Below are 72089 nucleotides of genomic sequence, written 5' to 3' on the forward strand. Positions count from 1 at the left end.
TTTAAAGGAGTGTAATGGGGTATACACCTGTTACAACGCAACTTTTACAACTACCTACTGTTACAACGCAACTTTTACAACGCATACCATTACAACGCATTGCGCTGGGGGGCGCTCTAGGATAGGGAATAAGTATAATTTACTATGCAACACCTTCCCTAGTGTCCACGGGGACTGGAGTTAGAATAGTAAATTATACTTACCACTATCCAGCACCTCAAAGCGCTATGCGTTGTAATGGTATGCGTTGTAATGGTCGCGTTGTAACAGTAGGTAGTCGTAATGGTATGCGTTGTAACATGGTACATCCGTGTAATGGTGGTGCTTGTTGTCCAACGTCATCTGCTACCAAACGCCAGTGTTTGTTGATAATTTTCTTAATATCATTGCTGCGGGTGGAAAATGTGGTTACACAGATGATTCGTTCAGCAACTGAGTCCTCTTTGCTTTCGCAATTCAGTAGGTGCTCTCGGGGGTTATACCAGGCTCTTTTTCGTGCACGTTTTACTAAACGTGTGGGGTAGCCCGCGCTGTTAGTCGGTCTGTAAGGTCTTGCGATTCCAACATATAGTTCTCTTTTGAGGAGCAATTCCGTCGGATTCTAAGGAACTGTCCGACAGGGAGGTTGTCTCTTAGCCCCCTGGGGTGGTGGCTGTTATATTCAAGTAATGAGTTCCGCTCAGTGGGTTTGCGAAACAGGGTAGTTTCAAGTAATTTGGTCTCAGGATTAAAAAAGATGGTTATGTCCAGAAACGCAATCTTCTCCTGATTGGCATCAAGGGTGAATTGTATGTCTGTGCTCTGTGAGTTAATCCAAACGTGGAATGACATAAGTTCTTCTAGCGTGCCAATCCACAAGCAGAGCACATCGTCTATGTAGCGGACCCACATATTGATGTGGTGTCCGAATGGGTTCATATCACTGAAGATGACCCGGTTCTCATAATCGTCCATATATAGTATGGCCAGATTTGGGGCAAATGTAGCCCCCATCGCTACTCCCTTAGTTTGTAGAAAGAACTCTCCTTGAAACATGAAAAAATTCTTCATCATGGCTATTCTCAAGAGTTCTATGATAAAGTACGTGGGTACTGGAACTGGAGCCGTCCTGGTTTCAAGGGCCTTTTCCATAACAGCGATGGTGTCAAGCTGAGGGATACTAGTGTACAATGACACTATGTCACAGGTTACTAACAGTTGGGTATCTGGGTCGAAAGGTCTCTGATCGATCAAATTGATAACCTGGGTTGTGTCCCGGAGGTATGTCTTAGTTCTTATGGCTAACAGCTTTAGAAAAAAATCAATGTATTGATTGAGTGGTTCTAGCATTGATCCACACCCGGACACTATTGGGCGTCCAGGAGGATTGTCGAGGCCTTTGTGCACCTTTGGCAGGGTATATATAGTTGCTAGCCCTGGATGACTTTGATTCAAAAATTTGAATTCTTGTTGGGATAGAAAGCCTTCATCCAGGCCTTTTTGTGTAATTCGGAGTATCAATAAGGCTAGATCTTTCGAAGGGTCACTGTGGATGAGCTTATAGCTGACTCCGTCATTCAGTGGAGACCCCCCCGAGGTCGGGAATCGCAAGACCTTACAGACCGACTAACAGCGCGGGGCTCCCCCACACGTTTAGTAAAACGTGCACGAAAAAGAGCCTGGTATAGCCCCCGAGAGCACCTACTGAATTGCGAAAGCAAAGAGGACTCAGTTGCTGAACGAATCATCTGTGTAACCACATTTTCCACCCGCAACAATGATATTAAGAAAATTATCAACAAACACTGGCGTTTGGTAGCAGATGACGTTGGACAACAAGCACCACCATTACACTCCTTTAAAAGAGCTCGGAACATCAGGGACCAGGTTGTACAATCATTCCTTCCCACACCTCCGAATCCTACCATCCAATCATTATGGCATCTTCCTCCAGTTGTGGGACACACTAGATGTGGGTCATGCACGGCATGCGCTACTACAATCCAAACCAAAGATTTGGCGTACAGAGGCAAAACTTATACATTGAAATCACATACTAACTGTAACTCCTCGAATGTAATCTACTGGATTAAGTGTCCCTGCGATTTGGCATATGTAGGCCAGACCCAGCAAAAGGTTAAAGCCCGTATTTTACAACACGGCAGCAGGATCAGATGCAAAGTACAGGGTGCCCCCCTAGTAGATCATTGCACTCTGAAAGGTCACACCCCAGAGACCTTACAATGGCTAGTTCTAGAGAAAATCAATCTGGGCCCCAGGGGTGGGGACATTGCACGAATCCTAACTCTGAGAGAATCCAAATGGATGACCATTTTGGATACAATTCGAAATGGCCTAAATGAGTCAGAGAGTAGCCATGCCCAATTAGCTAGCTTTGGTCGCTAACATATGAATATGTCTGCTATCTGAATATGTCTGCTATCTGTACCATAGACACATGATGTCACCCCCCTAAACGGTATGTTAATGGACTACTATAGCTAATCCCTTTTGACCCTCCTGTGCGAGAGGTCCTAAGTATGGATTAACTGAGCTGAGTAATTGTTTTGAGCATCATACATAATATTTGCAAGAGATACGTCTGTCGACCACCTCCCGAGACAGACTGTACAATTTATACATTGTTGCACAGAATGGAATCCTATGCCAGAGGTATAGAAAGAGATCTTCACCCTCGTGTTTGAGAGGTGCATCTCTTCAGGAACGTATAACGTCTACTATACTGAACTTGTACTGAGTCTAAGGACACCCGAATACGTATTTATTTCACAGTGATGAATGTACGATTAGTAACTCTTAACATCTTACCTTTCACAAAATTACTTTACAACATGCAACCCAATGTCAGATGTATAGGAAGAGATCTTCACCCTTGTGTCTGAGAGGTGCATCATTTCCATTACTTAACAAATGTATAATTTGTACTGATGCCATAGATATCCGTAGGTTTACTGCACTGTGACCTCTTTTAATAATTTGGCCTTATTCACATCCATGACGTAGTGTACTCAGTACCTGTCCCGGACACTTGTGCAATTTTCATACGCATATCGCGGCTGATGCCGTTGTTCACTCCCCAAAGCCCTCTGAGCATCAGGTTGCTATCAGCAACGCTCTGGACTCAGTGTCCTTCTTCTGTCTCTGCGACAGACCCGGAACAGCCTTCGGAGCCTCATGTTGCTATTAGCAACGCTCCCGACTTATTGTCCTCCCTTTATCTTTATAAACCTCCCCACAGGCCACGCCCACTCGCTTGCAGTCAGCAACCGCGGGAAGGCTGCAGTTTAGAGCTCCGTGATCGTTTAGACAAGGTAAGACTAATCCCTCTCCTCAGACGGTTCCCAGCCTACAAATTTCCATTGAGTTGGCCGTAACCTACCACCTCTCCCCCTCTTGTTTTACAATTCACAGATGCGGCATATTTTATGCGATCTTTTACGACGCTCCGCCGAGACATGTGATAAATCTATGAAATAGAATACTCCGAACCCTCACGGGCTATATAGGTAAGCCCTATCCCCACATGATGTTTGGAATTTATTTACGGTTGAATTGATGATTGATTCATTAACACTTGCCCACCCGCCCACAGATCCAGTGTGTTCAAGCTACGTGATTAAACCTCCCCAACCAGCCACGCTCATCTTCTGCAGTCAGTAACGGCGGAAAGGCTTCGATTTAGAACTCCGTGAATTTTAAGACAAGGTGAGACTAATCCCTCTCCCTAGACGTTAGCCAACATACCAGTGATGTGGTCTTAAACTTCCCCCTCCTGGTTCACTATTTATAGATGCGGCATATCTGATGTGATCCTTAGTGACGCACCGCCGTTGCGGAGAGATGCTATAGGAGCAGGATACTCCTAACCTTTGTGGGCTGTATAGGTAAGCCCCAATCCCTACATATTGTCGCAATTCATCTGTGAAGTGTTGTTTGGTCTATTAATACTCGTCCCCCTGCCCGCAGATCCAGCTTGATCATCCAACGTGAATAATGTGGACATAGCCATGCAACTTGCTCGACCTGAGCAGGTATGTTCTTTTTGCCTTAACTCTGCTAGTGATCTGAGTCCTCCATGCCTCTCCGTTATTTTTCCAACAGTAAATCTAGATTGTTTTACCCACTCGTTACATCCTTAGCCTATCCTAATGAAGCCTAAACGTCACCTTTGGCATAGCATCTCAAACAGGATAAGCCTTGTGACCCTAACGGGATCATTAATTCCCATTGGACTAATTGGTTTCCCCTGGCCGAATCAGGAATCTTGTGTTTGTGTGCGTTAGCCTGTATACGCTAAATCATTTTTAAAGCTAGATACCAATTACGGGTTGTACAGAATATTTTGAAATGTGTACTCAAGCTTTGATTTTTCTTGCTCGTGTTTTTCATAATGTATGATTTATAATACTTGCAATTCTTTGCCTCTATATAGCCATGGTAACAGTGTTAGTAATGTGTTTACCGCTCACTACGGTAACTTGACATTGATTGTCGGCGATTTATACCATATTGTTTTATATTTCTAGATATTGTAGTGCTCCCTTGCTGATTACCCTGTCCTGATGAAGACCCCGATGTAAGGCAATATACACGCCTACAAGTGTAGCGTGGGGTCGAAACGTCGACGGCTACTTCCATCTCCTGTTCGGTTGACACTCCCCCATTATTTTGAATACTTCGGTGTCAACAGAAATAGTTAAAACCTTTGGGATATGTTATAATCCCCCAATTCTTCAGCTCAGGGATCTGAAGCCATGAAACCGTATTGCATTCTGAATTAATTTTGCAATATATAATTTGTCACCAACTCTATTCCCTCACTGTCCTTTTCCTTCACAGCATCACGCTATCCCACTCCCCTTCCTTTCTTGGGGCACTTTTATTTACCAAATGATATGGCTCATGCATTGTGATTAACTGACATTGCCTGTTATTACATTTGATTTTTCTATAATAAATTTAAGCAAATGCACAAAGCTCTACTGGGACCCTTCTTTCCTACACCATATAGCACTCAGGTCCCATGTGGATTTCTTGGGTAAAACCCCCCCTTTAGATCAATGCAGTTGACCACAGGCACAGGTACCATATTCGGCAGAAAAGCAGGCAAGGAGCCTTTTCGCTTTCTGTCATTCAGGGTTATCACAGGTCTATCAAATTGCATTGAGTAGGTGCGCAGGTGCTTCTGCGGCCTACCGTGCGGTAAATATACTGGTTTAGCTGGGCACATTAGATACCCTGTGCCCTGGCAAATAGGAGCACAGAGTTGCTTGCACTTGTGTCATGATTCATGCCTTTATCTCCTAACCTATTGCATCTCATGCCCTCAATTATAATGCATGTTGTTTTTAACGCTTGCATTGTCATGGTAACAAATACTATTTCAGTACTGGTATAGTATGCACAGTAATGTTGTTTCATGATGTATGAAACATATAAGTCTTTCTCTTATTGCACCCATTGTGATGTTTGACATTTGCCTAGTTGGCAAAGTAATTATTGATTAGAGTTGTTGTGGTCTATGTTATATGCACACAATATACCATCTTTTTCTATATAATCTTGTGATGAGTCTCTTTTGTGGTGTATTCATTGTGTTACTGGTATGAGTGTGTTGTGCAAATGCTTTTTCCACATTGGAACTGGGGATAAGCCGGACTGCTCTGTGCCAAGCAACCAGGGGGTGAGCACAGATTAATATACTCAATAGACACCAGTTGTGATTTAATAGGGTAATGGTGCCCCTAAGGGAAAATTTTAAAACCGGTAAGTTCTACAACTTATCTTTGAAAGAGGTGCTGTAGTGTAGCGAGAATCAACCTTCTCACTGTCATGTGGCACTGGCCAGCAAAATAAAATGAATACAGTCCCTAGCACACGCACAATAGTAATTAACATATAATCCAACGTCAATGTTGACAACGAAATTCTTTTGACAAATTGTTCTTTCTTTCTTTCTTTGCTTCTTTGTTTCTTTGTTTCTTTCTTTATTTCTCTTTTATTTAGTTGTCATAGTTCCTAAACCAACACGTGTTTCGTCGCCTATTGGGCACACTGTCCCACGACTTCTTCAAGGCTAAGTAAATGATATACAAAACAACAACCCATAGTGACTCGGGGCCACGCCCACCCATATAGCCACGCCCACACCAGGAAGCTTAAAAACGCTGCGCTATCTCTCAGCCGGTGTTGACCAGCCAAGTACCCTGAGGCGGAAGCCGGGGTGTGTGTTTGCTGCAAGACTCGCTCTTTTAACTTTGTTTTGCTTGCACAATCATTTTATGTTGATTTTAAAAACCTAAAACTGTAAATTTGTTCGTTGCACTATCTCAGCGCCTGAGGGGGAAGATCTAAATCCCTACTCAGCGTCATCTCACCCACGTGACTCGGGGCCACGCCCACCCATGTAGCCACGCCCACTCCAGGAAGCTTAAAAACGCCGCGCTATCTCTCAGCCGGTGTTGACCAGCCAAGTACCCTGAGGCGGAAGCCGGGGTGTGTGTTTGCTGCAAGACTCGCTCTTTTAACTTTGTTTTGCTTGCACAATCGTTTTATGTTGATTTTAAAAACCTAAAACTGTAAATTTGTTCGTTGCACTATCTCAGCGCCTGAGGGGGAAGATCTAAATCCCTACTCAGCGTCATCTCACCCACGTGACTCGGGGCCACGCCCACCCATGTAGCCACGCCCACTCCAGGAAGCTTAAAAACGCCGCGCTATCTCTCAGCCGGTGTTGACCAGCCAAGTACCCTGAGGCGGAAGCCGGGGTGTGTGTTTGCTGCAAGACTCGCTCTTTTAACTTTGTTTTGCTTGCACAATCGTTTTATGTTGATTTTAAAAACCTAAAACTGTAAATTTGTTCGTTGCACTATCTCAGCGCCTGAGGGGGAAGATCTAAATCCCTACTCAGCGTCATCTCACCCACGTGACTCGGGGCCGCGCCCACCCATGTAGCCACGCCCACTCCATTTTCCACCTCTTTACCATGCTCACTACTCGACAGCGCAGCGGTCGAGCGCAGCGGGCACACCATCAGCACGCCGAAGACACGCCAAAGACTAGCCCGTCTGTGCCCGTCCGTGCCAGGACGGGGCACGAGGCAGAGGCTCCCACTCCCTTTTCATCCCCAAGGCTGGTAAGATCGTCATCTGCTTTGAAAGCGCTGCGCCCTACCCCAAACCCGAGGTGCTCTATACTTAACCTCCATAAAGTCGGAACACGTGCTTGCTCTGAATGTAAACTATCCACCACCATTTGTCAACCCCACCCTGACCCATCTAGGAGACACAGGAAAAGCAAATTATTACGTAAAATCGAGCCGCTGACTTATGTTTTCTATAGCACAAATTGTCGATCACTGCCCAAACATAAACATGATATATTCAACCTCCTTGCGGAAAAAGGTCCTAGTGCCCTTTTCCTAACCGAGACCTGGTTGCATGACAGCGCCGGCCCGGATGTTGCTACTGCCCTCCCCGATAACTACGCCATTGTCAGAATAGACAGGGAAAAACAGGTAGGGGGTGGGATAGCCATCATCTTTAACAGAGAACTAAAATGCACTTTGGAACCGGTATCGATCCCAGACTGTGAAGCAGGTCTTTTCAAAATCTCCTTGAACCCCAATTTCACAATGTCAGGCCTTCTGATCTATCGACCACCAGGCAATTCCTCTCAATGGGTATCCAATTTTGCCAATCTTATTACTCCCTACTACATGTCATCTAGCAACTTTTCCTTGTTGGGTGATTTAAACCTGCACCTAGAAGATCCCACCATCCCCTCATGTTCTAACCTGTTGGAAGACCTTAAGGCTCTAAATCTGTCCCTGATAAATTCTAGCCCTACTCACATAGCGGGCCACCTGTTGGACCCCATAATATCCAACATCAGGGAACTTAGCTGTATTGCCACCTTGCCCTCTGGCTGGTCTGACCACCATCTTATTAACTTCAGCATTATTTTTCCAACCTCCCTCAGCTTGCAACAAAATACTCACGCTTCATGCAGGAAAAATTGGAAATTAGTAGACATTGAAGCATTAAACTCGGCACTACAACAAAAACCTCCAAGCCAAAACTCCAACATGGATTGCTTAGCAACTGAAGCGTATAACTGGCTTAGCAATGCAGCTAACAAATGTCTGCCTTCTACTTGCACCAAAGGGAGTAGACATCGCCCTCCGGCTCCATGGTTTAATGATAGGCTAAAGATTGAAAAATCTAAATGCAAAGCACTAGAACGCAAATGGCGTAAAAATTACGACCCCAATGCTAAAAGAAGTTACCAAGAAGCCAGGAATCTTTATCACACTGCCTGTACAAAAGCAAGAGCTGCTTTTGTCTCAAAAACTATTGTTGAAGCAACCAACATGCCCAAAACTCTCTTTTCTAAAGTCAAGGAACTGGCTGGCGCACACACTACAGCTGCTGCTCCACCATTAAACACACAACAATGCCAGGCGTTAGCATGCTTTTTACTGAGAAAATCGACAAAATCATCTCAGACATTAAGGCAAAAAATTCAGTTTCAGAACCTTCCCCTCTTTCTGACTCAATACCCACTTTTTTGGGTGAAAATTTACTGAAATCCTGGCCTGCTCTTTCAATAGATAAACTGAAAGGAATCCTTAAAACTATTAAATCCGGCTCCCCCAGGGACCCCATCCCTATCAAAGTCATTAAAAAACTGGATGACCACTCATTGGAGATCATTGCTAATCTCCTAAACTCATCCCTTGACCTAGCTACTGTCCCAGCCTTATGGAAGCATGCCATGGTGACACCCCTTCTGAAAAAGCCAACTGCAAACCCAGAAATACTGGCCAATTATAGACCTATATCTCTGCTCCCAGCTTTTTCTAAATGTCTAGAGAGACACGTACACTCTGCTTTAGCCACTTTTGCAGAAGAAAATTCTCTACTCCACTCTTCGCAATCTGGCTTCATGGCTGGCTTCTCCACAGAAACCGCCCTGCTTGGTGTCACTGAACACATCAGAAAGCTTCTCGACCAAGGTCAGACGGTCGCGCTTGTGTTATTGGACCTAAGTGCGGCGTTCGACACCATCTCCCATGAAACTCTTATTAAAGAGCTATATACAAATGGTGTACGAGGAAAGGCTTTGGATTGGATCAGATCTTTCCTGGCTAATCGAACTTTCCAGATCGCATCTACACAAGCCGTCTCAGACACCCTACCTGCATCGCATGGAGTGCCTCAGGGGTCCATCCTAAGCCCTTTATTTTTCAATATGCATCTAAAACCTCTGGCCGACCTTGTTGAAAAATCAGGTCTAACGCTTATGAACTACGCTAACGACTCCCAAATCATCTTCTCCCTATCTGAATCTTGTCCTCACTCCCCTTCGTTACTTAAGGAAGGATTATTAAAAATCTTGAACTGGATGACAAAAAAACAGTTAAAACTAAACGGCGACAAGACGGAAATACTGATTTTTGGAAAAGATCAAGATCTCTGGAATCCCGTACATTGGCCTGATCAGATGGGCGCCTTTCCTACCCCGGTGACCCACGCCCGTAACTTGGGCTTTATACTGGACAATTCCCTATCCATGACAGGCCAGTAAAGTAACCAGCCTATGTCTCACCATAGTTAAATGGTTGGGGAAGATCCTCTGGATGCTGCCTGTGTCAACACAAAAGACCGTAGTCAATGCCCTTATCACATCTAGGCTTGACTACGGCAACAGTCTGTACCTGGGCGCAAACAAATCTGTGATCGGACGACTACAGGTAGTGCAAAATGCAGCGGTCAGGCTACTCTGCAATATTCCGAAGAACTCCGGAGTTTCGAACCATCGTAGGAATCTTCATTGGCTTAGGATCGAAAGCAGAATCCGCTTTAAAGCCCTGAACTATATGTTCAGAATTAAAGCGGGTACAGCACCAAAATATCTCCAAACTCTTGCCTACCTCTATACGCCCAAGAGAAACCTCCGGTCGCAGACGGCAGCCTGTTTCTGCATACCAAGGTTCAAACGAGCAAGAACAGGTGGCAGATCCTTTCCCTATCTGGGACCCTCCCTTTGGAACATGCTCCCCCCCTGTATCCGAAAGGAAGGAAATTATCTTAGGTTCAGAAAGCTTGTTAAGACCTGGATGTTTGAACAATAAACACTCAACAGCCATCCCCCTCTTTCTGCCCTCAAACTAGCTGTGTCTAGGCGCCGGGAAACCCTTTTTGGGTAGCTGTTGCACCCTACAAATTGATAAAATAAATAAAATAAATAAAAAAATATTAAAAACAAATATATATGCAACATCATCTCACAGTGCATATCATGAGAGATCAAAAGATTTAAACAACTCCCAGTGTGGGCAAATCGTGCATTCTCAAAATTATCAATGATTTTGACCATTTAAAAAGAATTGGTCACTCCAAATGAACTAATGCATCCTATATGATAAGAATAGCAACACACACATATTAGTCCCAACCTTGGTATATTGTACCTTATCCCTGTGATAACCATCATAACTATCTGTATAGATGGTGTGAGCCTAAAGTCTACAGAGAGAGTTCCATGCACACTAGGCACCCAAAAGGGGAGGGAATGCATACATTGTAAAGCCTACAGTGAAAATACCTTAAGCTTCTATATCGACAGCCTAGTACCAAAAGAAGAAATAAAGACAATAAATATAGGGTAATTAAATCCACTACAAAAAATTATCTTGGGATGTGACTCCATTGTCAAATATCACCTACTTCTCTTTTGGTGATTATTCCATACCAAAGGATAAGTGTTTTCCTGAGCCTCTTGTTATATAGGTAGGTAAGAAATTCGTGAAGGCCTAGAGCCCGTCCTCATGGATTATTAGTGAGCCCCGTGTGAGGGGAATAAGTAGTCATTTTAGCACATCCCTAGGATTTCAAAATAAGAAATACGGCAAATCAATAAAACATTCCAAGGTCTCAACAAAGAAAAAATCGTATTCTCATTCACGTAGATGTGGATATAAATAACATGATTTCCTTACCAAGTCAAAAGTCCAGCGTGTGTGCCGTAAATATAATGAGGGCCTCTCACTAAATCGGTCAGAGCCCAATAGTGCCCCAATTACGGGGAAATGTCTGTTTGTGATTTTGCCCCTAATAGACATCAAGAAGAAAAAGGGAGTGCATGGTCCCGATGAGAATCAAATGAAACCATTGAAAGTACCAAACAGTCACCCCCTAGTCCGTCAATCTTTTACTCACTGGGACATAGGAAACCTCTATCTGCCGTTTGCAATACATGCGCAATCTACTTGTGTGGTGGAAAACCTTTACTTATTTCAAAAGTTAACGGCCAGAAGTGTGCCAGAAGAAGAAAATCCTGGGAAAAAATTTGGTGGATGTCGGGCGCCATCTTAAAATGTACCCGTGGCCAGCGCCACTGGAAATATACACATAGACGAGATTACTTACTAAAACACAATATCCAATTAAAAGTGTCAGTACTATCTGTCCCCAATGAACTGCAAATATGATAGCAAAAACACAAAAATTAAACCACACGCTTAGAGGTGAATATTAGAAATATGTATCAGAAATCTGTCATGTGTAAACTCAGGATAAGGACCGCTGCCTGTGTTAAGCAATGCCATAACACCAGAAATGACGTTGTTCATTTCTGTTTAAAAATGTATGACCCAAATACGCATTAGTGTATCCATATGGCCTAAAATCATTGAAAAGGTTAAACATTCCTCTCAAGTATAATCGGTTTGGGGCAAACACAAGCAATACGCTTATGCAGTACAAAGTTACTATTGAAAAAAAACACCAAAAAAAGAGCATTCTCGCCTGTGTGTAAAGCGCTCTCAATACATACCTCAGAGCATCCCTGTAAAGTACACATATAAGTAAGTTGATCCATTTTAAATTACCCTGACACAATGACATCCTCGATGTCCCCATTGGTACATATAACTCCCGTCCTGGTATTAAATGATGCTCTTCACACATAGCAGATGGCCCATTACAGGTCAGGAACAGAAAATTCTCTTTCTTTGGTATGGTACATACAGAGAGACATCCCAGATGGCTGTTAACTTGCGAAATAAGCAAAGGACAGGCTCTTGACCTTGACAAATGTATTACCCACCTATATTCTGAGAGGCTCGGGTAAACACTTATCCTTTGGGACGGAATTATCACCGAAAGAGAAGTAGGTGATATTAGACAATATAGTCACATCCACTTCTCCAAGATAATTTTTTTGAGTGAATTTCATTACCCTATATTTATTGTTTTAATGTCTTATTTTGGTACTAGGCTCTCAATACGGAGATTTACGGTATTTTCACCATAGGGGTTTACAATTTGTGAATGCCTGCTACTTTTGGGTGCCTAGTGTGTATGGAACTCTCTCTGTAGACTTTAGGCTCACACCATCTATACAGATAGTCATGATGGTTATCACAGGGATAAGGTACAATATACTAAGGTTGGGACTAATATGTGTGTGGTTACTTCTCTTACCATAGAGGATGCATTAGTTCATTTGGAGTAACCATTTATTTTTAAATGATCAAAATCGTTGATAATTTTGAGAATGCATGGGTTGCCACGATTTGCCCACACTGGGAGTTGTTTGACTCTTTCGATCTCTCACGATATACACTGTGAGGTGATGTTGCATATATATTTTTTACCATTATGTTATGCTCTCATCCATTCACTACTATGGGTTGTTGTTTTGTATATCATTTACTTAGCCTTGAAGAATTTGTGGGACAGTGTGCCCAATAGGTGAAGAAACACTTGTTGGCAAAGGAACTATGACAACTGAATGAAAGATAAAGAAAGGAAGAGAAAAAAAGAACAGAAAGTAAAAAGAGCAATAAAAAAGAACTTGTTTGTCAACACTGACTTTTGATTATATGATAATTACTATTGTGCTTGTGCTGGGGACTGTATTCTTATTGGCGAGCACAGATTATCTTTGGTGTGTAACTTACTTGCCTTGACTAGAGTGGTGAGTTCTGCCTGACTTAAGTGCATACCCTAGCCAACCAGAAACCCCTCTTCTGACAGAGATGGTAAAGCAAAGTCTAACAGACAAGAGAATTAAGTATTTCAAATTATTGAATGGGATGTGGCATTTGAGCAGTTGAGAGATCAACCGGGAGCACTGCTGGGCATGGACTGTAATGCTGAGGTGAGTATTGTGCATGGGACGCTAGGTATTATACAGAAGCACCCAACTTGATGTTGGTAAATTGAGGTTGAGCAGGTTAAAGAGTGTCAGCGTGGCAAATTTGCTGATCTTAGCATAAAAGGTGTGAGACACACTGTCAGTTGCTGATCTTGCCTGGGGTGAGTGTGCATGGAGAGCCGCATGAGAAAGCTGTTACAGGAGCCCAGTTTGATTCTTACCTAGATAATAATCAAGGATTTAGGGAGGTGCTGGTTTTGATTCCAAGTATTTAACAAGTGGAACCTAGTGACAATGGTGGTGAATGTGATGAATTATTCTATTCACATGTTGCAGCTAAATAATATTCTTAGGTTCCTGCCTAAAAATGAAGGTTCTTATACAACTGGAGATGGAGTTCGGATGGAAGGGGTTAGTTGTTGAGGCAGTGAAATACAGGATTTTCAACCATGAGATCTTCAGCACTAACAAGAATTGAACGATCCACTGTCTTAAGGCAGTTAAACAGTCAGAACATTTGTTTTTGAGAAGTGTAAAGATAGATAGATTTGTCATCAGTGCACAGCTACTAGGAGAAACCAAAGTAGGAGATTATAACACCAAGGAAAGTTGTGCAGAGAACAAACAATGAGGGCTCCAAACGGAGACTTGAGCTACACTGATTGGTATGGGGTAAGGGAAGAGAGCAAGAAGCACCAGGAGCAGAAAATGAGTAATTAGAAAAGGAGCATTTCCTGTTGCATAGTGCCAAGGATAAGTTGGCAATATTTTAAACTAGTTAACCCACACATTTTCAAATGGACCTCGATTCCTGCAGCACTTTGTTATCAGGTCAATAGACCTTTGCCACCGTAGTTGAATGGCGCTTTAAACAAATGCATTCCAAGTTTCATCAATTTTCAAGCTTTTAATGTTATGTCAATGATAAGTGGGTTGAAATAGTTTTAAAACCTTTATTTCTCATTAAGAGATTAGTAATTCTTTTTTGTTGTTTTTATTCAGATTAGTCCAATTACATAAAAGTTGAGAAAAGGTTGGTTAGCCGCATAACCGTGGCGTGAATTCCGCCGCAGTGCGGTGGTTTAAACGAGTGGGCGGCACCACGTCGGCCAACAGACTTGTGCAGCACTACCAAGGTAGTGCTCGCGATGGCCGTTGGCCAACGCAGGCAGCGAAGGGGTTAGACACAGCATGTAAAATGACAGTGTGCTCCACAGAGGAAAAAGTCTCTATCTTAATCTAAAAGGACCTATCCTATCCTAATAAAAACCCATAAAGAGTTTGCTGTGGAAAAGAATGAGATTCTCGAGCATAATCAAGAAAATGAACTTCTCATAAAGAGCAGTTCTGGAAACTCAGGCACGTTCCCTCAACAATTGAAATATCAACCATTCAATCCAATCAAAGGAAGACTGTCACAGCAATAGCTATGTTCGGTACAAGGAGAAAGTCTCCCCCGCAAGAAAGGGTCAGACAAGGGGCATCACAGTAGCAGTAGCTCATAGCAATTTAAAGAAATGAAAGACAGGGAAGTCGATAAACATAGATAGGTGGATGCCTCAAGCATTAAGCATAAAACATCCAAAGCATCAGGAGGCACACTCCTGCCTCCCTAACTAAGAACATTCATATATAATAAAACACTCAATTCGTGTTGCAAGTTAGTAGGTTAAGTCATCTTTATCCATTAGGAACCAATCATCCGTTGGTTTCGTCACCAAGAGTCGCCTTTCCTCCAGATTCCCATGGTAAACACTCTTGCGAGTACATAGCTGAGCTAGATATTTCTAAAATGTTGCACATTAGATATATGGGAGAAGGTTCTCATGAGAATCTTCACACCTTTGCTGTTAGCTGCTTTCAGTGTCCCATTGTGAACCCACAGGGCTAGTCTAATGCAATTAAATATTTCTGTCGAAAATATCTTGGCCAAAGCATACACATAATATTTCCAACATGCTGGTTATACTCACATTCTATTCATTATAAAGGTAACAGCAAAGTACACTGTCTAAGCAAAAATAAGCTCATATGGTGCGAAAAACAAAGTATACATTTTGTAAGTCAGCACATTTTTCAGTCAAATGCTGGTGCTGGGGCAAACACTTCTAAAGAGACATTAATGAAAAATGGAAACAAGAGCCGGAGAAATCTGGGCCAAATCCTGGCCATCGACGGAACGTGAATTTGCAAGCCCCAAGATCCTTCTGTATCCTATCCAATCCCCAGTATTATGCTCTAAGTCATGAGAAGGAAGATCCTTCTGTATCCTATTCAATCCCTAGGATTATGCTTAAAATCACGAGAAAGAAGGTTTCCCTTCTACACCTTGAATTATTTATTTGAACTGAAACTGGCAGCAGTACCTCACGCTTTTTCCATGCTTTATCGTCTATCAGACAGGTCCTTCACCCTCTCTCCTGCGTGGAAACCCTACACCTCTATACCGCCATTGATGATATACGTTTAGGACACCAGCCAGTCATTACTTCAGCATATTTTTATAAACCAGTATCTGCTTTTGATTGTGAGCCCTTTTTACCTTACCCAATACTTTGAACTTACCCAGACTGAATGGCAGCTGCCACTGATCTCTGAGTACAGACAGCGCCCTGATGAAGGTTACTCCAACTTCCTCCAACGGCCTCTAACAACTGAAACACACGTCGGCGTAACTCTGTCCAATCTAATTCTTCATTAATTAAGGCATAAAAATAAATGTGATGATAAAACTGTATTATTTGTGTTTAATGTTCTGACATTCCCTATGTATAGTTTGACTGGGTGTAATTGTTGTTTGAGATGCACCATGTATTTTCTGTTTTTGTCCTGTTTTTGTTTGCTTATGTTTTGAACCTTCTGGAGCTCACTAAAATCTATGTACATACTTTTGATATAAAACATATACTCTAATGTAAAAAATAAAACAAACATTTCTGCGTATGAAAAATAAATTATGCAAAGAATTTGCCTGATTTATGATTCTCTATATTGTACACGTACTGTTCTTATATTAAGTGAAATAGGAGAAGTTTATTTTCTGTTGTGTTGCTAGTTATAGAGGCCCATTGAAAATGGAAGCCTTCTGCATTTCAATCTTCACGTTTTATTCTACATATTTAAGAAAACACATTTCCTTATGTGTTAGTTGTGTATGAAAATTCCTAGTCTGGCTTAAACATATTTTCCTACGTTTTAAGGTACATTTCTAACATGGTTATGTAAGTCTTTTTTCTGTCTAATATTTTTACTTTCTATCACTGTGATGAGGATAGGGGAGCAGGGTGATATGGTCATCTGTGTCAAACCCAGCACCTGGGTCACATGCAATGATAATGGAGGAGAGGTGGTTGTTTTTGGTAGAAAAGAGATCATTAAGAGCTGCTTCTGTGGAGTGGAATGTGTGAAAGCCAGATTGGAATCGATTTAGTGAGCTGTGTGGGGAGCTGTCAAGCAGGTATTCAATGATTTTAGGAAAAGAAAGGAAATTGCACTTGAAGAATTGAAAGGACCCCTTCTTTATACAGCGACCCTCGCCAGTTGTATACCTAATCTCTCCAATAAGTTTAAAAACACTTTCAACCCCCCCCCCCCGACCCATTTGTGGGTGCTACCATGTTGAAAAGTTGAGGCTTCTTGCATATCATGTCTGTTTCTCTGGACCTGTAGCTCGCACCATTACTCTCATCAGATGTTAGGATGCACTCCGCTAAATCTTCATACTGGATAATGCTATATTTTTCAACAGGTAAACAGCTTTACACATTTTCTTGCAAACTTGCTCTGCACATTTATTTTTGCTAATGGGATAACCAAGAGGGACACCTACAATGTTTGAGAAAACTTTACTTCCATAAGTTTAGTAAATTGTTAATTCTGGCTCTGCACACTGAGAAATGATTAATCACAACACTTTGAGGTTATTATTCAGCTCCTAATTCCAAGTACACAAAATAAAGCCAGTAAACAAAGTAGCAGATAACATTATTGCATGCCTATAGGTGTGTTACATTTGACCACAAAACGTACTTTTGTTTATAAAATTATTAACGCCATGTTTTAGCAGCGTTTCCTGCCGGTACCTCTAAATTGTAATCAATGCACATTTCCTTGTCTCGCACGATAGTTCGTCCGTGTTTCTGTTGGAAGCGTTCACATCTTGGGTTCCTTACAGTTTAGCTGTATGTGTGTATGCAGCATATACTCCCAAGGGATAATTTAAAATACAACGGAGCACATTTTCACATTATGGGGAATTCTGCTTTTAGTAAGAAGTATATTCGGCGTGTAGACAGGGTCATTCACTTTAGAACACACCATATAAAACATTTCTTTGAGGTCTCCTCTCAGGGTTTCCAAGCTGCTGTACGAAAATACTCACCCATTTGACGGAGAGTAGAATTCTGATATTACAAGCTCTCGTTAGGAGCAGGATTTGGGTGAAAACCCAAATCAACCATAGCAAAAATGTTCATACCACCCACACACTGTTACAGGCCACAACGAAAATGGAGCCGGGCGAATGAAACTAGACCCCTAGCCTGCAGCGCTCTTGGAAAAGGACGGAGGTCCACAAGGGCTTGTTAGGACCTGGCCAATGAGTAATTTGCATATTTTCTCCCAAGGCCTTGGTACCTCAAACCCTCATATTAATTTACACACACGTGCAGCAATTCACACAGACATTGCACAAACAGGCATACACCCATTCATACGGTCTCATTGTGTGGGTTTTTACCCAAGCATGGACTGGAAACCAAAGTCCGCCCCAGCATAAATGTTCAAACCAGCACTTGATTACAAGAGGCCTCTAGGCCCTCAAGGGGCCATGAGACCATATTTAGGTCATGGTAGGTCATCCTGCTCTGAAAAGAGGATCTGCGGCCCAGTACCCTTGGGGAAATTGTCAGATTTTAAGAATGTCCAGCCGGACCCTGTATCCACCTCAGTGACAATTCAGCAGAATATAATGATGGAGGCTGATTGAAACTTTTCATTTGTTCTTCACACACACACATCTCAGTCTCATCTTCTCATTGCTACATCTTTGTCTGACAGGTAAGCTCATCGATTTAGGGAACGTGGAAAGGACTTGTATTAAACTCCTCTCTTTATTGGTTGAACCTCATGTCAGAAACCCATTCAGAGGGCCATGGGCAAGCAGAGTTTACAGGGCCCAGCCAGGGTTGAGATCTTTTACAAGTGATGCCCAGGTCCCGACCTACTTTGGATCCAGAGCAGCTAGGACAAGAACTCCTTAAGCACTTGACTGTCAATGGGAACACAGGTTGAGCAGTCCAATGCATCGCAAGGGTGGGGGCAGACACGGGAGGTGAACAACTCAAAGTGAATGGAGCGGCTCCAATAAATGATTTTCCAGTAAAATACCTGCTTTTGGGATTAAAACAAGTATTCAAAGTAGAATATGACAAACATTATCAGTGCGCACTTTTCCCTGAGGTCAGAACTGTAATGTTTCATCGGCAGATCCCTTAGACCCAATTCTTTCAAGTTAGTGATAGTGGTTATTCCCCATTCACTATGACATTTAGAATAAATTCCATTAGAAGTTGAAGTCTCAGGAGTGCCACTCTGACTCTTGTATTAAAGGCAAAAGTATTCCAGGGCTGATGCTGGGCAGGTGCGCTATCTAGTATGTAAGTTCCTACGGTGCCATCTAGCCCTAAATCATTTTTCGTCCACAGGCTCTGGAGCTGCAGCGACTGACTAACTGTAAGTCTTCTGCACACAGCCCAAGCACGCTACAATATCCTGTCCTCGAGTTCCTTGTACACAGCATCCAGGGAGTTCTCAATGCTCATCCAAGCTGAACAAGTTCTTTGGCTCCTCCCACAGGTAGTTGGGGGTGTTGCCAAGATTCTAGCGTTATTTCTCACTCAGGGCTCATGCCTGCTAGGGTCATCACTGCAGCCTCTCTCCACCAATGATGCTTTCTGCCAGGTGACACATGTTGCAAAGTCCCAGGTAACCACTGCTGGCTTATGAGGACTCCATCCATGCACTGCACGTGGGTTCTGACCTGATAGGCTCAGTAGCACACTTCACGGCAGCCCTCCTCTGGCAAACAAGGGTCGATGACTTCCCCTGCACATGGACAACAACCCAATCAGTGCAGCAGTCTTGTCCTCACAACTCGCTATTGGGATCTACTCGCCAAGATTACCCGCTGGTCCTGGAGGCCTACAGCACACTTGTCTTTCTCACAGAGCACACTGATCTTGGAAAGCAGGCAGGCTCTGGTGCTCCAGGTTTCAGAGCAGGTGGTCTTGGTTTAACTCGGTGATGCCCCTCACCAGCTTAGAGACAAGCAGTCCTTGACCCCCAGTCCTGGTCGCTGGCAGAAGTCTTGCAGAGCTTCTTCTCCTTGCTTAACCTGACTGCCTGCTTGACATTTGACATTTTTGGGGACTCAAGCTCCCCTTCTTATAGTCCATTTCCAGACAAAAATTGTGATTTCGAGTCTGAGGGGCATATTATCAAGAACGGTGTTAAAATGATCGCCGCTTTAGCGGCAGGAAACTGCTGCTAAAGCAGCGATAATGGGCTTGATATTATGCCCTTGTGAATTCCCATGGAACCCCAGGTTCACAGCAGAACCTAGGCTTCTATCGGAATTCACAAGGGCCTATTATCAAGCTCATTATCACCACTTTAGCAGCAGTTTCCTGCCGCTAAAGCGGTGATAATTTTAACGCCGTTCTTGATAATATGCACCTGAGTCTTCTGAAGAGTATGTCAGAGGTCTGCTTCTTTTTGAAGTGCCTAATCCTCTGTTCTCTCTATTCTTTCTGAAATCAGTCTGTCACAGCAGGAGCAATTCCAAATCTGAGAGCCCCACAACACAGGCCATGGGAGTGACTAGAGATTCACCCCTGGAAGTCAGGCACTGTGATATGTGTATCAAAAGGTTACCCTAGAGCTACATTCCTACTCATTATTATTCTCGTATCTGTCCCATCTCCTTCATGAGAAGTGCCAGGGCCCCTTCCTTATCACCTTTTCCTGAATCAAAGAACACCTTCTGAAGTGTACTGGAGAGCCTGGCTCTACCTTCCTCCAGGGTGCAGACCCAGCTTAGAGGAATGCAGCGATAGACACATCTGCCTATGGGATTCCTCTACCTCCTCTCTTCATGTTTCAAAATGCAGTCCTGGGTCTACCAAAATGGAACCCAGAGTCTTCCATATATTATACCATTTACAGGCACACATGCATCCAGCAAATGAATACAGAATACATGCACTACACAGCACTACATCCTTCATGTTTTGTACCATTAGCAATTACACATAAATCCAGAAAGCACATATAACATACATGCACTGCAAAGTAGTGCACTATCCCTGTATCAACAATCTCCTGCTAAATTATAGGTCTTGAGAATGGGTGTCTCACATAAAACAGGGATATTCAGAGAACAAACCAGGCTACCTCGTTATAAGAAAACAGCCAAAGGCATGATAATGAGGGCGCTCTTTCATTCTTAAAAAAGAGGAGGACATAAAATGAGAGTACCAAATCAGAACTGATATTTTCAAGCCAGTCATAGAAATTCAGATGTTCATGCTGAATTCCATCCTTTGCATGGTATTACCCCTCAATTTTTGCCTTCACCATGCTATTTTTTGATGAACACGTTTTCTGTAGGCTTTAAGATTCTGCACACTTTACTCCTGCTCACCAGTGGTACAGTGCTTGTGGTCTCCCTTTCAAACCCAGTACAATTGGTATATACTTGATAAGAACATTTAATTTACTTATAAGCCCCTTGCATATGCACAGGGTTGGTAAATTAAATACTATAAGTGGGCTGCAGCACTCATTGTGCCACCCCTTAATTAAGCACTGTAACACAGGTCTCACATATGGCATGGCAGCCTGTTTGAGCAGTTTTAAAACTGCCATTTCCACCTGGCAAAATCAAACTTTTGTGAGGCCTAAACTTTCCTAGGGCAGGGTAAATGATGTTTAAAATGTAGGGCACTTGTATATTCAAATTTTACATACCTTGGCAGTAAAAGACCCTTCAATGTTGTTTTTCATGGAGGCAAGACTAGCCTCCAAAAGACTAACATGGTGGAACATTATTACATTTAATAAGTGAAGAGTTCAGTTTGGGAGCAGTTTGAGAAACACTTCTTCTGCTCGTTTGAATTGTAATTTAACATTCTCTTTATTAGTACATTTGGTTTTTAGTTTACTCTTTTGAAAATGCCATTTTTATAAAGGTTGTAAAACTAACAAACTAACAAAGTATCTAGTTGCCACAATTTTAATTCCACTCAGAATGAAGGTACCAATGTTTTAAATTTATTAGCCCTTATGATTTATTTCACTTTTCTTTTTTGTTTTCAAAGAGATTTTGTTACATTTTTACATGTCTCTGTGAAGGGTGACACTTACTTTTTTAACCCGTTGCGTGCTGCTGTCGGCCGTTGGCGCATGTCCAACAGCCGACGCGACCCCGCCCGCGCAAGAAACGCCCGCACCGCGGCGGAATTACCGCCACGGTTAACTGGTTTAGGAAAAGCAAGAAGTTCAAATATACATCAAAGCACATTAATTTTACAACATCACAAAAATCATATATTGACTAAACAACAAATTCAACACAGTGTACATAACCTGTCTTTGACCAGTCCAACATTTAAACCATGTTAACACTAGGCGGAATGTTCTATTCTTTTGCTATGTTTGCTCTATCGGGCCAGGGTAACATGCCCTGGGGACGCTAGCTCTAAATGTTGTCAACAGAGAGAGTTATTGTGTTCTAAATCTCTCTCATGCACTTTTAATTTGATTGTGCTTGTTCTTTCCCCAGGAACCTAGGCCAACGTGTTTCAAACCCCTACCAATTTGGGGATTATCCTCAGGACCGGGACATGGTCGTTTCTTGAATTGTTCTTGTACTGGGTCGTAAGCTTGTGCAGTGAAAATGTCCCCAGTTGGTGCATACAATTAACAAATTCATTGATTTGAAGCACTGTCTTGCAAGCTGCTTGTTTTCTGTGTCTGATTATGAGTCCCTGCCTTGCCAGCTCTTTTCCATGACCTACGTGGGAGAGAGCTGACAAGGCAGGGACTCATAATTTTAACGTTAATTTTAATTTTAACTCATAAGTTTAAGGTGGTCCAATCTAGTTTGCATACAGGAACTAAGCCTGGGTGACCCACCATCTCCCAAGAAGGAGATCAAGAGCTTGGGAGTTTGGTTAGAGGAAGATCTGTCCTTCAGGACGCACGCCAGGAAGACCGCGGGGGTGTGTTTTGGCCTGTTGCGGTCAGCTCGGAAGGTGCTACCACTGCTCCCTAATCCATCTAGGAAGCTCTTGATTCGTGGTTTAATCTTGTCGAGACTTGACTACGGGAATGCGCTGTTTCTTGGTGCTCCCGAAGCGACTTTTAAAACCCTTCAACAGGTGCAGAATGCAGCCGCTAGAGTGCTGATGGAGGTTCTTAGAAGACACTCAGCTGCCCCGGCCCTGAAAACGCTTCACTGGCTCCCCGTTAAGGAGCGGGTGAAATTCAAAGCGTTATGCACTGCTCATAAAATCCTGCATGGTAGGGGCCCCTCTATCCTGTCCATTATGGCACGCCCCTATAAGCGCACACGCCCACTGCGTTCGGACCAAAGACATCTTTTGCAGTCAGTCAGAGTAAAAAGAGCTCGCTCTGGGGGCCAGCGTTTTTCAGTGCAAGTGGCGGCCCTGTGGAACTCCTTGCCCTTTAAGATTCGTTCAGAGCCCAATATCCTGCACTTTAGGAAATTTTTGAAGACGCATTTTTGTTTCCGGTGTAGTGACTGAGTCTGAGCTTTCCCTTCTCGTTCCTTTCAGCGCCGGGATGCCCCTGGGTAACTGAGCGCGTTATAAATTGTATATAATAATAATAATAATAAGCCTTCCTTGGTTATAACTTTAATACAGGTGGCATTTTCTCATCTAAGCCCAATGTAACGTTTTGACAGTGTCCTGGGTCACATGACTGTTAATGGTGCTCCTGAACTGAGAAGATACAGAAGACAGACTGCCCTGCTGTCTGAAGAAGGAAGACTGTACCTGCTTGTCTTGAACCCAGGACCCTAGAAGTGACTCCAAGGGTCAGTTGACTGTCCCCTTATTGGAGCTATGGGGACACAACAATCTCCCTTCCAGAGGCCTCTCCTGTTCTCCAGCTGACCAGACTCAATTTTTAGCCTTGCCTGTAGCCAGGTCCCCTCTACTGGCTTCTGTGGGAGTAAGTCTTGACCACAACCTTCCCGCCCCCAAGTGCTGTCCGCAATGTTTAGGGCACTTGGATGGTGTTAGAGTGAGCTCCACCCTTCGCAACTGAAGGTTTCATAGGATCCAAGGTAGAACAGCACAGACTGATGTAAAGCATTGCATCTCAAAACCACACAGCTCCTGATCATTGGCTACACCAGATCAAATGCTGAGCCACATGTTGCAGTGCCAGAGAACTCCTGATTGGCGACTCAATGGACCAACAAAGCACAATGCAGAGTTTACATAGCACTACTGCATAGCCCTCACACCAAGGATGAAAGCTAGAAATCCAAGTGGACCACACCTGGTCCCATCGCAACCAGGGCTTTATTTCAGTAGTCCTGAACTTTTGACTTTGTCCCAGTCCGACACGACCAGATACTCGCAGTTAGCGTTCCGTGCCTTTTTGGTGCTATTTTCACACTTAAGCTATAAAACAAATATCTACTGTCCTACTGATTGGATTTTTGTCATTTTGGTGCCATTTATTTTATTATAATATCCTCTATGTTTCTAGATTACTTTTGGATTGCTCTTGTTTTGTGTTTTTGCTTTATTACTGTTTGAGTGCTGCATAAATACTTTACACATTCCCTCTAAGTTAAGCCTGACTGCTTTGTAGCAAACTACCAGAGGGTTAAGTACATGTTTAATTAGTGACTTTTGTCGTTCATCCTGGCAAGGACTGTGGTAGTTACTTGAGTGGGGCTCTCACTGTTCTGTATTATTAACCCAATTTCTTTCACAATGTCTCTCCTGAGAAACAGAGTCCAGTACACTAGAGACCTAAAACTGCAGCATCTACAGCAAAGCGCCCACATCATTACCATAGTTTGATGGGTGGAGTCTTATTATCATCCTGGACGAGTTCATTTTTCCCTCTGCTACTCTAAAGGCTATGAAAGCAACTACACAGTCCACTTTGAAAGTAATAGGAAGTGCAGCCATTTATAGTCAGGTACTAAAGGTCAGAGAGCAGCCTGATGCCTACATCTGTTGAAAGCCATACTATGTCATTAATCTGCTACCCCAGAAGGAATATAAATAGTGACATACTCAGAACTCAGCAACTCTAGAGAACAGCCATTGCTGCATTACTAGAACTGTACCATCAGTAAACTAACAAGCTTCAAATGCAAAAACACACAGCCCATTCAAGGAGGTGATGACCCATTAAGAAAATAACGCTTGGTAGCTGTGCCTAATGAGAAAGGTGCAATTAAAGGTCTGGTTTTGTCACTGCAACTGCAGGAGCTGCGCCATAATCTCTCTACTGGTATTCACCCTTTTGATCACTCAGCAGAGGCTGGCCTTGGTCCTTCTACTGTGCCTGCAGCTGCATGACAGGACGTTGGTGCTCCCTAGGTGATGCATCTCTGTACCTATCTGTTTAGTGGACATACCCTAATCATCTTACAGCTGCAGGACATGTCCCCTTCCTCTTGCAGAAGCTGCAGGGCATGTCCCAGCCCTCTTTTTTCATTGAGGTGAAGCGCCTCTCTTTCTCCTTAAATGCCCTGGAAGAAACATTATCTTGCATAACATGTGCCTACTGATATCCCTTCAGATGCAGATCACATCCCCTTTCCTCTCTGTATTAGACCCATTCTTTCCCTACAACACTTCTCTCTTCTGATCCACCTGCAGCTGTAGGTCTACCTCTTCTCTTTTAGCGCCCCTTCAAAAAGTTTCCTCTCTCTACCCGACATCCTTCTCATCTCCCTGCTCATAAGAAACATGCCCTACTAGATATCACTTCTCTGCCTATTACATTTGTTCCCTCATGTCTTCCTACAGAACTATTCACCACTGACAGCAGGACATACCCACTTCGTTTTTATGAGGATGAAAGACACGTTCTTTATCATTACCCCATAGAATATTCCTCCTCTGCCTACATATCCACTCACATCACCCATTGCCCACCCTCCCGGAGATGCCTCTTCTCCATTTATCAAATGTCCCCTCTTATCTTCCTAGGCAGCTGCTGAGAATGTCCCCTTCCCACCTCCTTCGTGTTCAGACATTACAGAAGAAGGCCGGTGACCACTGTTTAAAGGAACAGTACCTCAGCACCCTGTTCTCTCGCAACCATTCACTCAAAATCTTCTGCAAGTGATCAGCAAGCCAGTTCTTCATGTACTTTGTGCTTTTATGAGAGAGCTTCAAGAAGACCTTTGGCCAAAGATGGATATGCCAGATTGTGGCATAATACCCCACTGGCATCACCAATGAGTAGTTGCCTGTTCAGTGAAGCTCAGCTGATTTACCCCCACCCATGACCAACAAACAAAGGCTGGAGAAATTTCTGCGTAACGCAATACAGGGCATAATAGCAAGAACCTCGTTAAAATGATCGCTGTTATACGTCCTGCACATCTATCCTGGGCTTCTATTCGAATTCTATAACGCATATTAGCAAGCCCATTATCGCCGTTTTAGCATCAGGTTCCTGCCTCTAAAACGGCGATAATTTTAACGAGGTTCTTGCTAATATGCCCCTACATGCCCTTGGAAGACAAGGAGACAGAGAAGAGGGATTTGGAGTGCATTTCCTTTAAGTGTCTGTTGTCTGTCATTTTGCGTTTCTTTATCACAATGATTAAGGAACGTGCTTTAAGTTGTCCACACAGGGGAAGAGAGCGACTGAAGAGGGTCACCATAAGAGAGAGGAAAGGAGCAGAAGGGTCTATTCATAAATAGGAGGAAGAAGCATTGGGAGGTCTCAGGTGGAAAAGACTAGGGAATATTGGGGCATATTATCAAGAAAGGAGTTAAGATTATCGCAGCTTTAGTGGCAGGAAACTGCAGCTAAAGCGGCGATAATGGGCTTGATAATATGCCCTTGAGAATTCCCATAGAAGCCCAGGTTCATATCAGAAAACGGGCTTTTATGGGAATTCAAAGGGGCATATTATCAAGCCCATTATCGCCGCTTTAGCTAGAGTTTCCTGCCGCTAAAGAGGCGATAATCCTAACTCCGTTTCTTGATAATATGCCCCATGGGATCTCCAGAATTGGAGAAACTATCTGCTGGAAGTCCTCACCAAAGGGGCATTATTGGCAACTCATGGCCCTCATCAAAATAGGGAGTTGAGAGGAGCTTCAGTGAACACCCCCTTGATGGCTAAGGGTTTCAGGACTCCTTCTGCATTAACGGATTCAGCTTATTTAATCAATCAATCAATCAATCATCGCATTTATATAGCGCACTACTTACCCAGTGGGTCTCAAGAAGCTGGGGGAGGGGGATCTGCTACTGCTCGAACAGCCAGGTCTTGAGTTGCTTCCTGAAGGCGAGGTGGTCCTGGGTCAGGCGGAGGTGGGTGGGGAGGGAGTTCCATGTCTTGGCGGCGAGGTAGGAGAAGGACCGCCCCCCTGCGGTGGCTCTACGGATGCGGGGGACGGCGGCGAGGGCATGGCTGGTCGATCGAAGCTGGCGTTTGGGAGCGTAGAAGTTGAGGTGTCTGTTGAGGTATCCTGGGCCTTGGCTGTGTAGGGCTTTGTGTGCGTGGGTGAGGAGACGGAAGGTGATTCTCTTGTTGACCGGGAGCCAGTGCAGGTCTCTCAGGTGTCCGGAGATGTGGCTGCGGCGGGGGATGTCCAGGATGAGTCGTGCTGAGGCGTTCTGGATCCGCTGGAGTCTCTTCTGGAGTTTGGTGGTGGTTCCGGCGTAGAGGGTGTTGCCGTAGTCCAGACGGCTGGTGACGAGGGCCTGGGTGACCGTCTTCCTGGTCTCGGTGGGGATCCACCGGAAGATCTTACGTAGCATACGCAGGATGTTGAAGCACGACGAGGAGACGGCGTTGACTTGTCTGGTCATGGAGAGGGAGGAGTCCAGGATGAAGCCCAGGTTGCGTGCGTGGTCTGTTGGTTTAGGTGCGCTGCCTAGGGCGGGGGGCCACCAGGAGTCATCCCAAGCGGCTGGTGAGGATCCTAAGATGAGGACTTCCGTCTTATCTGAGTTCAGTTTCAGGCGGCTGTTCTTCATCCATTCGGCTACCTCTTTCATCCCTTCGTGAAGGTTGGCTCTGGCGGTGGTGGGGCCGTTGGTAAGGGAGAGGATCAGCTGGGTGTCGTCGGCGTAGGAGATGATGTTGAGGTTGTGCTGGCGTGCGATGTCTGCGAGGGGGCTCATGTAGATGTTGAAGAGGGTCCGACTGAGCGAGGAGCCTTGAGGGACGCCGCAGATGACTTCGGTGGCTTCAGATCTGAACGGAGGGAGGCGGACTCTCTGTGTCCTTCCGGCGAGGAAGGAGATGATCCACTCCAGTGCCTTCTCCTGGACTCCGACGTTGCTGAGGCGTTGTACTAGGGTACGATGGCAGACAGTGTCCAAGGCCGCGGAGAGGTCTAGGAGGATGAGGGCCGCTGTTTCTCCGTTGTCGAGCAGCGCTCGGATGTCATCGGTGACTGCGATCAGGGCGGTCTCGGTGCTGTGGTTGGCCCGGAAGCCAGACTGCGAGGGGTCGAGGGATCCGTTCGTCTCGAGGAAGGCGGCCAGCTGCTTGTTGACGGTCTTCTCGATGACTTTTGCAGGAAACGCAGCAGCGAGATGGGGCGGTAGTTTTTGAGGTCGGTGGGGTCAGCCGATGGCTTCTTGAGTAGAGCGCTGAGTTCTGCGTGCTTCCAGCTCTCCGGGAAGGAAGCGGTGTCGAAGGATGTGTTGATGATTTAAAAGCCACAACACTGCCCTGGAGGATGAAGCACAATCACTTTCCCTAACAGGATGCTCTCACGTATACCAATAATGATCAGGACATCCATGCAGGTCCAAGCTTGCTGGCTTTAACTTCCGGAATTTAGAATTCTTTTAAATCCTTTTGCTCACTATAAAACCTGGCACTTCGACAGACCCAGCGATGTCTAGAATACGTAAAATGAGATGGCCGGTGACAATTACAAGCTGCGATGAGGTGCTACTTGCGACATGGTCTGGGACTGCCGGCCACCCCCCGCCTTAACACACAGACTACGTTACCCATTTAACAAGTCAACACATAATTCTTTGGAAGGCAGGGGTTCTGAGACCCCCTGGCCGTATTTATTAAAATATGAAACAAAATTAAAATTTTAATAAAATAAACATTTACACAATTATTAAATGCAAACTTCAGAACATTAGATTTACATCCATTTTGACATGATATGATGGGCTAACCTTAAGAAGTAGCTAATACAGCATGGTTCCTAACCGAATCTAACATCCTGAAATTAAATTTGCATTTTAATAATTTCTGGTCCTACGGCAAAGTCGCTAACCGGTGTCAGATCCTTTTACCCAGCTACGCTCTCACGTCCGAGACGCGCACGCGCGACGAGGGCCCGTTTACCCTCGTGTGCTCCGTGAACTCCATTTAACCATAACAGGAGGGCCCTTACACTCGTGCCTTAGCATCATAGTGTATGTGTGGGGTGGCTACCAGCCTGAGGAAAGCGTTGACTCCCCTCCCCCGCACCCAATCAAGCGGATATCCTGCCCCTGAAGTTCTGGGAGAGACCAGTGGCCCCTCCCCCTGGGCGACCCCTTTCGTGAATGGGGCCGTCCCCACCTAAGGACCTTAAATTGCTGCTCACTGATTATGACCTTAAATCCTTTTGCTCACTATAAAACCTGGCACTTCGACAGACCCAGCGATGTCTAGAATACGTAAAATGAGATGGCCGGTGACAATTACAAGCTGCGATGAGGTGCTACTTGCGAAGGCACAGTGGAATGAAGAAATAAGTGAAAAGAAGTGCTGAAGTATGTACAGTGTGCATAACACAAAAAACTGTCTCAACCAGCAAAATACTCCTCAAATCAGGAGGAACAAAATATTGAGTCATAGCAAGATATGTTCCTCAAAAGAATGCCAAGCTGGTTTCACAGACCATGGAGCTGTGACTGTCTTAAGCGGGTAAGCGTCTTTTGATTTGGTCCCACGCTGCCGGTTGAAGTCTTCCAATTTGTTTGGATGTAGTATTCCTTGAAAGCAATTGGCAATTCTATTCTTGCCTTTTGATGTTCTCTTATAGAAATCCTTGCTCCATACTTGATCAGGTTTCTACATCTGCCATGCAAAATTTATCAATCGGGGATGAAATGTCGATTGTCATGCCTTAACCGCTCATTCAATAATAAAAGGACTTTTTAGAGGAATATATTTTGATTTGACTACATTTTTCGTTCCTCGTAATGTAAGTAATATCTTGCTGGTTGGCACACCTTTTTGTGTTATGCACCCTGTATATATTTCAGCACTTCTTATCACTTATTTCTCACCTACACTACACTGTCACAAGTTGCACCTTATCACCCCTTGGAGCTGTTACTTGATGTATTTGCCAAATGTAAACATTAAAAATATATTTTTTGCACATTTTGTAAACACAGGATTTGTGCTACTTTGTTTCCCTTCCCATTCATCTAGTTTTTGTAAATTACTACCTTTGGAACATGTGACATATTAAGATCTGTATACCCTAAGTTCTGTTGAGATACAGCCCCTCCCCAACCCCATTTTTTTCTGGCTAATACGCCAAGCTACAGTACCATAAAATTAGAAGTGAAATGCTTTTTAATGGTATAGGAACATGCACAAAAGAATGCACCAGTGGCCATGAATATCTGCACAGTAGTGCCGGAGCCAACGTTCAACATAGAATCATATTCCTGTGTGCACTGCTGAAGAATGGGGGGGAAGGGGTGCAAATAAAAACAATAAGTGTTTTTTGCTCTTCAACCAAGGAGGAGAGTATCATCGGTAACTTATTCCAGATTTAAAGCTGTATCTTGTACAAGTTTGGGTGTTGCTACTGTGATCTTATCCAAGTTTCCCAGACTGGAATGTCTCCCACAGAAGGCGATCTGTGCTCTCCTCGAGACCCTGGGCGCCATCTTTGCTGGAGTCTGCAGGCCTGTTCTTGGACTGGCGATGAGCACGTGTGCCTCCATGACAAGTTCTCCACTTCTGCTGCTGGGTGGCCAGTGAAATAAGCAGTCAAAGACTCACGCAGAAACACATGCACATTCAGATAGAGAGACACACTCATGCATGCACGTATACCCCAGACAGTCATGGGTGTAAGAAGTGTTGGAGACACCAGGGATTCATCTCCCTCCCCCAGATTTTTGAGAGGGGGGCACAGGGGACACAGGTGGAGGGACAAAGGGGAAAACAAAGCCAGCTCTCAGGGCCTCCTCAGCCCTACCCCGAATGCTGCCTCGAAGCCAAGCTTCAACATAATAAAGAGAGGCCGATCAAGGTGCCACCCCGCCCAACGCTTGCATACTTCCAGCAGAGCCACAACTAGGTGTGAGAGGTAATCTGCAAACATTTAGCAGGAGAATTGGTAAGGAGTTGAGATTTCTTTCTCTTTCTGCATTTGAAAGAGAGAAAGGTTAAATGTTATTAAGAACCGAAAAGCTGCTTTTCACAAAGATCAATTGAATCTCAGCATGTAGATCAGTTTACATTTGTCTTCCAGGAAAGCATGGGCATTATCACAGAACTGCCACATTGTATTGTGATATTTGTTATCAAGGAGCACATCTCTCAATTTAAAAAAGGAATATGTATTTATTGTTGTCATTCAGCTGTATAAGGACTCATGCTGTGCCATCATTAGGAAATTACCACTGATGGACGTAGAAATCCGTCAGACTGTCTTTGAAGACTCAGACATGCCAGGCTTGGTTTGCAAAGGCTAACTAACATTTTTGTGTAAGCTTACAATTGTTTGCATTTCACAAAGGTATTTTACTAGTATTATCTTTACACTGTTCAGTCTCCACACATTAAAATATGGGACTGTCCTATCTTTTTATGTGCAGAGTCTCTGCAGTCGTTAAGATACTATTAGCAAAATCCGTTTGTGATTATCAAACAATCGTAAATGTACACAAAAGTGTAAGGTTTACCTATGTAAATCAGTCCCTCAGTCTTTTAAGTAGGGTTTAAAAGCAAGTTAGGGTACATTAATATATTGAGTGATGCACATAAGGCTAATAAACTTGATGGAGCAAGGTTTTACACATAAAGTGACTTGCTTGTACTCAACCTTCCCGTAATAACATTAATGTACTAATTAACATGTCTTTGTCTTATTAATATTGCATTACACAACATAATAGGTATCTAGGGGAAGCTTGTCAATGTGCTTTTACTAATAATAATTTGCTTGCACTAAAATGGCTGCTGCTACGCAGGATTTTTTTATGCGCATGCGTCTGTCGAGCCCACGTGATATGCTTGAAGAAAAAACTTCTGCTTCTGCGCAATAGAACTAAGATGGCCATTATGTGTCCTAACGTGCAAGAAGCTTGCACCGCTGCCATGCTAAACTGTCTGTTTTGCATAATCTCTAACGCAATAGTATAAAATAAAATAATGGGAGTAGAGTAGAAAGAAGTGGTATACAGTGTATTCATTTATTCTGTGTCTCTAAAACTGTTCTTTTCTATTTTTACATGATAAACTGAATGGGCCTAAATGCTTTGCTGAACTCCATCTCGGAGAAACAGCGACTGCGCAACAAGTCCTGAAGTTACAGAAGCTGTAGCATTGAATCATGGCCAAGACAGACATGGAAGGCGGAAAAGAATGAACTTCTTGCCTTGACAGAGGAAGCTGAATTGATAAAATGGTATATTAAAATAAAGCATTTGATACATTTCATTACCGGGAGGAATAAAAAGAACATGGGTTGATAAAGTTACGGGAGGGGATGTCATGAATACATGATTGACAAGTTGCCTCTAAAATAAATATATTGTGATGGCTACTCCTCGTTCTTGTCCAATAAAATTGTGGGATTCACACATTTGCAACATTTGGGGGGTGGTGCACTGACCTGAAAAATAGTATAATTAGGGTAGGTTTAGCTAGCTAGATTGTCCGACTTGTCCGAATAGCTGACCTGTCACTGACCCAACGCACTCAATAGGTGATCGAGAGCAGAGTTGCTGGCGGAGCACTCTGTCAGAAGATTCGATAATCCAATCGGGGTTATTGGGAAGGAGATGTATGACACAATCGGGGTTTGACTGTTAGCTGCAGAGTGGGTTTTTAACGCTGGCGTTTTGAACTTTAACTCTGGTGCGAGTCTTAACCTGTGGTGGTCCTGTCCTGATCCAAATTAGTCCGTATCCTGTCCTGGTTCTGATTATGGCTTGTACCTGTTCTTTTCTGCTGGCACCTGTACTTTGGGATCTAATTTCTTTGTCTCAGCCTATGACCAGGGTTGGTCATCACACCGGAATAGGTAACTATTAAGTGTGGGTTTGTCATTGAACTGGTTTTCCCTTTTCTCTTACCCACCCTCTGTTCAAATGCTTAATGACAATTTCTCTTCAAGTTATTGCAAATGTGTGTTTTTAAATCTGCATTAGTCTAAAACATAATAAGAAATTAATTTGAGTTTTCATGTTTATAAATTTTCAAAGATTTTTACTTAGATAAAGATTTTAAACCTTTCCGGAGTTTGTGGTTATTTATGAAATGCTAAATGTTATTATTGCTATCTATTTCTCTTTAACTCCCTTGATCCTTAGGACTTTAGGTATCGGTGACTCGGATTGGTAAGATAAATGGTATAAAAATACAAATGGTAAAAAAAAACCAATTGAATAGAGTGTGTTGGTTTACCTGTTTAATATATAGATATATGGGCCCAGGTGAGTATGTTGAGCAGGTGAGCCCGCGCTCTATCAAACTACTTCAATATATATTGCGCCCCATTTACACCATCTTTCTCCCATATGTTTAGGAACATGTGCATCACTGGAGACTATTTTTTTAAGAAGTTGTGGAGGCAATGCCTTTACACTGTAGAAGGCAAAGGGTTTGCTCATTCACTGCACTCACTAATCCCGGACACAGGTATATCTCAGCCTTCTTATTATTTGCTTGAGCTGACGCAAGTGGCCAGCATCCCCACTATGAAAATGTTTCCAGCTTCTCTACAGACGTCTGCTGCCAGGCAAGAGGTTATTGTTGGAGTGTACCCATATACACTTGAACATCATTTAGGACCAGATGTACGAAAGGAGTTAGCATTTCTTAACAAACCAAAACACAATTTCAGTCCGTTAAGAAATGCTAAATTACCTTGGCATATGTACAAAGGCAGATAGGGAATCCGAAAATGTGATTTCCACCAAACAGAAATCGAATTTTGTGGTTCCCTAAATAGGGAATCGCAAATAGGGCTTTCCTATTCGTGATTTCCTAAGCACATGTACAAACATTTTCTAAATTTGAAATGGGTATTTAGGAAATGCTATTACCATCAACTTCAGATCGATGGTAACCGTGTGCAATCTAAAAAAAGGACCCCAACATGCATAAAGCGCACACATGCCCCGAGGGAATGTATGTGCTTTACCAGTGCACCACTTTTTTCGGGGGTGCATCTAGGGGCAGGCTTGGTTTTACATTTCTGAATTTGCAATTTCCTAATAGGAATTGGAAATGCAAAATCATTGGTACCCATGGGGCTTTAGGCCCTAAGCCCATAGGAACGAATGGTTTATCATTTCCTAAATGGCGATTTCCTAATAGCGATTTCTATTCTGTAGGAATCACTATTAGTAAAACTCTATTGCCCACATATTTTCATACATTCCATTTTGAATTTCCTAAATAGCGATTTCTTAGGATTCACTATTTAGGAAATGCAAAAATGGAATTTCGTACATTTGGCCCTGAAGTTTAAACAGAGTCAGTGATGCAGTCTCTGCTTAAACTCCACTCATTTTTCAGTGCATAAAATGCATGGGAGCTGTGATCGTGACTACATTGGAGGCGGGGGTAGAGATGTGGATAAAAATAACAAAATATAATTTAATAATTTTGTTGGCTTTTTACTTACAGGCAAGTTATGCATATAGATGTATTTATAGATCCAGTGGTCTTTTTACAACAATTTCAAGGCGCTTTACTTTTCTGTTTTATGAAATATTTAGTAAACATATTCTGATTTAAGAAATGAGGAGCCCATATCCAAAAAACATAAAAACATGTAATATCCTTGAATGGAGCATGTTCATTGCTTACTTGTATTCAGCATGCCTGCTTTCACAAAGTGGTAATGAGAGACTCCTATGGAAGATCTTTGATACCTGTGCAACTCAGCCATAAGCAATTATCGCACAGCAGACGTGGATTTGCATGTATGAGCTGAACCACTCCATTAAACATCTCTCAATTGAAAGCAGGGTTGGATTGATTAAGGGTAACGATTAGGCCAGGGCAGCCAAAAGAAAAGCAGTGGCCCACATTCGCAGATCGCAACCTTTGGCAATAAACTACTTGGTTACAATCATGGATTTAAGTGTTGGCAAACATGTGCATTACTTAAAGTATTTTTAGTCTTATAGGGCCAGTACTTAAATTGGAAATTAACGCTCCAATGGAAAAAATATACGTTGGAAGCTCAGATTTATAGAAAAAAATACTAGGAACTCCTGTTTATTTGCCTTCCTATCTATTTGTTTGCTGTTTATTTTTGATTAATGTCTGCTGGGAAACAATAAATGGTACAGACATTGACTGCCTATTACACTCACTTTGGACTTTTTAGGGCATATTAGCAACAAATAGCGATAATAATCGCTAAATGCGCATAGCGCATTTTTTTTATCGCTGCCTATCGCAGAGATAAAATGCTATTAGCAACATTTATCTCCAATGCGAACCTTAGGGACTTTGTAGTAAGATCTAGACACATAGGTACTTCTGAAAAGCCCCCCTTCATACAAAAATCTATACAAGGTGCGAATCCTGTGAAAGGCACCTCAAGATGTGGCTCATGTCAATCCTGTAACGACATTATAGCAGGAGAAACATTTCAGTTAAATGGTTATAACATCAAAGCCAACGACTTATGGACATGTAACACCAGCAATGTTATTTATCTGCTCCTATGCCCTTGCAACTTGGGATATGTGGGCGAAACTTCTAGACCCATAAAAATCCGGCTGACAGAACACAGGTCAGCAATTAAGACCAAAAAATTATCTGCGCCCTTAGTTGCACATTTCATGGATTTCCAACATGCTCCATCAGATTTGCGATGGCGCATTTTGGAGAAGATCAGTTTTCCTAACAGTAAGGGAGGAGAAAGGATAAGAAAGAAACGAGAAGTTTTTTGGATCTTTTCCCTTAGGACTTTCACCCAGGGTCTCAATAATGAATTGCCCTGGGAGAATGCAATCATATAAATACTACACTCTGTCTGACTAACAAGACCCCAGTAATGAGATTTTGTCCACTGTTTCCTTTTAGCATGTGTTTGTATACTTATACAAACATACCATATATTATCTCTTTTCTGACTATGTAATTGTTTGCTACTCGCAACCATAACGTAGTTCCCGCTACACCAATTCATATAATGCGGTCTACATAAAATATAATAAATAAAATACAATATCAGGCAAGCCTATCTTTCCGTTTTCCAAATTAGAATTATTTGCTACTTGCAATCATAACGTAGTTCCCGCTAAACCAATTCATATAATGCGGTCTACATAAAATACAATACATAAAATACAATATCAGGTGAGCCTATCTCTCCGTTTTTTTCAATAGAACGTGGTCCCTCTCCCCGCCTTCTATTAACATTAGAATATATTATATTAACGGTAATAGAATCAGCTATATATAAACACATACCATGCCGATAAATAGTATTGCCCTTTAAGAAACACACATGGGGTTACTCTATCCAATGGCTAATGTCCGTATAAAAGAACGCCTCAAACCTCCAATCGGAGTCGTTCTTTCTCGCAACCTGACCCTTTGGCAGACACCCGGATGCAGCTGTTTATCCTTAGCGCTCACGGTAAGAGAACGCGGTACCCAGTCAGATTAGCTTTAGTATTTTAATTTTTGCCGTCCCTTATGCTAAAACTGTCCCCTTTATTTACAGGAATTGCATGCGCATAGAAAGGATTATATGCGTACAGCAAGTCGGCTCTAAAGCATCGATTTTTAATACTTAACGTCTGACGAGCGAGGCTATATCAAGTCGGCTCTTAGTCATCATGTCTTTAATCCTGTACGTCTGACGAGCTAGGCGTGCACGCTGGTAGCGCGTACAATTCACCCCTATAAAGGTATATTTCTACAACATGGCCTCCAATTCCCCTTTGGGTTTAGCCATATCATTTACTCGTGTTTCTTTTGAGCATCATGTTTATAGGACACAAACATCTAATAGTGGTATACACTTTCTTTATTAGGAGCCATCACACTTCCAACGGCCCAATACTAACGCCCCCGGCCTTCCGTTTTACTCGTCACAAGAAAGGAAGGTCCTATCTACAAGCAGTGTTTACTTAACCTTTTTGGTAAGCGGACCACACGTGCACTCAAATATAAACTACAGATTACTCGAATCTATCCCACAATGTGCATCTCTTTCTTCTTTGATAGGATTTTATACTACATCTCTACAGCCTTATGGTGCTGTTCAACTAGTTGCCTGGAACCCACAATTTGAAAATACAAAGTCGAGTTTTTTGGTAAGAAGGTTATAGTAAAAGTCTCCCCTTGTATTAAACCAATAATAGCAACTAGATGTGTACTAATGTAATCACTCAATTTACTCGTAGGCTCTGCGACCCCGTTTTTTTATCCTAGCCTAAATAGAAGAGAATTGTAGCACTGCTCACGTACGCTGCCCACTTATACGAGTACTAGGTAAGAGAATATTAACTTTGTGTATGTACATTAGGTCATTTTTTAGAAATAGGATACACCTATTCCTCTGTCTACCAAAATATAGCACCCTTTTATTTTAGGTTCAATAATCCAATAACTCCTAGTAAACTAATAAGCTACTACCCAACTACCCATAAACGTAGCAATACCTGATTACTTTTCTTTCTTTTCTTCATCCTTTCCTTTACCTTCATTTTTTCTAAACAAGTACGACTGATGGAGTCCTTTTCACAGTCTAGGAACAGACATATGCTCATATTACTGTGAATATGTTTTTTGTAAATTGTATTTAATTAATTTAAAGAGGTATTGTTTTATCTGTAACAACATTTATAGTTGTTGTAGTAAGAATGCATCAATGAGTATCAGCAAAAATCAATTGTTTATCCCTGATATGAATACAAAAAAGGATAGCTTATATCCATACCATCTTGGTCATTGGTCCTGAGTGGAACTAAATATTGCTGTCCCGTTATCATGTATTTTGCTGGTTTTGAGAACACAATTTATATTATGATCTGTTTCTAAATATCTACATCATATACACAAATTTAGTTATGAGTTGTTTCTGAGACCAACGTCCATGCATAGGTTGTTTAGCTGTTTAGTTGTTTAATTAAAGCGGTACATCAGGAATTTGGAATGAAGATTATACTTTTACCAATAGAATGTAGCAACAAAATGTTAACTAGTTCAGTTGTAAATAGGTCACGATAGTAATCTAATAATAGTAATACTATGTTATGATTATGTTTTACAGAATTTTTTGATGGTTAAAGTCCCGATGAAGACATATTGTATATGTCGAAACGCGTCAACCGGATGCCATCTAACCTCTTTTTAATCTGTTTTGTGAATACATATGTATCATTTTTTATTAACTGTGATTAATGCACTTACTTTTTATCCCTTTTTATCAAATTAAAAAATAATAATTTTTCTAACTGAACTAGTTTGTTTGTTGAATCTATTGTGTATTTCCTCAGTGTATGCCTGGGATCGCTAACTGCTGTTAGCGACAGCTTGCTAAGAGGGCGATAAAATTAGCGCCGCTTTAGCAGGAAATAGTTCCTCTAAAGCGGCAATATCGCCCTTGCTAATATGCCCCACAGATATTTCTTTTTTGCAGTACCTTAAAGATGCCCTCCAAGCTCAGAGACTGGTGAAAGGTGTATCTCTGTTTCTTTGTTTCGCTGCTAACATGACTGTAATTTCCCATAAAGGGAATGATTCTAGTGTGTAAATGCATAAATACATTAAAAAAACAGTGTCACTTTCTTCAAATGCATGCAGTTTTATAAAGCACTGAGGGGCATTTTATCAAGGAACGACTTTAAAATTATCGCCGCTTTAGCAACAGGAAACTGCCGCTAAAACTGCGATAATGGGCTTGATAATATGCCGTAGAGAATTCCAATAGAAGCCAATGTTAACACCAGAACATGGGCTTCTATTGGCATTCTCAAGGGCATATTATCAAGCCCATTATTGCCGCTTTAGCGGCAGTTTCCTGCCGCTAAATTGGCGATAATTTTAATGCCGTTCCTTGATAATATGCCCCTAAATTGGCCAAGAGGTATTGTTGTGCTTTACATGAGCACCAGATAACATTACAGATGATCAGGCTCATTTGTTTGAGCCATGTAGAGTAGTGATTTGCCCAGAACCACAGGATGTTGAGTTGACGCTGGCACACAAATCAGTTTTTGTGGCAGGAAAAGGAGAATAGTAAAGACTAATTTGCATGGAAATGCTTGTTCCATGCAGGGAGGTAGACAAAAATAAATGAAACGCCCCCTTGCTGACCCTCACCAACCCCTCTAGTTCTCTCCCCTGCACCAGTCCCCTGCAAAGCAAGTGCTAATGGCTTCCCATCAGCAGCTCCTTGAGGCCACTGTCACACCTGGAAGAAGCTATTGGGCAGGCACACATCATGCTGTGACAGCCGAGCAACCCACTGTCATACTGCCTCTCACATTGGGCAGCTTGACCTATGTGTATCAGGTAAGGCTCTTAATATATGTATGCAAAGGCTTTAACTACAGTCTTAGACGGTGTGCCCTTGCAGTGACGACTGAGACGGTCACCAAAAACACAGCCCTCCAATGGCATCAGCCACTGGCCCATTAACCGCTGGCCTTTTGCCCTCGTTGCCATTTCAAGGCTGATTGAATTTCATGTGGTAGGACTTCAGGGCTCTGTCTCTGTTTTCTTACATGTTCAGATATTTCATTCCCTTCTTTTAGAATTCATGATGGGTCACCTGCATTTCAGATAAGACTGAGCATAGCCAATCTTGACACGTGCTGTATGATGCTAATCTTTTGGGTGTGGTTGGATGGGCCAGCTACTGACATTTACTAGTATCTGTCGAACAGAGCAACATGAGCAGGGCCACTGGAATATTGCAGTTTTTAAGCTTCTGCATTTTCTTCAAAATTATGTATTTGCCGCATTTATCACATAATCCATCATCAGCTGCATAATCTTCTGGGGTAAACAAAAAATATTGCTTCTAGCTCAAACGGATCAGAAGTTATTAAAAATGCAGCAACATAAATAACCACGCAGTGAAAAACCCTCACTTTTCAGTTGGATATTCCTGTATTTGGGCATTAACTGGTTCCAATGAGGTGAAACGTTTGCGCAGATAGTGTTAAGATGTGTAAAAAATGTCAAAATAATGAAGGAACACATCACAAAATATGCAGCATAATTTGCTTTTTATTGCTAAAAAAATGAAATAAATACACTGTATAATAGGCTGCACAAGCTGCACACAGTATAGACTCAGAGAAAATGTACTAACATTTTTCACCAGGTTTGCATCACAAAAGTGACGCAACCCAGAGCAACTTGTTACTTTACAATACAAATGCTGATTTGCAATGGAACATTGTTTTGCAATGCCCTATCTCCTAGAAAGAAAAAACAGTAGACAGGCCTTTATGCCAAAAATATATGTCCACTCAAGGCAGGCGTTAAGTTTAAAAAAAGTTTTTTCTCTAAACTTTTCAAACCTTGCATGTGTACTGAACTTTACAGCATGCATACAGTGTTAAAAGTGTTAAAGTATGTCAAAGCATAGTATTATATGCTGGAAGGTCTCCCTTGTGCTACAAAACCATTTCTTGACATGATACACATCCATGCACTCTAGTGCAGGGGTACATGTATTGGAGCAAGGCAGCAAAAAGTGCATCAGCATGGGAGAGATAAAGTAGGTGACATATCTTAGTAGACATGATGCTACTTACTTCTAATTAACCCTGGGTGGGTAACTCCGCTCCACCAGTGGAGTTTGCAGAGATTTGCCTACTCCGTGCTCCGTGGTGAATGCGGAGTAGGCCAAAAACTCCACCTCTGTGGCAGGGCAGAGTTAGCCCCTCCCTCACCCCCCAAAGTCTTTAAAAATGTCAAAGAAGCCACTTACCTGTTGTCTGCTGCCTCCCCTACCTGCCCGCTCTCCGTCCTGCTCCTCGATCCTTCTGTAATTAAAAACACACTACGTTGTACGTCTGACGCGCCTGTGCACGTGTGTCAGATGTACAATGTAGTGTTTTTTTAACTACAGAAGGGGACGCACGGACCGAGGAACAGGACGGAGAGCGGTCAGGCAGGTAAGGCGGCAGATAACTGGTAAGTGGCTTCTTTTACCATTTTAAAGACTTTGGGAGCGGGGAGGGAGCGTAGTTATTTCCACTGAGTTTTTTAAATCTCTGTGGAAATACGCGTAGAGGCACTATGCCCACTACACCCAGGGTTACTTCTAATGGTGCAGAGCAACTACTTTAGTTACTGTGTTGCATTGCATCAAAAGGTAGAAGTTTGCCCCTCAGTGTTTAAGTGGTACAGGACTTTCAATGTTTTTCTTTTTTAGTAAAACACTTTCAGACTGTTCTTTGTGATAAACTTCCCAAAACTGTAACAACCTTAGAGTGCCTCTAAAAAAATCAACTCTTTCACACCAGGACACTTCAAATGATTCTAAGAATGAAACCATTTTCTAGCTCTAAAGAAACTTTTAGACTTGTTGAATAACTAAACATCACCCGAACGCACAAGCCTGTGCCACATTCCTTATTTTTTTCAGCATCTGATGTACAAGGGTACTTTGAGCCTCAGACAGCAGCTCTTTCACTTTTGGTTGCACCTCTTAATTTTAAGAACATGTTACATGCGCACCCACACACACACACTGTAATATTTCGTTAAGGTACCGCAATATAGGCTCAGGTATTCACTTAACCTTTCACCTATATCCTTCCCTACCACTACGCTACATAACAGTTATTGGGACTGACCTTTTACCTAGTTACAAAACTACTTACAGGACGTAGGGTTTTCCTTGAAAACTGGCCTCATCCATTATGCATGAGGATACTTGGAAATTCAGCAGGACTTCCATCTCCTGCAGAATAACTATGTTTAAGGGTAATTCCTTCCGTCATCCTAAGTACGACATGACACAGCAAGGTAGAACCCCTGAGTGTACCACTTTGGGTATATAAACACCATATCTTGCTGAGATGCTGAGGTTCCTGCACACAGACACTCCATAGTCTCTCACATGCTAAGTATACTTAGGTACACCTAGTTAGGAGTCATGTATTTTATATATACTTGCCCGTATTTATTGTTTTAGTACGATGGTAGAAATCTACCATCCTTTTGCTCTGTTAGTGCTTCTAATCATTTACATCTATCTAATGGCTGTTTCAGCACACATATATTACAGTAGAATGATGCTGGTTCAATAACTACTTATTGAAAAACTTCCCCACCATTTAGTCTGTGTATCTCTCTGAGACAAAGTGAGCATGAGTGACTGAGCGAAAAGTATCGCACTGTTTCCACAATCCTGAGGGATCAGGGTTGTCATATTTGATAGTTGGCAAGAACTATTCTCTCCTTGGTAAAAGGGGTTTTCAGTGGCACTGTGAGCTAGCTGACATACAGGCTAACATACCCAGTGGGGGTGTCTTGAATCAGTCTGGACACCAATCTTACAGTGTATGTTGTCTAAATGCGCAGATCCTTTGTAGCGGTAACCGTAGTTGTGGTTACCCAGCTGTCAGAGCGGGCCGTCAGGACCAGAGTTTTAAATGTTTTTAGTCTTTATATTGTTGAACTTTTAATCCCGCCTAAGCTGCTTCATTACCTGTTTCCCTTCCGACCCTCTCAATCCTTGCCTTACGACCGTAATTGCGGTTACCCACCTGTCAGAGCGGGGCCGTCAGGACCAGTAAGCACTCTAGTTGTTCTTGCCTCACCCACTATTTAGTGCACAATGTTCCGACGGCGCAGCCTGTAACGTGTGTTGGTGCACCGCGGTGCATAATCGCTGCCAAGTTGCTGCTATTTCACTTTTACACTTTGCATTGTCTCCCGTTTTAATTTACTGAATTGTACTGGATCTGAATTTTAAATGTTTTAACCTTTATATTGTTAAACTTTTAATCCCGCCTAAGATGCTTCATTACCTGTTTCCCTTCCGAACCTCTCAATTCTTGCCTTATGACCGTACTTGCGGTTACCCGTCTGTCAGAGCGGGCAGTCAGGACCAGTTAGCACTCTAGTTGTGCTTGCCTCACCTAATATTTAGTTTGTGATGCTCCAACCGTGCACCAAAGGCAAACCCTTCTATGCCTGTCAGTGTCCTGGAGGCGGCCAGCGCCGGCCACGCTGCCGGTAAGATTTCTGCTTTCAATCCTTGCATATGTTATAGTAGCAATAGGCTCCGGGAACAGAGCGAGGGTGTGAGCTGCCGCTCCCCCATGCTCCCCCACCCGGATTCCCTTACAGTGGTCTGCCCTCGATGTAGCTGGGTGCCCTCAGTCACTGAGAAAGGCCCCTCATGTAATCTGATGACCCCGGGTACTTCCGGCACATGTAAAGCAAGGCGGTCCCATGAGCTCGGCAAACTGTGTGGCCTGCTCCTTAACACCCGGTCTATGAGGAAACATGTCCTCAGTATACATGATTTATTAGAAGATATTAGTCAGGACTTTCTGTTTTTAACCAAGACATGGCTTAACGATGCCTCAAACCCGATTACCATGGCTATCCCAAAGGGCTATCAGCTGGTTAGGAAAGACTGCCCTAGCCTTACAGACGGGGACATAGCTATCATTTTTAAAAACCACTATTCATGCACTTTTCTCCCTACTGACGATGTCGTCAGAGCTAAAACTCTTGGTTTCCATCTGGTGGTATCTCCCCATCCATTGCTGGCGGGTATTCTAGTATATAGACCCCCCGGCCCTACCGGTTTGTTTCATGAATCCATCAGTAATGCAGTCGCCCCCTTTTGTCATGAAATATAAACATTGTATAGTTTTAGGCAGCTTCAATATCCATCTGGATAAACCCGACGATCTGGACGTCACTAGATTAATGGAATCTCTCGATATTTTTAAGTTGACTCCTTTTTTTCAGTCTCTGACCCACGAGAAGGGCCATATTTTGGACCAGGTTTTCTCTACACTTGACATTGGAATTATCCCTCCCTTCCAGCTTGTGTGGTCGGACCATTTCCTCCTGGAGTTCACTGTTCACCGAGAGGCCTTTCATTCTAACTACTACGGCAAGCCTCTCACGAGCAGTTTCAGTCCCTTCCACCTTATTACACCGGAGGCTTTGAAGGTGGCTCTCGAAAACCGCCCCATCATCCTGAAAGGAAATATTGAGGACCATGCTGCCTGCTTGGACAACTGGCCCCAGCATCAAGCAGCGGGGCTAGCACCCCCTTGCTCCCGCTCAGCCCAGTCCTCGCGAGTCTCTGCTCCTTGGTTTATGCCTGCCCTCAAGAGCGCCTGTAAGCGCCAAGAGAGAGCATGGCATAAAGATTTCGATGTTAACAAGAAACTAGTTTACAAACAAGTCCTTAACTCCCACCATAAACTTATTCTTGAGGGAAAACACTCTTTTTCTCCTCATAAATCGAGGCTGCTGAAAATAAAAGTAAGGAGATTTTCAAAAGAGTGAAAGAATTCTCCTCCCCCAGAGAAGTGACTAGGATGCTCACCCCCTCTGCAATATGGTTGGGACATATGGCCTTATACATTTTTGACAAAATCAAAAAGATTCAGGACCCTTTTGCCACCCACTCTTTTGCTCCAGGACCTGACCCTGAGTTTTCCTTTCCCCTCCTTTGGACCAGTGTTCCTTCCTTTTCTGATTCCCACCCGCCCCTTGGCGACTTCATCTGAATTCATGAAATCTTTGAAGTCGGGGGCTCCCTCTGACCCATGTTCATCTTCTACCCTGGCATCAATAGCTGCAACCATCAACCCAGTAATCAATCAGATTCTGAATGTCTCTCTGCAGCATGGGCATGTCCCTACTTGGTGGAAAAAGGCGCAAATACTCCACCTCCTGAAAAGGCCAACCCTGGACCCAGAGATAGCCTCTATCTATAGGCCCATATCTCTTTTACCTTTTCTTCCCAAAACGCTGGAAAAATTAGTTAATTCGGTTACCACCATGTTTGTAGAAGCGAACAACATACTGCATCAGAGCCAATCCAGTTTCAGGCAGAATCTCAGCACTGAAACTGCGCTCCTAGAAATCTCGAAGTCCATAAAGGACGTCCTTGATAGGGACAGCAAAGCCGCATTGATATTATTGGATCTTTCGGGGGCCTTTGATACCATCCCTCATGACCGACTCCTGTTGAGGCTCCAGGAGTCTGGTTTTGGGGGGACAATACTCAAGTGGTTTACCTCTTTTCTGTCGGACCACCAACAAACAGTCTGGGCCCCGCTTTTTTGGCTCCCATTCCCCCATAAAGGTGGGAGTCCCGCAGGGCTCTGTTCTCAGCCCTACATTGTTTAATATTTACATGTCCCCCCTAGTGAATCTGTCTGAGTCTCATAGAGCAAAAATAGTGGCATAAGCCGAAGACACGCAGCTGCTCTTCCCCTGTGACAATGACACAGATTTCAATGGCGGCGAAGTGATCAATCCTTGTTTATCAGAGGTGTTTGCCTGGCCTCTGCTAAATCAACTGAAATGTAACTCCGACAAATCGGAAATCATTTTCTTTGGCCTGCCCCCCAATAATATGTGGCGCAGCTGGTGGTCACAGGATATGCATCCGATTACTACCTCGGTCAGGTCAGTTAAAAACTTAGGGGTGAAATTGGATGAAACCTAAATATGAAATCCCAGATTCAAGCGGTAGCCGGACAATGTTTCGGCTTCCTGAAAATGTTAAAACAGTTCCTTCTCCAGGTCCTCCACAGTAAAACAGTGGTCCAGGCCTTGATCGGATCAAGGCTGGATTTTGTAAATATATTATATTTTGGACTACGGGAATACCTACTCACCTGCCTCCAAGTAGTCCAAAATGCTGCAGCCAGGGCTATATTTTTACTTGGTCCCAGGACGCCGATGTCTCCCCACTTCACTGGCTCCCGATCTGTAAGAGGTTCCACTTCAAAGATCTTGTCCTGGCCTTTAAGGCCCTTCATGACACCGGAGCCCCCTATCTTAGCAAAAGAATTCAGCTCTATCATCCACGGCAAGCTCAGCGTTCCTCGTCCCTGTCGCTAGTTAGCACCCCGTGTTCCTCCTCTCTCGAATAGGAGGATGATCTTTTCAAGTACAAGTTGCCAAACTGCGGAACGGCATGCTGCATACCTTAACACATACGCACGATCTCCTCCCCTTCAGGAATGCCCTAAAAAACTAGTTATTCCAGCAATAGTCCAGCCTTGTCCTATCTAAACCAGCCTGTTACATTCACCTAGTGCTGGGACATTCAGCTGAGTAGCTGTGCGCTCTACAAATACCCTGGTAACATAACATAAGATAACTATATAGGTTTATAGGAACTACTCGGCATATGCACCACCATAGTTACTTTGGTACTTATTTAACAGTCAAATCTGATTAGTTCAGTCGTGCTATTTTTCAGAGACCCCTACTCACATTTTTCCAGAGATGCGTGGAGTGGGAGGGGAACTATCTGCCAGAGCTGAGTAGGCATACCCTATGTATTGGCTGTAGGTGTATAAGCTTGAAGGACAAACAGTTCCTATTATACATAAAACCTTATCTCCGTTTCCTTAAAACTTTTTCCTTCTTCAAAATAATGGCTGACGAGGACACTGTAGCGCCAAGACAACATGCTGCAGCTAAGGAGGAAGAACTGGAAGGGGAAATAAACATTTCAGAAAATGTCAGAACTGCCCTTACGTTAAAACTAGCAGACTATGGAGTCACAGCTAGGTGTTGGACAGTCACATTCGTGATTCAGGCACACAAATCATATAGAACAGAGGTATTCTATTCATAGGTGAAATTCCCACAATCAGATGCACAATCAAAGACATTTACACTGAAGATGAAAGACCAGATGAATACTGTCCATAGGAGGACATTGAAGTTGCGCTCACCTACCAGGAGCACATAAACTGGTTTAAAGGCACCCTCTCCCCCACAAAAGACAAAGTAAGACTAGGTCCGCTAGAGGAGATGGAGCCACTTGGCCAGTCCTTGAGGTTTACACACCACATCCAGACATTGACTCAAATGTCAGTGGCAGATTTACATCCACTTCATAAAGAAATAATAAAACTTTAAAGAAACCTGACAGAGTTTGTGATGAGAACACTCACACTTCAGCCAACAAGGGCTGCACAAACAGGACAAATTCAAAGATCTACAACTAAAATTACACCACAAACTCTCCATGCCGTTATGGGTAAAATGCCTACTAAACGTGAGCAAATGCCATTCTGAATGGCTAAAAAAATAACACAGCTAGAGGGAGTATTTCCACACACCAGCCCTCTAGAAAATCACAGAATGCTAACAATCCGCTTGCCAATGGGGTAGCTCCCCAAATGGAGGAATGTACCACTTGGGGTATAGTTTTTGCTGCTGTATATACCAGAACCAGTGGAGTGGTGTGGTTCACAGGTTAGAGGCGGCAGACCCGAGAGCAGAGGACGGCCCGGGACCAGGGTTCAATTCCCGACGCGGCAGGGTCGTGGACCAGGGTCAGCAGACTCGATAATTTCTCACCTCTGTGCCTACTCTAACCAGGGATCACACTCAATAACTCTGGGCATTAGCTTTCCTCATCTCCACAACGGCCCCCCACATACCCCGGGGATGCCTGGTTTCACCTTGGAGATACCCAGTAGGGACCATCTCACAGGGAAAGCCAGGGAGGGTTTCCCAGCGGTCTACTGCGCAGAGATACTCCTTCGGTAGTCGATTCTAGCAAACCCACAATTAATTAATTAATTAACTCATGGTATCCTGTCATTAGCAGTAATACCAGATGTATTAAGTCAAATACAGAATGAGTATGGAGCAGAAACTGCTCTGAATTTAGGGATAACATTATTAGGTAATTTTGCCCAGGTATCAGCTATCATCCTAGCTAACATTAAAGAGGATGCAGCAACAGTGGCAATACGCCAATGCCTGAGGGATTTCACTCCTTTACATCAGGAACGTCAATGACCAGAAATGATTGAAAACACCTATGCTGAATTAGGTAGAGATGGTTTGGGAGCTAGAGCGATAAAACCTCGACTCATGGGTGGTCCTGAAAAGGATCAGACCAAGCAAGCACTTGATTCTTCCAAGAAGTAATGGTATAATAACAATGAAAAACAAAAGTATAGAAAAATAGATCTCAGTCCAGGGGTGGGCCTCCTTCACAGGAATACAGATAACAATAAAAAAACTGACAGGTATCAGGATACTGATACACATTCCTCTCGTCCCTTTCAGGGTTCACCAAGACACTCCGAGAGGGAAGGATGGTCAGAACACAGAAATGAAGAGAGTACAAAGTCCAAAGACACGTAACATGCCTCAGACTACACTTCTAAAAAAAGGAGAAACCAAAATTAAAACCTCAATTTAAAAAGAAGAGTAGCAGGTCTTAAAGTTAGACATGCCCAGAATTCTGAGGGCTCAACTTCTGAACAGGAAATGGGCTCTGAACATGGTAGACTGCGCAGCAGAAGTAACAATAGCTCATCAGAACCTGATGGAATTTCTCGCGACAGGGGAGTTGAATGTGCATATTACGGTTGAAACACCCGATACGAGTGTAAGTGTCCCACATAGGTTACATGAGATAACACTCCAAATGGTGGGGGACAAACGCAGAAAAGTTAAAGGTCTCTTTTGGGAGAACTTGACTTACGGCTATGACATCCTTTTAGCTGAAAAAGACTTGCCGCCTGAAATTGTCATGGATTGCCCAAAGGTAGAAACTGTAATTTTATCAGCTTTTTCTGATCTTGTTCCAATATACATAAAACACACATACGCACAGGAGTGGGCAGTAACCCTTGCTCCATCAATATATCGCAACCATGTTGGGTGGGATGCTGAGTCACCGCACATATAATCCCAGTAAAAACTACTCAAACTCCACAGAGACAGTACCCAATAAAACAAAAAGCAGAAAAAACAGGTCAGGGAGATCTTAGATCAACTTGAATACCAGGGTGTAATTGAAAGTTGCACCTCTCCAATGAATAATCCTTTGTTTCCCGTATGAAACCTGATAATTCATACCATCTAGTTTTAGACTACAGACATCTAAACACATGCACTAAAACATTTGCAGTACAGAATGCACATAGTGCCGCATTGATGAATAACATTTGTGCTGAAAAAATACGAAACAACACTGGGTATCTGAAATGGATTCTCCTGCAAAAATATAGCGCCTGACAGCAGGTATCTAACCGCGTTCTCAGCGTTAGGTTCCCAGCGTCAATTTTGTTGACTGCTCCAAGAGTATAAGAATATCCCTGGGTTGCTCCCCGCTAGGGTAACAGAATTACTTCAGAATTTGGATGAGGAGGCATTGTCCTATGTATATGATATTTATCTGATGGGTGATGATTTAAAGGATCACTGGGCCAGGGTGAGCAACATCATTTTGGGGTTCGCTTCTGAGGACTACAAATTCAACTTTAAAAAATCAAAAAAAGCCCACTTCATTGTCCTATTTTTGGGATACCAGCTATCAAGTGAAGGTAAACGCCTGGCAGCAACTTTTAAGAAAAGTATGCACTGCTCCAACCTCCTAAATCTTTGAAAAACTTACAATCCATATAGGGATTTTTAAATTTGGGCAAAACGTATACCTTGGATTATGCAGAAAAAGTAAAATTTTTCTATTACTTAATAAGACCTGATTTTTCAGTTAGACATTGGACACAGGAACACACAGATATCCTTTGTTCCCTACAAGCTGACATGATAGCTTCAAAAACACTTGCAGACATGCATAAATGTCTGCAATTTGGTGATCCATGTTATAGTGGGTCAATCTAGGTACACTTACCTAACCTTCAATGAAGGGGAAACAGTACCCATAGCATATAAATCACACTTGTACACAAAGGCTGAAATGCGCTTTGCTTCTACAGAGAAAATCCTGACAGCAGTACAGACTGCTGTAGTAAGAGAAGGAGCACTGGTTCAGGGGAAACTAATAATTGTCATAACTCCGGTACCAGCTTGAGAGGCTGCTACAAAGGAACGCGCTCCTAATGCTAAAGCCTTACATCCAAGATGGATACAATGGGCTAATTCTCTCACTGCAAAGGATGTAGAATACAGATATGACCCTAGTTTAAAAACACAAGCATCCTGCAATATGAACAAGAATATCATTTACCAAATGAAATAATGCCTCTAGATCAGTATGAATATATTATTTACACTGACGCATCTGCTCAGCCTGCCATAGGAAGTAAACAGCAATACAGTGCCACATGTGCGATTGTGAAGGGTCGTATGCAGGATGGCAAGTTTCATCCCAGCAGTACGAAGACACAGTCTCTAGGAGACTGCAAGGCTCAGCTGGCAGAACTAAAAGTCCTATTACTGGCACTTATAAATATGGATCGAGAATTCCTGACACTGATAGTGTGTGATTCTTTTTACTGTGTCCGGTCATACAATGAATATTTTCATTACTGGGGTCAAAATGGGTTTAAAGACTCTAAAGGTGGCACAATTAAGCATAAAATGCTATGGGAACAGGTAGCTGAGTTGAAAAACGAACTAGCAAGAGCTCACGTGATACACACACTGAATCATCAATGTGATGGCATTCATGTTGAATGAAATTCATTGGCTGATGAAACCGCAAAGGAGGCACTACATACTGCTGCATTAGCTGCAATCACTCGTTCAAAAACGAGAATAGATGGACAGATAATGGTAGATGTCATTGCTTCACGCAAGAACAGCAAAGGCTTACCGAAAGGTTTCCTACTCAAGTACTCCTATAAGTTAGATGCAAACAACATTCTGTATGCTCAAATTCCAGGAGTGGGGAAAAGAGTAATACCAAACATGGTTCGCAGATTAGGTTTAATTCAAGCTGCACACGAGGGTCTAGGTTCTGCACAGGCAGGGATTACAGCAACAGTTTCATTATTGAAGCAGTGTTTTTGGTGGCCAGGGTTAACTAAACAAAGAACGTTGTCTTAAATTGTGACATCTACCAGCAGATGAATGGTTCCACCGTGGGGTGTCCAGTGCAGACACCACTACTAATATCAGACAGACCACTCGCATGTGTCTATTTGGACCACTTCGCCCCCTACATTCGGATGGGGCTTACAAGTATATCTTGGTGGCAGTGGATTCATGCTGTAGATCCCTATGGGTATGGCCTCAGCGATTGGCTGACGATCGAACTGATATAAAAGAGTCTTAATAGTGACATATGCAGTTGGCACACTACATTCCGACCGTGGCCCCTCGTTTAGCTCTCAGGGCTTACAAGGAAGCCATGAAAGGTTTAAGTGTAGCATTGCGGTACTCTTCTCCATACTATCCCAAGGGAAATTCGGTCGTGGAGAGGAAAAACCGGGACTTAAAGCAATCTTTAACAGCAAGAGTATTAGGTTTGGGTGGTAGTTAGGTCAATCACTTATACGGGGTCCAACGAGCCCTTAATAACATGCCAAGAAGTTCTCTAGGGTGTGTCACTCCTTACGAGGTCCTATTTGGGATGAGAATGTGGGTACCTGATCTTGATTGTGAAAGCACAGTGGCGGATGAATAACCATTTGATATAAATTTACGTTTGGCTGTTTTACAGGATCTGAATGAATACTGGGCACTACTTAGCAACGTGCAAGTAAAACGCACCACCACTGCGGAAGTCAAATCATTCATGGCAAGACCTGTCTGGATCCCTAAAGTCTGGGATCTGGTCAGAGAAAAGATCGAAGACAAGAAAGAATTTGGGCCATCATACAGAAAACCTGTATCTGTCCTTGCTGTCGAAGTAACAAGAACAGGGCTTCTTCCACCTCTTACGAGCAAAAAAGAAAAGAGATTTGTCTCCATTGATTTGATCAAACCACACTATGTGGCCAATACTGAAAAGTAGGCCTTGTGGGCTCCTGGGTAGCCGACGTGCTCCTCTCGCTACCATACAGGATGTTCAGACAGAAAGACTCAGAATATTGGAAGAGTCACCAATACAAAATTATGGAATTTCCAACAATGAAATGGAACTCGTTCATCTTGAAACAGATCTTTAAAACACACATGAAAGACAAATTTCAATTAGGCCTAACACCGATGTCTACATCAACTCGCCTCGACAAGAGACACCTGCCAGTTCAACAAAACCTGCTGAGCTACCAAAGATAGATCGAATTGCATCCGACTACTTCATTGATTTTGATACCTTCTCTCTTGATCCCAGTGAACCTGAGACAACGCCAGCTCCAGTTTCCCGTAAGCAGAAAATTCGTGAATTCTACACTTTTCTGAAATATACTTATTTAGGATTACTTTGGCTCCAGCTCTAGATCATAACTCTGACATTGTTTTATTTTATCGGGATTGGCGATTGGCCCAGTAACTGTTGTTTGCTTACTCATACATGGAAAATATCTCCCAGAACGCTCTGCAGAATTAAATGTGAAATTGGTCCTGAAACCTCATACATCATCTCACCGTGAACAAAGAGACTTGTTTTCTGTGAACATTACAGCTGTTCCAATTCCTGATGGTATAGTTTGGGACAATGTTGAATATGATTTATTTGGCCTACTGAACTTTTGAAAATATCACATTTATTTAAAATTTCTCTAAATTATATCATTAACTCCAGTACATTTCCGGATAATTGGGATTTTGAAACGATAAATAATATGTTGTCTGATTTAGAACAATCTGCTGCATTTTCAAGCATTGAAATGTTAGAACTCAAACACTATGTACTGTTACCATCATTATGATCATCACTTTTTACACAAATCCAGTATCCCACAAAATGTTTTTCCTTACCACCAATGGGAACATTGTCCGACACCACCGAAAGGTAGCTCAAAAACATTTGCACAGAAATGTTCTTATTTTTCAGGGTTAAACACTTATGACTCAACCTCATATTACTATAAGGTTGCAACTACACCTTCAGAGAAAAATATGCTAACTAACACCAAACAGATCTATCCTGCATCCTTTATTTCCCAACTGTCTGAGCAGGGTTTTGACTTACGGAAGGGTACTAAAGACACAAAATCAATCTGGGGTTCTAAGGAATGGCAAGTTCAGGGAACAGAGGCACTATTTAGAGCAGGGGTCTCCAAACCGGTCCTGGAGGGCCGGATCCATGCCAGATTTTTTGGATATCCCCATTAAGATACATGTAGTTATTTTAAAAATCTGGCATGGATCCTGCCCTCCAGGACTGGTTTGGAGACCCCTGATTTAGAGCGTGCCTCATTCCATAGCAGATAAAATTTTTGAATGGCACTGTGCAACATACTTCCTGTCTTGAACTAGCCAAGGACAAGGATTTGAACACACCTTGGATTCCCACACTTTCACACATCAATTTTACATCATGTTTAAGCATGGGCGAATTTTACGAATTCGGATTTGCGAATTTGCGATTCGCAAAATTTGCGAATTTGTGCGAATTTGCGGATTTTTGTTTTTTGCGTGTTCGCGGGGTTTTTTGCCTGTTTGCTGGGATTTTTGCGTCTTCGCGAGCCGCTTGCATAGCGAAGTTACCCATGCAGTCGTTTATGGGAGAGGGAGAGAGAGATAGATAGATAGATAGATAGATAGATAGATAGAAAGAGAGAGAGAGAGAGGGAAAGAGAGAGGGAGAGAGAGAGAGAGAACGAGAAAAAGAAAGAGAGGCCGGATCTCTGAAGGGCCAGATTCCTGAGTTGCCCCTACAGAACATACAGCTTTTTATTTTTAGCAAAATGCATATGAAAATTGTGCTGTAATGGTCTCTTTTAGTTTAACCCCTCCTGACAACTCAAAATGGGTGTATTTGCCATCCTCTCCCTTCTTCCTGTTTTTTATATCTGTAAGTGCTTCCTGATGAGGTTTAATTCCTTGGACAGGTGCCTCGTTGTCTACTTGTAACTATTCTCTGACCCTGCTTCAAGGGTCAGAGCAGGGTCAGAGAATAGTTCCAAGTAGGCAACGAGTCCAAGTTGAAGTTAATTTGTTTGTAACCCTTTTGTAAAAGGTTACAAAGAAATTAGGTTCAACTTTTGCACCTGCTGCTGTAACCCTTGCTTGGCTGAAAATTCGTCCCCGCTGATTCGCGGATTTTACCGCGATTTCGCGAGATTCGCGGATCGCGAAATCGCGGAAAATCCGCAAATTCTCCCGCGAAACAGATTTTACACCCACCCTTAATCATGTTGGGGGATACAATAGACGACATCATGCAGTACAATATTTCAGACCCCAATTGGAAGGGATGGTTAGTTTGGCCCACAGACACAAACAGATGTCAATCTAGATTCAAGGGTACAACCAAAGGGTTTAGTATCCACAGGCCAGACCAACGATATGTACAAAGAGAACATCCAGGGGTGGTGACATCATACAGTGTTGAGAAGTTGTGCCTCGATTGGCTAAAAACCTTGACACTTCCCAGGTGAAACAGCACTTATCCTTACTCTCAGATGAGGTGGATCTAAAGGATTTTTTATGAGGTCCTGGAAAGCCACGTCAGAAACATTTCCATTATGCTGTCTATAACGAAATCTGGAAAATCTCTCACCAAGTAGCTGCGGAGAGACTTCGTGAAATAGATAGACTTAACCTAGAAAAGGCATTAGCTGTAGTTGTATGGCTACATTAACATCCATGTTTTAATCACTGGGCAACATTGTATATTCTGCTATTGATATACTAGAACATGACTTGTTCAAACTACAACACGGACCATCTCAACTATGTTCTATTATGTTATTAAGCAGGACACTGCAATCATTGTTCGCTGGTTATGTGCCTTGGCGATTTATCAACAGTACCTCCCTATTTTCAGCATACAAGCTAACTAAAAACCAGATAACAATAACACAAAGGGGAGCAAAATATACAATGCTGTGTATTGAAATACTGGACCAATTACCTTTTACTGTGGCAGAGTCACCATCCGCAGATTGGTTAATCCATGGACATATAACATTACCGGTCACAACTTTCTAGTTTCAGTATTGCCTAGAAAAACAACAGGTAGACAGATATGAAGAGATGGGTAGGGAGTTTATCAGGAATCTTGGGAATTGCAATACAGATTTTGATGCAGGAATTGGGACATGGAAGTGTTCCTTAGTGGTACCAACTGCGAGAGTTCCTTGGTAGATCTCTCATATGCTAGGATATCATGCTTCACGGGGTCTGTAATGGTTCAGTTGCTGACTTATCCTGTCACTTTAAAGGGTCCCCAGCTACTATGATTATTCCGGTGTTCAAGTTGCTTTCAAATGGAGTTTAGTTGATGCTGAATGATCAAGGTTATTGTGGGATGCTCCAGGGCATCGCATATCTTGTTACTTTCAGCTCCAGGGATACCTGCTGTATGAAAGTATTGTTTCCACTGACCCATACAGTCAGGGAGGTACCGTTATGGCCTTCGTTGATTGTTTCCTTTATACAGTTTGATACTCTGAACCGAATGAAAGCCATGCTTTTACAGAAAACCGTGCCCTTAACCTCCGCCTGCAAAACCTATGATGCCCAGGTTGAAAGGTCCTCGGCTGAGATACAGGCACTAGTTTGAACAAACTGGCCTTTCCATTTCACAGAAATGGTAAGACGTATCTTTAACATGTCTGATACGACGAGTATACGACACCTATTTAAGACCATATGTTCTGGACTGTTAAGCACCTTTCAGACAATCCTCTGAGTTAATCCCAACTTCATATACTCTGTATTCAGAAGCATTTTTGGAGAGCTTCCGCTGATCCTGTTCCTCATAGCATGTATCCTGATTGTAATTTTTCTGCTATGTAATGGACATCCCAGTCAGTCACCAAAGAGATGGAAAAAACGCTCTTGAACCACCGATACCATGATTGCATGGTACTCCATCTAGGCACACCTCGTCTTTGCGAACTAAGTGAATCTTGGTTCCTATCATTTAGACCAGTCTGGATCAACTGTATTCTGCCTGTCCTCCGTTGCCTGTTATGAGGACATGAATGTGTGGTGGACCTCTGTTTAACACTTCTGCATCTTGTCTTTATAAACAACTCACATACTTGGCTTCTTGTATCGGTTTCTCTCACATCAGGTTTTTGATATTTGTAAAATATTTCTTTCCCGCTAACACACACTGCATGTCATTTGTGTGAGCATCTCACTTAATAGGCTTATTTCATATGTGTCTTATAAGTCATCTTGTTTGTCACATCTCCACATATTTGGTTTGCAAGCACTTTACACTCATGTCATTCATCTGCACTAATTCTTTCCCCAAATTAGACTGTAAAAGTTTACAGTTTTCTCATTGTGTCTTATACTGTAACTCGCTGCAATGAATGAATACTCCACCTTCCAGCCACTGGAAGGCAATCAATGCACTTCAACTGTCTGCTGTAGCATCCTCATCCCCAAACCCCATCTTTTGGAAAGCTAGATTAAATGGGAGCAGAATAATATGTTGAAAATATGATTGCTCATGAGCACACAGTTTGTGAACGGGGGATGCTGGCAATAATAATAGTCTCTTTTCCTGGTTCCACTGTGCCCACAGCACTGTGGCTATGGCAGAGGTGATTCTTCTAATGAAAATGCCTAGTGTTTGCTGCGTGGAAAATGCCACTGCTGAGAGCCATGCCGAGATTTTAATGCAGTGTTTATTACAACATACTTGTAGGAAATGACCATCTTTTGTGTGGTGTACCACTAGATTTGTGCTTTGACTGTTCTTACTCTGTGAACTATGTGCACTTTACCTCTGGTAACCAGTGGTAAAGTGCCTGATCCCCTTTTAGACATGGTTGCATTGGCATTCTCCTAACTGGCATTTTTAACATATCTACAAGTCCCTAATATATGGTGCAAGTTGTACCCAGGGCCTGTAACTTAAGTTTCACTAATGAACTGAAGCACCTACTGATCCATCCACTACAGCGACAGTGTAAAACGTTGCTTATGGCCTTCCAATGTAGTCTCAGCGTAGAAGTGTACAAACTGAAATGTATCCTGCCAAAATATAACCTTTTGACAGGTCACAACCATCCTTTTCAATTTTAATTAGTCACCCCTGTGTAAGCTTTGTTGCCCAGAAGAAAGAGTGCATGGAATTTAAAAAGAGGACATGCAGAAATGTAATGTTACCAAGTCTTTACAGTGAATAGCACCCAAAAACAATTTTTTTGTTTGGTAGACCTAGCTACCCAATGTAGAAAATAAGAATACAGATTCAAATCCTAACACAATATCTCAGGAATCTGACTAGCTATAAAAATAATTAAACAACAGTTTTTAATATAGCCTTATAGCCCGCCGTAGGAGGCTATACCGGCTATTAAAGGCCCTCTCCAGCGTTAAAGGCCCCGAGCCGAAGGCGAGGGCTTTTAACAAGGGAGAGGGACTTTAATAGCGGTATAGCCCATCTACGAAGGGCTATAAGGCTATTAGAACATTCTGTCACTAGAGGACAGAATGTTCTAACAAAAAAACAAAGCCTTTTGGAAGCGTGAGGGGATTGGAATCCCCTCAGGCTCCCTGAAGCCTTTGTTCACAGCCAGAGCTGTGAACAAAGAAACATTGGAATGTTGGAGCTCCAGGCTTATACCTGCCAATATAAGCCCAGAGTACTCCATTTTCAATGGAGCTCCCAACATTCCAATGTTCTAAAATATAGCCTTATAGCCCACCGTAGCGGGCTATACCTCTATTAAAGGCCCGCTCAATCGTTAAAGACCCGAGCCGAAGGCGAGGGACTTTAACGAGACAGCGGGACTTTAATAGCTGGTATAGCCCTGCTACGAAGGGCTATAAGGCTATTAGAACATTCTGCCACTAGAGGGCAGAATGTTCTAACAAATTAAACAAAGGGTTCTCGAAGCTCGAGGGGATATAAATCCCCTCGAGCTTTGAGAAGCCTTTGTAGAACATTGGAATGTTGCTCTGCGGGCCTTTACCGGCCCGTAGAAGCAGGGAGCACGCCATTGTCTGCAATAAATTGTAAATTGATATTTGTATAGCGCACTACTCACCCGCAAGTGTCTCAAGGCGCTTGTACGAATACCGCTGTGGAACCCATCCTAGCTTTCCCTGTGAGGCGTCCACTTCTGGGCACCCCCAAGGTGGAGGCCAGGCATCCTTAGCGTTGTGGGGGCCTTTGTGGATACTAAGCGAGCTATTGCCCAGAGTTGCAGAGTGGGACTCCATCATTGGAATAGGCACCGAGGCAGGTATTATCAGGTCCGTGGAATTTTTGAGCCCAAGACCCGCCGGGCAGGGAATTGAACCCTGGTCCCGGGCTAGACCTCTGCATCAGGGTCTGCCGCTCTAATCATTGAGCCACACTTCTCCACTAGAGAGCTCCCAACATTCCAATGTTTTAATAATTATTATAAATCCAATTTAATTGTAAAGTCAGATTTTTAGCAAATCTTAAGGATAAGTAACTTTTATGTATGCTAATTTGAATTTGCTCTCCAATTCCCGCAGCCACTGATTAGCATTTAAATAGGTGTGAAATTCCTCCCAGGAGCTCAGGAGTAGGCTAGCTGTGATTGATATGGCCGGCCTAATTGAGTAGAGATTACTCCTCTGAATCTCTTTTCTTTTTTTTTAAAAATATTTTTATTATCATTTTCACCTGGTATGAAGTTACAAAAACATTCAAATATTATTTCAAATTAAACAAGTTCATCATATACATACATGATCTGCTCTCATTTTATCACATATCATTACTGTACATAAATCAAGACTTAATGTCAAATCAATTCAATTCTAGTTTTCCCCAAATTTTCTCATATTTCTGCAGCGATTTGACACCTCTAAGTTCTGCCAACGTACATTCCATGGTGCTGATTTCATTAACCAAATACCACCATTCCAAAGCGTTAGGTGAGTTAGGGCTGACCCAAGCTCTAGCTAGAGTTAATTTAGCACAGGATAATAGAATAGATAATAGTATGGGTAATAATACGGGTTGTGATTGATCTGTGGTGTGTATACCTAATAATACCATAGGGGCTGTTATTGGTGTGCTGATGACATTTTTTATAGCTAAGATGTTTCCCACTTCTTCCCAGAACTTCTCAAGTTTCGGGCAAGTGAACAGCATATGTATTAGATCTGCTGCGTATTCGTCACATTTTGGACACTTGTTTTTTTCTCCCAGATTAATATTTAAGGCCCATTTAGAGATCTTTTCTGGTGTATAGTATAGCATATATATGGTTCTGTATTGCTGTAGACGTAGACTAGAGGATCTTACATTATGATGGATGTTAGTGTACGAGTTGGTTATTTGTTTTCCTGTTATATTGGTTCCCAGTTTTACATTCCATTTATTAGCTATTATTTCGTTATCATTCGATCTTAAATCTATCAATAACTTATATGCCAAACTGATTATTGATTTCTCCTTTTTTGAGTTTAAGATATCCCAGATACCCCCGCTCGATAAAACTTTAATTCTGTTCTTCCGTACTAGAAAATCGTATATTTGCCTATATTTAAACTCATGTGTGTCGGGCAATCCATATATTTGTTTTAGGGTGCGAAAATCCATTATGCCTTGAGAGGTATATAAGTCCCCTAGTACCTCGATTCCTTTCGATTGCCATCTTCGGGATTCCCCGTCACTAAATATGCTGGGTAGTCTAGGATTGTCCCATAAGGTTAGTTGGGTATGATATATGTTGCTTTTACAGTGGGTTAGTATATCTTTCCATATCTTTACTAGATCCCGTGCAGTCTTAAATTTAACCCTTTTGTAAAAATTCGGGTCTGTGATACGAAGTAGAAACTGTTTGGAATCTTCTTTTAAAAGTAAATGGTGGTAGAAAAGCAGATTCTCTGAATCTAATAAGGATCTAATACGCCTTATAAATGAGGCCCAAAAGTAAAGTTTTAAATCAGGAAAATTGAGACCGCCTGATCCTATTTGATTTTTTAACATCTTTAGCGATCTCCTAGCTCTCTTATAACCCCAAATAAAGTTACAGAAAATGCTGTCTAATTGTTTGAAAAAAAGCCTATTTTGTGCCAAAGGAATTGATCTGAATAGATATAAATATTTGGGTATGATTTTCATTTTTATTAAATTTATTCTGCCGATTAGGTTCAGTGGAAGTCGGTCCCACTTTTTTAGATTCGAGGTGGTGATTTTCATTAGTTTATTATAATTGATCTTGTTTATCTCTTTGATATTTGAGGTGATTTGTACTCCTAAATATGTCGCAGTCTTACAAATTTCAGGCATTATTTGGGGGGGAGCAAAATTAGCAATTATTTGCGTTTTGTGAGTGTTTAATTTATAACCAGATACATTGCCGAATTTGGATGCTTCTAGATTTATTGTTTTCAGAGAATCGATAATCTCAGTAGAATAAATGGCTATGTCATCCGCGTATGCGGTTATTTTTAAGCTCTGCCTATTGGTTTTGAAGGGTATTATTTCTGGTTGATTATCCAATGCCTTTAAAAACGGTTCTAATGATAAAGCAAATAATAAAGGAGATAAGGGGCACCCTTGACGTGTGCCTCTCCGGATTGTGAAATAATTTGACGTGAGGCCGCAATAACTAATATATGCGGATGGATTATCATAAAGTGCCTGGATCCCATTTAAAAAGTTTCCGCCAAAGCCCATATATCCCATTGTTTGCCATAAATAATCCCACCCCACCCGATCAAATGCTTTTTCAGCGTCGAGCATTATCATTGCTAAGGGAGTGGACTCTACTTCTGCTATGTCAAAAGCTGTTATTGCCGTGTTTACGTGAGCTGATGTGTCCCTCCCCATCACAAATCCGTGTTGTTGTGTGCTTACTATTTTAGGCAAGAGCGGTGCTAGTCTTCTTGCTAAACATTTTGCGAATATCTTAGCATCGGCGTTGATTACGGATATAGGCCTGTATGAGCCCATCTCCTCTTTGGGTTTACCTTTTTTGTGAAAGAAAATAATTTTCGCCTTATTCCAAGAGCGGGGCGCGGACCCTGTTCTACTTATATGGTTGATTACTTCTAAGAAGAGGGGTATTAGCTCTTCCATACATGATTTATACAATTCCAAAGGGATTGTGTCTTCCCCAGCAGCTTTACCTGATGGTAATGATTTTATAGCTTCTCTTAGTTCTTCTCTGGTTATTTCTGAAGCCAAATTTTCTGCTTCACAGGTTGTAATTTTATTCGTTAAATTCTCTTTTAAGTAGTTATCAATTGTATTGCCATTGGGAGTGCTTTCCGGAGTATATAAAATTTCGTAGTATTTAGCAAACTGGTGTATTATATTGTCTGTCTGATTGTATCTCTTATTGTCAACTCCTATAATTTGTGAAATAGTGGACTCTGCTCTGTCCTCTGCTACCTTAAATGCTAAAATTTTGCCAATTTTGTCACCCCCTTCATATTGTGAAAATTTATATTTATGAATCTGTGCACTTCTTTTTTTTATCAAAGTTTCTTTGGTCTTACATTTTAACCGGCTAAGATTAGTATTAATAGCCAGAGTTGGAAGATTTCCTCTTAGAGCCTCCACTAGTTTCGCCTCTTCTACAGCAATATCCGATGTTAGGGTTAAGTTATGTTTGCGTCTTTCTTGATTTTGTTTTAGGACATACATCTGTACGAACCCTCTAATACTAGCTTTGCATGTGTCCCAGACTGTTAGACAAGAAGCAGTATTTCTATTAACAATCAAAAATTCTATAATATGTTGTTTCAGTTGTGAAGTGAAAGTTGTATTCGATATTAAATTCCTTGGAAACGTAAAGGCTCTAGGAGGATTGCGTTTTTGAAAGGTAGTTAATTCCACCATAATGGGGTTATGGTCAGATGTGATGCGTGGGTATATGATCATTGTTGTGATAGAGCTCATCAAAGAGTCTGAAATTAAAGCCAAATCTATACGTGAGCATAGCTTGTGAGAGGCAGAGTAGTATGTATATCCTGGGGCATTAGAATATAATGAGCTCCAAACGTCTCTAACATTATGTAGTTTGCACAGGTTTAAGATAGATGTCCTGGTTCTGGGCTTTCAGATACGGTTGCCAGGGCGTGTTGTGTCCGTCTGACAATTCATGATACAGTTAAAATCGCCCATTATTATAATTTCTCCTTCCCAGCCTAATAAAGCTATATTTAATTCTTCATATATTCTTGGATCTTCTCTGTTTGGTCCATATACAACACAAACCACAAGCTTCATATTGTTATGACATAATTGGGTGATTGCCCACCGCCCGCGTTTGTCAGATTGCGTCTTGATTATCTCTACCTTAAATCTTTTATCTTTTAATATGGCCACCCCTCTGATATGTGAGGCAGCGGCTGAATATGTTATCAACTCGAAGCCCAATTGGTTCAATAGCTTCTTGTCACTATCTATAACATGGGTTTCTGACAAAAATACTAGCTGGGGGTTATATAAATGTAGTTCTTCAGCGACTAAATGCCTTTTGCGCTTGTTGTTTAGCCCTGAGACGTTCCATGCTAAACATCTAATACTTTGCATCTTTAAAGTAATAAGAATAAGCAATAGTGCCTATTAACAGCATAGTTTGACATTCTCTCACATATAAAAGAAAGTATTTTACAATCTTAAATCTCTTCTTAAGTCTTTCTACCAGGTTGAAAATTATTTTTTTTTCCCCCCTTTCTCCCCAGCCCTCCCTCCACCCGTCCACCCTACACACAACCCCCCCAAACTGCGAAGACCTACCCTCCCCCTCCCCCCCCTTACCTACTTCTGCCGTTGATAAGGCAGCACTTGCGGTGTAGACCTAGGATCCCCCCCCCCCTCCATCCTTAGTGAATTTACATCTGCTAGTAGTATTGGATCAAACTCCCCTCTTTTTTTTTTTTTTTTTTGCTATATGCTACCTCCTTTCATTTCCACTTTGTGATTAATTACTCAAATTAACGCTTAACACTAGTTAAGAATGCCTGCGCTTCCTGTACTTCATAAAAGAAGTTTGTATGTCCTTTCAAGGTAACTTTGAGTCGAGCTGGTTCCTGCAAGTATGCTGAGCCACCCAGTTTATTGATTGGGTCGATTAATTTGCGCATTTCCCATCTCTTATCCATCGTAGCTTTACTTAAGTCTGAGCGCACAAAGATGGTAAAATTATCAATAGTTATTGGAGTATTGGGTTTAGCTTTTTGCCACACCGCTTGTCGTAGCAGAAAGTTGCCAAAGTAGATCAAAAACGGGCGCGGAAATTTACTGTTGAGGCGTTTTTGACCAAGTGGAAGGGGGCAGCCCCACAGAGTTTGACAATGGGATACAGCAGCCTCTGGAAAATGGGTCTAATTCAATGACGCAAACTCCGAATCTTATCGCTAACGAACAGGCTAACGAACAAATCAAAGGGGGGATTGAAGTCCTGGCAGGTGCATCCTTATTGGACTCAGCAGTTACAGTGGACCTGGGCTCGGACTCCGAATCAAACCAGACTAATGCTGAAAGTAAACAGGATAAATCAAGGGAAGAGCCCAAGCTGGGTAATACCGACCACCCTCAGCTAGATGCCATCTTAAATCTTCTTGTGAATCAGAGGGCAGAGTCGGAGGCACACTATCAGCAGCTAAAAAATGATAATATAAGACTGCAAACCTCAATAACTGACATAGCCTCTATACTAAAGGGAGTCACACAGGAGATAACAGAGCTACAACAGCGCACAGTATTGGGTGAAGAAAGAACGCAAAAGGTTGATGCCACTGTGGAGCGACATGACTCAGTACTAATCCAGCTACAGGGGAAAGTGGATGATTTGGAAAATCGTTTAAGAAGATCAAATCTTAAACTGTTTGGTATTCCGGAAGGGGCAGAGGGGTCCGACCCTAGGGCCTTTTTGGTGAAACTGTTGCCCCGAACATTTCCTGAACTCTCTGATTGGGATTGGGACTCCCAAATCCAACGAGCACATACTCCTCTGAATCTCATAGATTATGCAGGGGCAGGGCTGTGAGCATCCTTTTTGACATTATATTGTTAAATACTGCTTGAGTGTGAAATTCTGCTTGACAGTTCTGCTGGGTTTTACAAATACACTTAAGGCAGACTTCAAAGGGCAAAATCAGGATGCCAAGCCAATTCTTGTGTATCCACTGTTTGGTTACTTACTGGAAGTCTCTGTTTTTGTTTTACCATAATTCTGTGTCTGGGTTTTTCATTTAACACTTCGGGAGCACTTCAAAGGGTGAAATCAGAATGCCAAGACAATTCTTTTGTAACTACTGTCTGGTTTCTGCATTCCCCTGCTTTTGCCCCCTACCAGACATCTGTCTTTGGGTTTATTTTGGGTACAGTGGCTGCCTAAAACAAGAATTTAGATGTGGGAGGACACTAGGATTAACATAATATACTCTCCACCCAGCTCTAGCCCTCACGCTTTGTGTGATCGATTGTTTTGAAAGTGCACAAACTGGGTAGATTTGGTCCAAGGGACCTTTACCTGATTGCTTATAGCATACTCAGGAGTCATTACCACCTACTAGCTTGTGCTGGGCTTAAATGTGCCACCTCCAGTGTCCCTCTTCAGAGCACTTGTGGACTTGAGGAAGAACAGAAGAGGACTGGGCCTGCTATATGTGACCTGAGAGGAGCTCTGAAGGACTGGACAGGTGCCCTCCTGTACCTAGGAAAAAAGTAGATTTAAAGGGTCATAAGACAAGCTGCCTGTTCAAGCTGCAGGAATCCAACAAACTACAAGAGCCCTTTCATGCAACTGCCCAGCTGACCCGTGGAAACGGGTCCTGGACGGGATCCTGCTGTTTACCCCAGCCTGACAACCTGGGAGTCTATAATCGCCTCCTCTGAGGCTTGAGACATGAGATTCAGAAGTCACCTTTAAAGGAAAACACCCTCAAGTATTCTAGTGCAGGGGGCACAGCAGGAAAGAAAAGAAGCCAGAGGGGGGCAACCTTCCTGTACCCTGCTCTGCAGACTTACTGGACATTATTGTTATAAGCTGGGGACTCAGCTCCAGTGGTCACCTGAATGAGTATCGAACACCTGAGCACAGTGAGTTCAGAGGTGAAAAAAGGCATTATTCTTGCGACCATAACTTTTGGAAGCTGAAAAAACAAGATTTCTGGAAAACCGTAACGTGATCTGACTACCCAAACCTCAGACCTTGTAACTTTGTCAGCCCCCTGCAGCAGCTTCTGCAAAAATGGCCTTCTCAACCCTCAAAGAAAATGACCATCAGACATCTCATCAGCTCACACCAGCATCTTCCGCTGACTCTCAACTGCGTCAGCCTGCTGACACTCTAAGCAACTAGCACACAGTGAGCAGAATCAAGTGTACTAAAAATTCTTCAGCCACCATCATTACTCAACTCTTCTTTCCCAAACAACTTCTAACTTTACCTGACAGGCCCTTCCCTTGCCGCTGGTTGGTTAGATCGTACTCCAGCCTATTACATTCCATGGACTTGCATTGCTTAGGTTGTCCCTAGACTCATTAGTTTCCCCTTCACTCATATATGTTAATGCTTCCCTAGAATAGATGGTTTACTTAAGGCTGTAACCAAGTGACACATTTTTTCTATTTTTGGAATTTCCATTAATGACCATTATTATTATTTATCTGACTGGAAATCAGCTGTGCTGTACTTTTCACCTTTCACCAACTACTGCTGGTACAAAGTCTTGCGCTTATGTACAGTAAAAATGGTGAGCCATGGTTACTTCAGGGAGATGTTGGCTCATCTCTGTTACTGAACCGCTGTGTCCTGGTGCGGTGGGATCTTTGGTAGTACTTGGTGTATTGTTTCTTACACCCCTACCACCAAAGAGACCCCTGCACAGAAAACAGAGTGCACCTACTCCATGGCTACCCAGAAAGTGTTTCTGTAATAGGTACATCTATCCCATAGCACCTATACTTTGGCTGCATCTTGTAGATAAACAGTGCCATTTACATTTTGAATTAAATCTACTTTTTGTTAAAGTTTCCATCTTTGTTCTGGGACTTCTTTGCTAATCTTTGGCAAGGGAATGAATTTAGAATTAGCAAATAATGTTTGTTTAGTTAACATGAATGAGTTGTAAATTATAAATTAAGCTGCATTTGACATAATAGAGGTTTTTAAACTGACATGACTATGCCTCAAATCCACTTGCATTTTATTGCATATTTTTAAGTGAATACAGCTTTTTATTTCCCTCTCTGTGGAGCTTGAGTCAAAATTGTGTGCTTCATATTTTATTAAAGACTTTTAATTCAAGCAGATTCGTAGTTATGGTTTTCCAATACTTTAAAATGCATTTTTCCTGTTTCTAATGCTTCTGGCGGAATGAGCAGAGCTCCACCTTATCTTTACAAGGTCACTTCTTTAGGCTAGTGAAGGTTGTGCGTGTAATGTTAAATGTCCCTATGTTTTCACAATACAAGATTATCTATTAGTATTACAGGAAAAAACATTTTTCTGGTGAAGTGTGTTCTGTTTTAGCATGAACTATTGTGATGTATCATGGTTTCACACCATGCTGAAAGTGTGATTCTTCTGTTTGAGTACCTATATTACAAGATGCTGTTGGGAAATGAGCCAAGACTTTCTCTTAATCTCTTTGGAGGCAGACTCCATTTTGGTCCTCCTATTGACTTTATATTTAGGATATGATTACATTATTTGTTTGTGTTAGACTGTATCTGTTTCTGGCTATTTTCTAGGAAAGGGCTTAGTCTACATTACTGTGTGCTAATTCCCATTTATTGATATTTTGAGAATAAAGAGGCAATTTAATTTGAACTGACTAACTATTTTTGCCTTCTGCAATGATTCTTGTAATTTAACATACACCTTCATGGTTTTGACTTTGAAACTTGTCTGGTGTAAGTTTGATTTACGTTTGTTTATCCTTATTCTAGGATCATCGCACTTTGGGACCTGCACAAGGAACCCGGTCCCGCAAATGAGTGCCTCAGAATAATAATTGGATATCAATAATTTTATTAGACCAAATTAGTGCCAACATTGGTTCATACAGAGACTTTTTTTTGCATGTAGAGTCTTTGCCACCTAAAGCAGTATGATCCAGGGAGAAAGTTCAACAGATATATTAACAGCAATCTGGCCATATGTAATTTGTCCTATGTGTACAAGCGGAACTGAGGGGGCTGCTGCAGCTTTTTTGCTTTATATTTTCAGAGTGCTTCAGTATCCAGGACCAATATATTTTTCTGCAATCCAACTTCATATTTTAAGCTCAGTTATGCTCAGCCTCCCTTAATTACTTCATCAATGTAAAGTTTGCAATCCATCTGATTTATTCCCATTTATTGTTTTTATTCTAAATTCTGGCATTACGGATATCTTTCTTTTCGCTCTCAGTTACGTGTATTGCCTTGCAAAGGGTGTGCAACTGTTTTGAGCCATCTTGCATCCAATGCCTTGGTTCCATCTCAACATGACAACCATCACCCAATATATTGACATTTTTCATTTTAGCTTGGCCCCCTATGATGTTTTCTGTAATTTGATAATGTTATGTGTATTTTCCTCTGGATAAAACAGATGATATCCTGTTATTATTGGGAACTGCAGAAAGGAAAAGGCTTAAGAAGAGGCTTGAATGTTGGCTCAGCATTTGGAGCAGGTGTCCTCTAGACGAATATTAAAGTGATTGTAGTGGTAATTATACATCTTCTACATACCTTTTGGCTCTGTTTGTACCTATTTAATATTCTATCGTCAGTGCTCACCTAAGAGGAATAGGATGTTGCACCAGTTGTTACCCTGTGGTGTACGGATTCCTTCGGGTCTGAGACAGCAGCTGAGGTGGTTCACAACAAAGTTAAATAATATTAGCAGATTAAGAAAGTATATATACACATATACATGCTGTCAGAACCATGTTCATGTGGCTACGGACCAAGCAGAAGCTACTGGTCCTAACTTTTGGGGTTGTGCAATTTACTTCTGATTTATGGGGCCCGACCTAATATGGGTCCTGAGTGATTGGGCTAAGTACTCTCCCTTTAGCACTCGACTCAGTAGTACCATGGGTCGATCAGCCCAAGGATTTGGGGGTGGGAGAGGGGACGTAGTTGCAAAGTGTACAAATACTAACAATTAAAAAGCATGATCAGCAACCCTAATAAATGAATGTCCAGCCAGATAGGTTCTATTTAGAAATAAGTAGTATTTATTTTTATGCAAACAAAAAGTGAAAAATGGGACACAAAAAATAATATACACAGTCCACATAAGGCCTGCACTCTAGTGATGTCTGGGTAAGTCCATGAATCCCACTCCACTCTATTTACAGCGTTTTTCTCCATTCACATGAGACAACATTCAGGTTAGGCCCCACTAATCGATACACGTTTTAGAAGTTCCACAATGGCTTCTTAAAAGTGAAAGTGTCCCAGTCCCATAGCAACCATACCACTTTTAGACTGAGCAAATTTCACAGAAGCTCAGCAATCAGTCTTACCTGCTCTCACTGGGGTTGCAGTTTGACAGGCCCTGGTGACATGTCAGTGGCCTAGCAATGAGCAGAATTCTGGATGAAGTAGGTGAGGTAGAAGGAGTGCACAATGCTTCTTTGATCTTTGAGTAAGTCATCATGTGCCCGACAGCCATTCTTGGACGGTGGTAAAACTGATGCTCTGTTTCTATGGGTCGCAACTTGCTACTCTTCATGGTAGTATGCTGCTTCAGGGTGATGGCCCTCTGTTTTCACGACTTCCCCCACTTACCATATGGGGGAGCAAACAGTGCACCCGGACGACCGGTTCTCTATTTCACAACACTGCATGGCAGACAGTCCATTTCTCGTGGCACTAAAGCAACAGAACAACAGCCCTTAATCTTCACCACAGCCCCCACCACCAGGGATACAGGGGTTGCAAACATAACACCAGGGTGACAGCCCCTCTTGATTGCAGCTCTGCACTGGCAATGGTGTGGTTCTTGATGCTTCAATGCACCAGGGCGAAGGCCATTAATCCTCACCTAGTCCCTCACCTGGCATACATGGGTCTCAAACATCAGCAGTCAGGTGGACGCCCCAATCACTGCAGTGGTCCTCAACATGTTCTCGCCATAGCCCTTTACTACTTATGAGGGTAGCCCTTTGAGCACCCCTCCTGGTCAACAAGAACCCAGTTCGTAAGACAGGCTTAGGACATGGCACCCAAGCATGATCCATGCCGACCCATGACTTACAAATCAGCACCAGAGATCCAGATATCATTGCAGCTTGGGCGTTCAGGTCAGGGGTGCACATCTATTACCATGCAAGGGACATTTCCATCTCAACAAAATCAAAATTTAAAATTTAAAATTTTAAAATGCTTTGTTAATTTGAATGAATTTGGAAGATAAAAGTAAGTTGGCATTCCTAGCTTGATTTATGGAAGCAGCACAAATACAGCTATCAAACCCTTGTATGGGCAATTGGAGGCCTCAGTTGAAGTACGGATATATGTGGTAAAAACATCCCGGTTACACACTTCTGTTGTCTTCAGGATGACTTTTATAAGAGCTACAGTCATGTGTGGTCGTTCCCTTGCTGGCCAGCACAGAATGCTCCTACTTTAAACAAACACATAGAATCTCACGGTGGATTTTATTCCAAAGCAATGCATGAGGCATTATAACACATCCCGTTCCTTCCCATAAACATTTGCAAAGTGTTGGACTTGGCCCTTTTTGCAGTGTCATACCAGAATGTTTTGCCTTCCTCCTGTATTTTTCCTCATCTGTTCTTGTTGGTTTTATGGCTTTGGGCACTTTACCACTGCTAATCAGTGCTAAAGTGCATGTGCTCTCTCTTGTAAACGTGGTAAGATTGGCCTACACCTGTTTAGTATATTTAATTTACCTGTAAGTCCCTTGTACAGTGGTATCCCTTACACTCAGGGCATGGTAATTAAATGCTACTAGTGGACCTGCAGCGTTGCTTGCATCACCCACAGAAGTAGCTTTTCCAACCTTTATTATACCTTTGCCACTGCAGGGCCTGCACGAGCAGTTCACTGCCTCAGTGACGTGGCAGGCAAAGTGGTTGCCACGTCTTAAACACCCCTTTTGCTACATATACGTCACCCCTAAGGTGGGCCCTAGCTAGCCCTATGAGCAGGGTGCTGTTTAGGTAAAAGGTAGGACATGTGCCATAACTGTGTGGCATGTCCTGGTGATAACAAACTGCCTATTTGGTTTCTCACTGCAGTAGGGCTGTCCTCTCATAGGGTTGCAGTGGGGATTCCCTGATGTGTGTTTCAGTGGCAATTTCTGATATACCCCAAAATCAACCAGTGTGCTGTGTGCTGGGTTGGCCTGCAGTGGTTGCTTCATTGCCAAGGAAAGGAGAAGGAACTTTTTAAGGACTTTCATCATCTACAGAATATTCTCCAAGGGCTTGAACTGTGCTTGCCTCCTGCTGAAGTCCCAGGGACAAAAGACTTCATCTCCAGCTCCCCCTTGTGAATTTCCTTGCTGGGAATTCCATCTACAGACATTTGCGTGTCGCTGGGAGCTGGAAGCATGACGCATTGAGAGGAAGTGTGTTGCCGCCGCAGCTGAAATCGTCGCATCGCCGGAGAAGCGAGCCTTCGCCGCATCTCCCTGGAACCGTGTGTTCATCGAAGCTGCCTGCTGTCGCATCACTGGAGAAGCATGACGCCATCGAGAGAGTCGCCATCGCATCACCGCAGAAGCGTGTCGCAGGGCCTATTGAGGCTCCAAAGTACAGAGTCGTCGCAAGGCTGCCAGGGCGCCTACGCATCATCATCGCAGCATCATCGCATCGTCGCATCAAGGGCGCCATCTTCTCGCATCGCAACCGGATCATCGCATCGTATCAAGGCGCCATCTTGCGCACCGCAACGAGCCTGCAGGCCGAGAATCTATGCATCACCTCTGCACTGGTAAGGATTACGATGCATCCCCTACTCTGCGCAACCATTGAGGCACGACGCATCATTTCCCCCGGATCACGGAACCGACACATCTCCCTTCTTGCGAGCCTTTTGTTTACTTTACGTTAAGCATCCAGGCACTTTGTTGAGAACTTTGCTCCATTTATCATCAACTTCGACGAAGTAACTTTTATCATCTTGAAAGCAATCTTAAGTGCAGTATTGTGGACTTTTGTCACTTGTGGTCTTGTGTTTAAGTCTATATAAAGAAATACTTATTTTTGTAAAACCTGTGTTTTGTCCATCTGTAGTGTTTTCACTGTATTACTGTGCATATTCACAAATGCTTAACAAACTGCCTCTGAGATAAGGCTTTCTGCTCGTGCCAAGCTACCAAGGGGGTGAACAGGGGTTATTAAGGAGTGTAATCCCCTTATCCTGACTTAGAAGTAAGGGTCCCTATTTGGATAAAGGTGAATACCATTGCCAAACAGAGACAAATATCAAAAGGTAATAAAATTCTTGCATCACAGATTTTTTTTTGTTGATGCACAAAACACTTTTCCTGTTCCAAACTCCACACAAAGCCTGACCCTTTTCTTAATAATGATCTCAAACACTGTGCTTTATCTGCAAAATTTTCCATGAATTTGGAATAATATTCTATTAATCCCATAAACAATCGTAACTGTTCTTTATTAATGGGAGCTGGGGCCAAGGCAACATTTTTTTGACTAGTCCTTCTTTGGTTTCACTCATTTCCCTAAGATAGGATATCTAAAATATTCAATTTGCTCTTTCAGAAAAGAGCATTTATCTTTTCTCAATGGTAGCCCCACTTAAACAGTTGTATGGAGGGCTTGCTTAAGTGTAACATTGTGTTGTTCAATTGTTTCCATAAAGATTAGAATGTAATCTTGAAAATACACTATATTTTGTAACCATATATACACTTTGCTACTCATCCCCTGAAAAACGTTTGTGCTGATGACAGTCCGAATGGCATACAAGTAACCTGGAATGTTCCCTCTGGTAGTGATTTAAACTCAGAAAACTCACAAAAAGTGTGCCTAGTTATGTATTCAGAACGACCAATCTTATCAACTGTATTGATATTTGGTCCTATATGAGTACTAATAATCATGTGTAGCAAAGCTGCCAGGAGAGAGACCTTTTCAGGAAGAGAACCCTCAATCATCCGAGGGTGACATGCTTCATCATTGGATTCCCTCCTCACACCTGGACTGCTTGGTCCATGGTGTGGGCTACAACTCCCCTGAGGGGAAGAGCTGAGGTGTTTTTCAAAGATGAGCGATGGCGAGAGGGTATTGAGAGGCAGAGTACAGAAAAAAAGTGTGTTGTGGTGAAGAATAAAACTATCTCCAAAGGTCCATGTGGAATTTCTTAAATGGCCTGTGGGATATAGTTAAAAAGAGAGGACTAGGGATTAATAAATCATATTCCTCTCAGGGGTCAACATATTTCTGTCCAACTATGATCCCATATAGGGATTCCAGGGCATTATCAGTACCTCAAAGTTATAAAGTCACTCTGCATCAACTTGTGTAAATAATAAAGGTCAAA

The sequence above is a fragment of the Lissotriton vulgaris genome, chromosome 7 (assembly GCF_964263255.1).
Source record: "Lissotriton vulgaris chromosome 7, aLisVul1.2, whole genome shotgun sequence".
NCBI classification, from domain to species: domain Eukaryota; kingdom Metazoa; phylum Chordata; class Amphibia; order Caudata; family Salamandridae; genus Lissotriton; species Lissotriton vulgaris.